Source organism: Beta vulgaris, chromosome 4, assembly GCF_026745355.1.
Source record: "Beta vulgaris subsp. vulgaris cultivar EL10 chromosome 4, EL10.2, whole genome shotgun sequence".
NCBI lineage: Eukaryota > Viridiplantae > Streptophyta > Magnoliopsida > Caryophyllales > Amaranthaceae > Beta > Beta vulgaris.
In genome coordinates this window covers 6,996,190-7,068,278 of record NC_079205.1, presented here as the reverse complement: position 1 = coordinate 7,068,278, position 72,089 = coordinate 6,996,190, and the positions used below count along the sequence as shown (strand labels likewise).

The 72,089-nt window shown below is 36.8% G+C and overlaps 2 protein-coding genes and 1 pseudogene across 4 annotated transcripts; 2 read left to right on the top strand and 1 right to left on the bottom strand.

The window, feature by feature from the left end:
- Nucleotides 1–21,029: 21,029 nt before the first annotated feature.
- On the bottom strand, nt 21,030–24,042 carry LOC125496452 (uncharacterized). Its single transcript, XM_048641910.1, has 6 exons — nt 23,560–24,042; nt 23,402–23,463; nt 22,143–22,531; nt 22,020–22,077; nt 21,675–21,882; nt 21,030–21,425 (listed from the first exon to the last, which is right to left on the bottom strand). The coding sequence occupies exons 1-6, from the start codon at nt 24,040–24,042 to the stop codon at nt 21,030–21,032; spliced, it is 1,596 nt and encodes a 531-aa protein (XP_048497867.1).
- Nucleotides 24,043–28,957: 4,915 nt separating this feature from the next.
- On the top strand, nt 28,958–68,776 carry LOC104907106 (uncharacterized). Of its 3 annotated transcripts, none has more exons than XM_048642700.2 (4): nt 29,034–29,239; nt 36,841–37,419; nt 53,222–53,578; nt 68,174–68,776. In XM_048642700.2, the coding sequence occupies exons 2-4, from the start codon at nt 37,325–37,327 to the stop codon at nt 68,463–68,465; spliced, it is 744 nt and encodes a 247-aa protein (XP_048498657.1). In that variant the 5' UTR covers nt 29,034–29,239; nt 36,841–37,324; the 3' UTR covers nt 68,466–68,776. The 3 variants fall into 3 exon arrangements, 2 of the variants coding, with proteins under 2 accessions (XP_057249893.1, XP_048498657.1); XR_008968917.1 differs by having other exon boundaries at nt 29,037–29,239; nt 36,863–37,419; XM_057393910.1 differs by lacking the exon at nt 53,222–53,578 and having other exon boundaries at nt 28,958–29,239; nt 36,863–37,419.
- LOC125497160 (5S ribosomal RNA) lies at nt 65,278–65,396 on the top strand (annotated as a pseudogene).
- Nucleotides 68,777–72,089: the final 3,313 nt, after the last annotated feature.

Sequence of the window (72,089 nt, the reverse complement as noted above, 5' to 3'; positions counted from 1 at the left end):
AGAAAAAAATGGAAATCCAAAATATTTCAATTTAGAAATTTAATATTTTTTAATATTTACATTAGAATCATGAAGTGATCATACACAACTAACTATTGAAATAATTTAAGAAAAATATAAATGAGAAATAATTTATATCTTCACTATTTGAGAAATAATTTACATTAAGATTATCTGGACCTGTGCATAATGCACAGGAATTTTTTTTAGTTCTTAAATAGTTTTTTTATTTCAAAATTATTGGAATGACTACATTTAAAATTGAAAGATTATAAATTGTAAATTTTATATTTCATGATATAATCTTTTCATTAGGGCTGTCATAATTAAAGCGGACCCAATATGATAATCCGACTTCAATCTAACCTCAAAATTTCGGGTTTGGGTTAAAATTTTCGACCTGAAACAAAAAATGGGTCGGCCCAATCCAACCAGAAAAAATAATGTGTTAGGTTCACGTTGAATTGTTGAACCTCAAAACAACCCAAATAATCTGATTTAAAAGTGGGGTCAAATTCAAGTCAGGTCAACCTGAAATAAACCTTACTTTTGTAATTTTTATAACCTATTTTATGTTTATCTAACTTGTATTAGACCAAATCGGTTTCTTGAATCTTCAAAATTTGATTAAGTTGACATTTGAATTCAAGTCTCACTCAATGTGTTGAATTATTGCAATGATTAAATTTAAAGTCAGATCATTTTTGGTTGGTTTTCGGGTCAACTTGAAACCGAAAAAGGTCGGGTTCAAATTCTGATTTTCGACCTGAAATCATAATCAAGTCAGGTTTGGGTTAGGGGTAAGTGACCCGAAATAGAAATCAGGCGAACTTGAAATTAACCCAACTCGAACTGATTGTTACCCCTACATTATTAATGTAGACAAACAACACGTAAAGATAATTATTGTATACTACTATACTATCTAATAATAATATACTTTACTAGAGTAATAATTAAGCAATATAAAAAGTTGTGAAAATTATCTATCCTGCAACACCAAAATAAATTGTCTACATTATAAATCAAACCCTACGACTAAGGGTGTGTTCTCTTCCGTATAAAACAACTAAATTGAACTAAAATGAATTGAACTGAATTGATTGCAACTAAACAGAACTGAATTGAACTGAACTGACTGCAACGACTAAATTGAACTGAACTGAATTAAATTAACTTGACTAATAGTAATGATAATAAATAAATTAGGAACTGAACTAAACTAAATTGAATTGATTATAACTAAATTAAACTGATTGGAATTGAACTGAACTAAACTGAAAATATGTTGGGAAGAACAGGCCTAAGTCTCAATTAATATCGATGTTAAAAGCCTTCAATTTTAATATTGATGCAACTGTTTTTTTTTTCCAAGGAATAATATATGATGCAACTAAAAGTACTCTAAAAGTTGAAAATAAAGCCAATGAAGAGCTACCAAAAGAAAACGGGAAAATTAAAATATAGTATGAAGATTGAAGACATATGTCAAGGGCTATCAATTTTCTATCCCCTAGTCGCCCTCTGTCTTTTGCCTTCTTCCTCCTTTCTTTTGCCTCCATGGCTCATGGGTATGATTATTGTTACAAAATTCCAGATCGTCAATCTACCGCTTTAAACTTATTCTTCCCTCTCGGTTCAAAATTGCCAGTTTCTCTCTTCTCTTCTTTTGTTCTAATTTCTCTTATGAACCCAAATATCTCTAACCTTCTCTCTTCAGTTCTCTCGGATCAGCTCAACTTTTTACTTGATTTTAGCTCAAAAGATTTAAACAACAAAACCTATTGCATTATCTCAATTTTGTGAGTTCATTTTTTTAAAATTACGTGTTTGGTTTCAATCTTGCTGGTTGCTTTCTCTTTACTCATTATGAGTATATGACATGGAGAAGAGTTTGCTTTCAATTTTTTTAACAACAAAACTTATTGCTTTCTCTCTCTTTAATTTTTGCGAGTTCTAGATAGAGGTTTGAAAGAATAAGTACTATATGTAAATCATTGGCAAATGTTTGAATTTATCTAATGGTTATGATCAGTTTTATAGGAGGTGGGCGAAATCTTTATAAGTGTAAATCATGCATCGATCGATCCTATAAAATAATTATAAATAATTAGAATTTTATGTTTGACACTCTCCTTAAAAAGAAGTAGGATTTTATGTTTGACACTTTCCTTAAAAAAATTAGGATTTCATTATAGACTATGTAGTGGTGGTTATATTTGCATAGATCAAGTAATTTTAATGGGTAAATTAAATTATAAATTAATTGAATTTAGGGAATTTTAATTGATGCATTAAAAAAATAGCATTTAAAAAATATCTAAATTAAAGCGACAATTAAAAATAGCATTAAAAATTTACCAAACTTGGCAATGATCATAGAATTGATTAGGCATGATTTGGTGAGATTTGCACGGCAATTATATGGTGAGTTCAATGCCCATATATAGCAACCATGTTGCCACTTGTCCAAGAAATAAGTTGTGCTGACATGGCAGAAAATTCATTTGCACTTGACACGTGGATGGAAGAGATGTGTACATGACACATATGCAAATTTTTCTAGGTTTATATATATATAGATTAAAAGACGTGCGAAAAATTAAGAAATTGCATAGTATAGGGTTTGATCCCGAGACCTCAAGTACATATACTAAAGTTTTAACCACTAAACTAAGTTGTAATTAGTGTTATTAAAATAAAGTATTATATTAACAAATGAAATTTTTTCTTACCCGGGACATAGCCCGGGCCTAATAACTAGTATAGAATGAAAAGTTGTGCAGTGGTACCACGTAAACAAGCCAAATCTGCGATGGTACCATGTAGAGTATCCCTAAGGTTAAAATGTCAATCCAAAATTTATGCAACTACTTAATCATGAATTTTATTTTTAAATGCTTGCTTAACTGCTTTAATGTGTTGGGACTTCCAACGTAAAAACTCGAGTTAATTACATTTACCAGCAAATTTAAAGCCCAACAGTGAAAGCCCAGCAACTTCAAAGCCCAACAGTGAAAGCCCATCAAATTTAAAGCCCAACAGTGAATCGCCATTTATCAATGTCATAATGACTACAGCAGAAAGTTACCTTAACAATTTTTCCTGATAAAAAACCACTGCATGCAATTATGTTGATAAGTTCTTTGCCCATTAGTTGTGTATTATGTATGTACATCAGAATCACAATGCACCACTGCCCTCATGTTTAACGATCAACACTCAAGGTTCCACAAGCAAGATCCAGAAGTAAAGGTGAGTTTTACGTACAAAGCGAAGATGATCACAAAAAGTTCTCAAAAGACGATCAGCTTTTTCATAATAACCTTAATGTAGCAACGCCAAATTACCAATCGTCCGTGACATTGGGCCAATCCTTCAAGGGGCTCAAACAGCTCGTACGCAAGGCTGACAAAAAAGGTGTAAAAGATATGATGATGATATAATCTTATGGAAACCTTACATAGGTTGACGAAATATACAGATATACACAGAAAAATGAAGAGAGATAAATGGGCTCAAATTGAGTTCACAGTACCAGTCCTGAAATCTTTGAAGTCTTCCTGCATTTGTTTCACCTTAATACGAGAACGAAGTAAATTAGAATCTGACTCAGAAAGTACACCATGACAACGGAAAGTAAAACACACGAGCGCACACATAAGAAATCCAGGTCAACAGGATTTACTACCTCCTCCTCAGAAATGACAAAATCTTTGGCGAAAAAGATTGCAAAGGCAAGATGTTCTGCTTCAACGGGCTCTTTCTCTGCAGGCCAACAAGAAGGGAAGTAAACATCATTTATTAAACTTTAGATGAAGAGAATGCACCCAAATCCCCCTTCATAAACAATTAAAAAATAAAGGTAAGAGCAAAAATTTACATAAAGAACATAAACCATACCAGCCTGGGCCAACATAAACGCAGTCATATATATATGATAAGGGGGATGACCATGAGCTTCAGCAGCAATTCTTGAGGTTAACTCATCCCCAAACACAGTACGTAGCCCTGCAGCATCACACAAGATAATTTGCTTTCAGAATTCAAGAGCAAGGGAATTAACCGTGAACACAGTGATAGAGATCAACTTGTACCCCATCCGCTCTTTTCAAAAGCCCATAAGAAATGATCCCTATTGATAAAACGACTCCCTTCAGCCCTACGTCGAAGTTCAACAACTTTAATCAAGCCCAATAAATCCACAGATGGACACTGTCCTACTTCTACCCTACGACGATATTCCTCAACTTTACTCATGTCCGATTCACCCGAAGGACCATCAAAAAACTCAATATCAAACAAGTGAATATATGGCATTACTGAAGAAAGAGCCTCTCTCTGAACCTGTAACAAAACAAGACTAATAGTTGAGAAACCTCACTCAAAAAGGAAAATAATTAATTACTGTTTTTATAACAGCCACCCTCAAGCTGATTAAACAACCAATAAAAAACATTACGATGCTAAACAAAATTAATACTAGAAAGGTTAAGCAAACATACCCTAAGTTTTTTACCCGAAAAAATTATCACGAAGTGCAATCTTATATCCTCATAAAAATCTTTAAATGACTTTATGCCTCGCACAAATAAATTCCTGTTTGAACTAACATCTAAGCCATAAAAGGCTTCAACATTAATTTTCTCCACAGCAATTTCGAACAGAAGATCTTGGAATTCAGTACTTTCCTCCGTAAGCATCTCTAACAGTAGAGACGTATATCGATCAACCTGCTCCAAAAAAGAAGACAACGTCATCTACAACTTTAATCTTCATTTCATAATCAACTATGTTAAACCTTAAAAACTTGCAACAAAATGAACTACTTCCTTAAAAAAAATGGAGTGACCAAAGCATCGAAATAAATGCCCTTCCTACAGCAAATTAACTGGAAAAAAAATGTTAAAATTTCATTACCTTAAGTACTAATTGAGAAATACTATGTGATAGAACCATTTGTGTTTTCACGCACATAGAAGGGAATTAAAAAAAGATGTGAAATAATTTATAGTTACAAAAAGGAAACTAGTTATTGACTTGCATACTCCCTCCAATTCAAAACATGTCATACTCATACTTAATTAGTTATATATTCTTAATATTCAAGCAAGCTTCAGCAAACACATATTATCGTAATATTCAAAAATAACTTTTACCGAATAACCAAAACAACTCTGCGCCTTTCTGATTGCGTGCTGAATGTCATCATCAATAGCAGTCTATAATAACAAATAAGGTACTCAAATTAATGTTGAAGATAACAGGAAACCTTGAAGACAACAGAAAAGCAGATAAAACATTGCTACCTTCCCACATTCCTCGTCATATTCATCGTACTCCGGACCCTAACATTAACAAAATAAGTCAGTAAATAACCATACGTGCGCTAAGGTTCATGTGGCAATTAAAATGTGTTAGATTTCAGTCTACCATCAGTTATAGCTCATTAAGCACTTCACCAAAATATCCATACTCCGTTTCTAGCTTTTTTAATGAAAATTATTAAGGGTGCATTATCTTCAACTTATGGGGATCTTATTTTATAAGATCAGATCTCATAAGATATCATCCCCTCACAAGATAAGATCTCAAAATTCAGACCAGACCAGATTCGATCCTATAAGTTGAAAGGAATGCACCATAATTGCAATTTAATAGGCAAAACTGCAAGAAAAAATTAAGCAAAGGAAAAACCAAAGCAATGACCCACCTTAAGTATATAGTAAACCCGAAATGTTATTTAACTATAGTAAATTGATTATGGGCACATTGATCGTGCAACATTCATTCGACCGCAGCAGGACAAGTCAATAGAAGATAATTACCCCAGCAAATTGGTCTTGAAAAATCCATTTACAATGAACTTCGTCGCATTATCATCATTGAAATTCCGATTCATTCCTTCACAACTTTTGCAGTGTTCTCACCAAAAGAACTTCACTGATCAGAAATTTGGCGTTCTTGCTACATCCCTTCACAACTTTTGCAGTATTCTCACCAAAAGAACTTCACTCATAAGAAATTAGGGGTTCTTGCTACAAAGTTCTCCCAATGATCACTTTGATTGGGGTTTAACAGCCTCGCGATACTTATTGTTAAACATCTTTATGACAATTTTAGTGAAATGGGAATTATGTTTCTTTCCGAATTAGATGTCAACAAAAAAACCGACGAAAGTTCTTTTATTTTCTCAGTCCATTAAAGCAGTCATCAAATTTTACTTGGTTTTAGTAATATTGATGGTGGCCTCTCATTATAACTAACTTTTCATTTACTTTTAACCAAAATATCCACACTCCATTTGCCCCTTTTCTGTTTATAGATTTTATCCAAAAAGTTGTAATCAAATGAATAGGTAATAAAATGAAGTTAAGACTATCTGTTGTAATCTAATGCAATACAATACTAAACTTCGGTACAATCCAAGACCTTTTTGAGTGACTAGACACTAGATCAACAAACTAACCAAACTAAAGGCAAATTTCACCAAATCACCATGCATGTTATGCTCCCTACCCTTCACAATTTAAAATGGAAATTAATCCTCATAATTCCACTTTCTTCAACCCTATTATGCAATAAACTATATTACCCTTCCCTGTTTCCAAGTTCATCACAAAGGCTCCTAACATTTTTTGGTAAATTACAGCAAATAAGGACCACAGGGACTAACATCATCCATTCACCCAGATTTATCAAGGAAAGAGGGGGAGAAGAAAAAAGAGATGAGAGGTGAGAGCGGAGAGACGTACCGAATAAGGCTTCCATTCCGGATGAATCCCATATCTCTGCAGGTCAAAAGTCAACATCAGGAGGAATGAAATAATCACACAGAAATTGTAACTCAATGTCTAATGCATCAAAACAGAAAAGCTTTACCGACAATAGAGTAGCAAGATCATATTCGTTCAAAAGAGAGTATATATCCAAATCAGATTTTTTACGAACAATCCACTTGCAAGCCTCATAAACTTGTTTCCTTTGAAAAAAAAAAAACAAAATCTGGGCACGCGACTACTTTCCCATAACTTTCAATCTAGGTTCTACAAATGATGATGACTGCACAGAAACTGGTGCAAAAGGTTTGAGCAAAACTGAAATCCTACGTGAAACACCAATAGTTCAGTTTTTGGGCACGCGGTTTTATACTGCCAAATAGGTTTGCCACATAGAGGGATGTGTAACAATCACAAGAAAAAATTAAGGAAAAGGGAATGAAGCTTCCTCCTCGTCCTGTGCCATTGCAAGAAACAAAAGCTACGTGTGAACATACATTGCTAGTTGCTAATACCAGTGTCATGCAAAACAAACAAAAGATAGCATGCAGTGCTAAATTCAACATAATCACAAACCATCTTTACAAATGGTTCGCATTTGCTTTCAAGTCCTTCCCAAAATTCCCTCCGTTGGCGATACACATTATGAGAATGATGCACCCGATACAGATCGTCCTGACATGTGACATCAATGTGGCATTAGCAATTGTTTGGTAAAGGAATGTTTGGTGATCTGTTATAAATAAGAAGAGCTAAAAATATCTATTAGCAGAATAGGAATGATAGACGTATGACCAGTAAGAGTAGCTCAAACACAAACACAGAGATACAGGAAATATATCCAATGAGAAGGGGGGGTTTGGTTGAGAAACGAGAAGGGGTGTTCTTAGCCGTCTGATGGAACATGGACGGCTCGGATTTGTGAACCAAGTAATCTCAACTTGATATTGAGAGATAAGAGAGAGAATGAATTTTATTGTAATAGAAATGTTCAGATTAGCTATTACAGAAGAAGAAAAGAACTATTTATAGTTGTGGTTGTTACAAACCAACTAACTGAATAACAGAATAACAAACCACTTATTTATTTATTTACATAATAGTCTTCATATTCCCCCTTCAAGCTGGACTTGGAGAGCATTGAACAAGGCCAAGCTTGGAAGCAAGAACATGATGTTGAGGACCTGGCAGTGGCTTTGTAAGAATATCAGCAAGTTGAGAAGAGCTGCTGACATGAACAATTTGAAGGAATCCAGCTTCTACTTGTTCTCAAACATAATGGCAATCCCTTTTTAAGTGCTTAGTTCTCTCATGGAACACTGGGTTCTGTGCAATATGCTCAGCAGCTTGGTTATCACAGTACATATAAATAGGTAGAGCAACAGGAACTTGCAAATCTTGTAAAAGACCTTCAACCCAAACAATTTCAGAAGCTGTGCTAGACATACTTCTATACTCTGCTTCAGCAGATGACTTGCTAACAGTTAGGCAGTTAGAGAAAGATCACAAGAAGAAGAGTAAAACAAACCCATGTTGAGAGTATGTTTCAGATATCTAACCACATACATAGCAGCCTGGAGATGGGGCTTTCTTGGACAGCTCAAAAACTAACTAAGGTGCTGAGTTGCATAAGACAGATCTGGCCTTGTTATATTCAAGTATAACAATCTGCCTATGAGTCTTCTATATACTTCAGGATCAGTCAAACATTCACCCAAATCAGTAGACAAACCTAAGCCTTTAGGAAGAGGAGAAGACACAGGTTTTGAAGATTCCAGCTTTAGATCTTTGATTATGTCTTTAATGTACTTCCTTTGACTCAACATAGTTCCTGAAGCATCTCTGAAAACTTCTATGCCTAAGAAGTACTTCATCTCACCTAAATCTTTAATGGTGAAGGCAGCATCTAAATCTCTTTTGACTTGATCAATCTGAGATTTACTTGTTCCAGTTAACACCATATCATCTACATAAACTAGAATGATAACAAATTCACCATCAAGAGTTCTGGTGAATAGAGAGTAATCTTGTTTTGATTGAACAAAACCAAGATTAAGTAAGAATTTACTCAATTCTTTATTCCACTGACGAGAGGATTGCTTCAAACCATATAAAGATCTTTTGAGTTTACAAACATCACCAACAGCAGCCTTTTTATAACCCAAGGGAGGTTTCATGAAGACCTCTTCATCCAAGTAACCATGCAAAAATGCATTATTTATGTCCAATTGACATAAAGGCCAATGTTTGGCTGTAGCTAAGGAAATAACAATCCTAACAGTGGCTATTTTAGCAACAGGAGAGAAAGTATGAGTGAAGTCTTTCCCTGCCACTTGCTGATAACCAGTAGGTACTAAACGAGCCTTATACCTCTCCACTGTACCATCTGGATTGTACTTTATTTTATATACCCATTTAGACCCAATTGCTTTCTTGCCATGAGGTAATTTTTGCAATTCCCAAGTGTTATTAGCCTCAAGAGCATCCAATTCCTTTTGCATAGCCACTTGCCATTCAGGAAAAACATTTGCTTGATAATAAGTGGAAGGTTCCACCTTGAGAGAATGAGTATTAGCAGAAAATGAGAAGGAAGTAGTAGAAGTGGGAAGAGTAGGACAAACAAAATCATTGTATTTGGGGGGTGGTTTTATGACTCGAGTAGAATGTCTGATAATAGGAGAGGAAACTGGAGAAGAGCTAGAAGGAATAGAAGTAGGTTCAATAGTAACAGTAGGTGAAGAAGTATTATGAAGATCAGTAGAATTATTAGAAGGAATAGGCTGAGATCCTGAGTTATTAGGAAGTAAAGGAGACTCTAGAAGTAAAGGAGACTCTGGAATAGTTGAAGTGATAACAGGAGAAGGAGTTGAATTTGTTAAGATAGGAGTAGGGGTAGAATGAGGAGCAGGAGTGATAGGAACATGAGAAATAACATAGTCATCATGAAAAGATATGATAGGATTAGGTGTCAATGTTTGAGAGGAAGGTAAATGAGAAGATATGGATGTAGGCTTAAAAGGAAAAATGTCTTCCTTAAAGATTACATCTCGTGTAACAAAGCATTTATGTGTTGTCAAATCATAGACCTTGTACCCTTTTTGACCAAAAGAGTAGCCAATAAAGACACACCTAGTGGCCCTAGGCTTAAATTTGTCTTTTGTTTTGGTGTGTGCATAGCACAAACATCCAAACACTTTCAGCATGGAGTAATCAGGTGGTTTGTTGTATAAAATTTCAAATGGAGTGGTCCAGTTTAAAACAGAAGAAGGAAGGTGATTAATAAGAAATGTGGCAGTTAACACCCTAGAATTTAATTGGCATATAATCATGAAACTTTAAAGCCCTAGCTACTTCTAAGAGGTGTTTATGTTTGCGTTCTACACGCCCATTTTGCTGTGGAACACCAGCTAAGCTCTTTTGATGTATGACTCCTTGAGATAGAAAGAAGGAAGTACACTGATCTTGAATGATTTCAGTGCCATTGTCAGACCTTATACATTTTATTTTTGTATGAAATTGGGTGTGAACCATAGCAAAGAAAGATTCAATGGTTTTGAAGACTTATATTTTATTTTGAAGCATGTAAGTCCAAGTGCTTCTACTGTGATCATCAAGTATGGTGAGAAAATAGGAAGCTCCTAAAAGAGTTTTAGTTTTATATGGACCCCAAAGATCCATATGGACAAGGTCAAAGCAAGCTGCAGCTCTATTTAAGCTTCTTGGAAATGGAGACTTGTGGTGTTTTGCAAATATACAAATTTCACAAAAGAAATTAGCTAGATTAGAACAATTACACATAGGAATGTGTTTCATGGTGGAAATGAAAACATGACCTAATCTGGCATGTAAAATAGGAAGATTGACAGAGTCTTTGTGAGAAGCAACACTATGGATAGAATGAGCAGAATTACCAGAATCAACTGAAGAATTATGAACTGTATTAATATTGGTAGGTATAACTGAAGTAGTAAGAATGTATAAGCCATTGATCTTTTTCCCTATGGTTAAAACAAAAGTGGAAGGAGAATGGAAAAACACACATTCTTTAGGTGAAAACTTCACAAGTATAGAATTATTATCAAGCAACTGTCCTAATGACAATAGGCTTTGCTTAAAAGAAGGAACACATAGAGCATTCTTAAGCATAATACCACAAGTAAGCAAAACATCACCAATTTCATGCACATATTTACAGCTCCCATCAGGCAAACCAATTTCTAAAGCCTTAACAAGCTTTCTTTTAGCACAAAATAAATTATGATCATATGTCATATGATCTATTGCTCCTGAATCTACAATCCACACACTTGTATTTTTATTGAATGAAGAAGAAATACCTGCATAATAGGCATGAGTGTCATGATTACTGGAAGATTCTCCAGTAATCTTTCTTCTAACACGAGCAGAATGAGCAAAAGAGGAGGTAGGAACAGATGAGTCTTCCATGGTCTGTTTACCCTTCAGATTTTTCATCACTTCTTGAATGATAGTCTGCATTGTAGTAGGGTCTATGCCACCAGAGTGTGTTCCAGACAGTGAACCAGCAAGAGATGGACCAGATGCACTAAAATCCAGTGGATTATCATCATACTCATAGCCTTCAGTCATGACATGAGCAGCCATTTTGTTTTTACCAGAATTGGATCTAGTCTTCTTATACCAATCAGGATAGCCTATGATTTTAAAACATTGGTCCTTAGTATGACCTTTGCCCTTGCAATAATCACATTTACGCTCCATTTTATCCTTCTTCCAGTCCTTCTTGAAATTTTGTTGTGATTTATGAACAGCTAAGGCATTTATCTCATGAGATAAATGATGAACATTACTCACTTCTCTTTGTTTCTCAATTTGTTGAGTAATATAATAGGCTCTATTCAAAGATGGTAAGGGATCCATGGCTAAAATATTGCTAATAGCACTGTCATATCCACTGTTCAAACCTAATAGGAATTGCATCACCTTATCTTCTGCTTCAAAATCCGAAAGTTTCTTTAAAAAATTGCAAGTACACTTGGATAATATTCAACAAGAACACACAGGAAGACTCCTTAAATGTTGTAATTCATCCCAAAACCTCTTTAATTTGCCAAAATACAGAACTATTGGCAAATTCTCCTGTCTCAGATTATCTAATTCCTTTCTGAGTTGGTAAATTTGAGGACCATTAGATTGGCCATATCTTTCACCTAATTCTAGCCACAATTGTGCAGAATTATCTACATATGTGAAATTTTCAGCTATATCACTATCCATTGAATTCATTAACCAACATGTGACCAAATAATCACATCGCATCCATCTATTAAAATCTTTGTCAAGTTCATCAGGTTTTGTAATTTTCCACAACAAAACCTAATTTGTTTTTCGCTACTAAAGCACGTCTAACATTTCGCTTCCAACTCAGAAAATTATTTCCAGAAAGATTTATAGGAAGAGCTTACCAATAGTTTGATCTGAACTAGAAATGAAGAACGGATCATTGTAAGCTGAACTCACATTGTTCTGATTTACAGAACTTTCTCCAGTTGACGATTCGCCTTCTTTCGCCATTGATGAAAAACTTCAATTCTTGAAAAATAATGCGGAAGAATTAAGAAGTTTAACAAAAATGAAATTCAAATATGAATTTCAATGATTCAATTATCAGAGTTTCACAGAAACGAAACTCGCTCTGATACCATGTGAATTAAGTAATCTCAACTTGATATTGAGAGATAAGAGAGAATAAGAACAAGAGAGAGAAAGAATTTTATTGTAATAGAAATGTTCAGATTAGCTATTACAGAAGAAGAAAAGAACTATTTATAGTTGTGGTTGTTACAAACCAACTAACTGAATAACAAACCACTTATTTATTTATTTACATAATAGTCTTCATAGGATTGAATCTTATCAATCTGAAAATCACTATCTAAGAAATCTCTATCTCAGACAGCAATTTCCAGATTGTTGAGATTCATCTCAGCTATCGCCCCCTTCTCATTTCTCACGAATGATAATGTATGAAATAAAGATACAATAGTCGAAATCGTGTTGATTTAGAACATTAGATCCCAACTTAGCTATATATAACAGTACAGTACATTACAGAGAGAAGAGGTGAGGACTGGAAAAAATAAATCGAACAAGAGAGTAAAGATTATTGAGTGCCTACCTTATCATAGAGCAAGTACAAGAACATGGCAACTCCATCAAGCAAAGTATGGTAAAGTTCATCCGAAACTTCCTTGCACGATTCCAGAAGAAATGAACACTTATGCAAGATCAATGTTTTTAATGCAACTTCCTCTGTTGCATCCAGACGAGATTGTACATCAGTAATGGAGTCCTGTCGCCCCGCCAAAAAGAGATGTGAGTTAATTGATTCATATGCTAGTTGGACTTATTTTTATAAAATTAAAAACAAAAATGAGTACAAGTTTTTTCAACTACTTTTAAAATCCAAATCATTACAACTTCAGTAGTTACAACTGATAAATACAGCACAGGTAAAGTCCTGTTGTTACATTTCATTTTGAAATACAGGAATTGTATTAACCATCAAATAAGTATAGAATTACTCGACTCGACCCAAATTCTAAGAAAATGCTCAAAATAGTCATCTGAAAATCCCAGCATGCCAGTCTCCTCCCTTGAAAGCTTCATTTGGTAAGATGCACAATATTTTACAATGGAAATTACAATTAAAAAGCTACTCTGAAAAAATAGATAAGGAGAGAATAAAAGTTTGATAAGATCAAAGGTAATAATCCCTTGCACTCTGTATTTCAAATAAAAATGATTTTCCTTTACACAATAGCTTCTATTTTGACACCCCTTAACAACCCAAACCAAACCAAACACAAAACAAGAGTAACTCATTCTCGTGGAAAACAATTTACACCCTACCAAGCACTCTACTTCATTACTAATCTTCTAAAAACACCAGTGTACTCTCTCTGTTTTTTTATCATTCTCACCTTCTTGTGCGCATCTCCCAGTACACCTTTTTGAACTTAAATATCTTTCACTATGTATTAGTAAAAATTATAACGATTGAATATTAATAATGTACTAATTGAAACGAATCAAAGAAGACTCCATATGACTATATTTTTTCTTATAGATTGAAAAATATTGACAAGATTCTCTTTAAGTATAAATAGTGTCGAGATTCTAAGTGAGAAAGATAAAAAAAACAAAAATAGTACTAATCTTTCTGCTAAGACCTTTCTTTTATTGAAAAATGAATGAAAATCTAATAAAATATAAATTCCCAACCACAACCTATATAGTATATATACAACAAGCAAAGAAATCTTACCAAATTGATTTTTTGGCAAAGGTTCATCGTCGGAACTTTCACTTCCTGACCCCAACATCGACATCCTGTTATGTTTGATGATATCACGGTATCACCTATGTTGAACAACAATAATTATTATGAAAAATAATGAATAAATAGAATGCTGAATATAAATAAACAAATTCAGAATAATTACTAAGTTGTCATGAATTGATTACTAATGGAGAAACCCGCCTACCAATGATGTTTTGTTCTGGTGTTTAAGATCGAAGTGTTGTGAACGATAATATAGATCGAAAAAAATAAATAAAAAAGCTGCCTTCAAAATTCGTCAATAAAAAAGGTAATCCTCAAATTAGTAGAAATGTGATGGGATCATGGGATTGGATAGGTTGCTGACCTTTGGCCCTCGATCAAACAAAAGATAGAGAGAGTTTTACAATGTAAATTTGTAATTGAAATGTTAGGGTTTAGGTTTAATGACCCCTCTTAAGTTTTATTTCAGTCCTTTTCTTTTAATGGGATAATTCACCGTTTTAATATTTGAACTAGTTATTAGGCCCGGGCTACGTCTCGGGTAAGAAACAATTTCATTTATTAATAAAATACTTTATGATAATAATACTAAATATAACTTAGCCTAGTGGTTAGAACTTTAGTATATATATTTAAGGTCTCGGGATCAAACCCTATACTATGCAATTTCTTATTTTTTTTTATTGTACATGGATTACATGAACTAACACTCCATAGGAAGAGCACCACGTGGCACAGTTTCTTGTTTTCGCACGCCTTTCAATATATTTGTATAGATTCATATTATTTTTCCATCCTTTTTTTTCAATTTATATAGATTTAATGAAAACAAGTACTCCCTCCATCCCAAAATATAGTTCTCATTTCATTTTGCACAGTCTTCAAGACGTACCTTTGATCTACGGTATCTTCTATTTCTTATTAGTAAAAAATATAAAAAGTTGATATTACGAATTTATACATTGAGACGAATCTAACAAGACCCCTCATGAATATGTTTTTTTTTGTATACATTAGAAAGAATATTTGGTCAAAATTTTTAAAATTTGACTCCCAAAATAAAAATGAAAATTATATTTTGGAACGGAGGGAGTAGTTTACAATTCTAGAGAGTTAAATGTGTTGCAATATTTCAACTACTCTTTTAGTCATCTTCTTATTTTGTGCCACTTTAGAATATTTTTTCCATTAGCTTACAAGATAATTGTTCTTTTCATTTCGTGAAAAGGAAAATCAAATGGAACTCTCGTAAATAAAAGCAAAAAATAAAGGGAAAACTATAAACATACCATGTGAGCCAACGTCTACACTCTAGGAAAGTGTACCCGCTAAAGGTAAGTGAGGTTAACTCGGACAAATTGGTCAGAGTTCAGGGTGGGGTTAGAATGGGTTTGAGTTTTAATTAGGGTGTGGGTTTGGTTGAGCCAGCTAACCTTATGCACATTTGGATAAAGATGAAAACAATTTTGGAATTCAAGCAACTTACTGAAACACATTACACTGCAACAGATTATGAATGAAAAAAATTAATCCAATAGAATAAATGATGAAAAATTAAACAAATTATACACTTATACTCATCATATTATATATGAATTTGATGAGGTTCAAGACAACTACATATAGCACAAGAAGTTCTTGAAGTGATTTTTATAATTCTTGACACTTCCCTAAAGTTCTTTTATTTTTTAAGATTTTTTTCTGAGTTTTAGTGTTTTCTTACAAGTTTCTTGAGTAAATCAACAAGTCTTGCAAGCTAATTATACTTGTTCCTGGAGTTTAATTAGTTAGGAAAACATAACTTAGACATCGTTAAAAACTAGATCACTCATGTAGAATTGTCTTGCGATGTTTGTCTTTGCAATTGATTTCAAACGCTGGAAAACTATCAAGCAATGGCTTAGAATAAGGGCAATGTTGTTCCACTCGTTGGACTCCCATTGGCTGGGAGCTCACATGAACTGTTTTGCCAGACAACACTATTTGCAACTGCTATTTTACATAGGTTAACACTAGTGGAAAAATGAAGAAGGGCTGCGCTGAAAAAGGCCTGTAGGGCTGCGCTTTTTGACAGCAGCCCTTTCAATAGCAGCCCTTCACATTTTAAGTAGGGCTTCGCTAGAAAAGCGCAACCCTTCACTGTGAAGGGCTGCGCTTTTACCTAAAAAGCGCAGCCCTTCCTACCAAAAAAAAAAAATAAATAAAAGAATACTGAATATAAATAAACAAATTCAGAATAATTACTAAGTTGTCATGAATTGATTACTAATGAAGAAACCTGCCTTGCCTTCAAAATTCGTCAATAAAAAAAGGTAATCTTCAAATTAGTAGAAATGTGATGGGATCATGTTCGGCCCTCGATCAAACAAAAGATAGAGAGAGTTTTACAATGTAAATTTGTACTTCCTCAGTTCCTCTCTTTTAATTAGGGCTTTGCTAAACGACGTCCTAAAATTTCCTACTAACACCCTAAATACGGTATTTTTACCCCGTATTTATACCCTTACATTTCTTTTCTCTCTCCTCCGGTCCTCCCCTTTGACTCACTTCCCCAACCCCACCTTCTCCAATTTCAAAAGTTCCAACCACACCACCATCACTTATTTCAACTTATATCAAGGACCCAAAACCAGTTTCTATCCTCTAGCTTCAGAAGGTGTCAGAAACATGTATTCCCCTTTTGACATTTATAAATCTGATCAAGATTCTGTGACGGTTCCTTGCAAAAATACCATGGCAAAAGAGAATTATGTGTTCAATCTGACGTAGGCAGATTGGCGGAAAAGTTCGAAAGGGATTTGCGACAAAAGGCCTGATCTGTTTTGCGGAAAATGGGCCGACGGAGTCCGATTGACTATTGTGATACCTTTACGGAAGCTACGCCGAGACATATAGGCTTTTTAGGCCATCCGGGTCCGTTTAAGGCTCGAAATCAGTGTTTTAATTATTTTCGAATTTTATTATTTTCTTAATTTCGTATTAGGGTTTTGTTTTATGTATTTAAACATTATTAGGTCAATGTTTAGAGGCAGTTTTTGACTTTTAATAATATCACAGAGTTTATACTCTATTCTGGTGGATTCCAGGGTTTTTACAGTTTTATCGCTTGTGAAAATGTTCGTTCTTGATTCGAGATTAGTGCTTGCTAATCTCCATAGTTTCTGACTACGTCACAATTTGTCTTCTTTCCATAGTAATGGCTTTAGGAAGAAAGATCAGAACCCGAATATCGAAAAGGAGGATAGGCCAGCAGAGAATATGTATGTGCACAACTCGTTAAATACAAGTCGTAACGACCAGAAATATGCTCCAGATAATGGACCTAGACCAGATAAAAGTTCCAACCACACCACCATCACCACCACCACCACCACCACCATCTTCTTCTTCTCCACGACACCACCACCGTCTTCTTCTCTCCTCTGTTTTTTTCTTCATTTTTAAATTATTTTTTTTAAAAAATAAGGGGGCGCCTGCCAAGGACGCCTACACCGGTGGTGGGGCGTCCTTGGTGGGCGCCCCATTTTTTTTAAAAAAAATAGGTAGGCGTCCACCATGGACGCCCCACCACCGATGGAGGCGTCCATGGCAGGCGCCTGAGCGCCTACCATGGACGCCTCCACCAGTGGTGGGGCGTCCATGGTGGACGCCTACCTATTTTGTTTTAAAATAATTTCAGAAAAGGATTAAAATAGAGGAGAGGAGGTTGTGGGGCTACGGCGGTGGTGTTGTGTCGGTGGTGGTGTAGTGGTGTGGCGGCGATGGTGCGAAGGCGGTGGTGCAGCGGTGGAGGTGCGGCAGCGGTGGTGAGCTTTGTCAACTTGTTTGGTTTTTTTCCCCTCTTTTTTTTTAAAAAAAAAACATTATGAGAGGTGGTAGTGTTGGTGGTGGTGGAGGGGGGCATGAAGGTGATGGTGGTGTGGAAGAACAAGGGGAAGTGAGGAAAGAGGAGAAAATGAAAAAAAACAAATGAAAAATACAAAAATACAGTATTTTATACAAAATACACGGCGTTACCGGGAAATTCTAGGGCGTGATTTAGCAAACCAGTTCAATTAAGTTGTGACAATTTTAAAATCATGCACTCCTAGGCAAATTTTGGAGAGGAGATAGATAGAGAAAGAAAATAAAAGGATCCCATGTGCTAGGAGAGAGATAGAGAGAAGTTATTACCCAAAATAAAAGTGTCACAACTAAATTGAAACTCCCTAAAATAGAAAGTATCACAACTAAATTGAAACGGATGAAGTAATTGAAATGTTAAGGTTTAGGTTTGGCGTGCTCTATATCTTCCCTCCGACCAGGGCCAGATCCACGACGAGTTCAAGTGGGTTCATTCAACCAATTGGATCCACTAGAATATTTAATACTAGCAAGATATGCACGCGATGCGTGCGACAGTATATTAATATTAATAGTAACATCAAAAAGTGTTAAAAAAACTAACTTAATAATGTAATATTTATGGTGAATATTAATGAGCATTATTATTTTTTAATTGCATTTCGATTGTAAAGAGTAATGTTTTCTAGAAAGGACTAATAAGTCGATGTAGGATACGTTATCTTGTATTTGGTAGAATATTCAACAACTATCCTTTTAAATAATTATCTAGATTATGTTCTTTATTTATTTCAAAATATATATATTTTATAGGCGTATTTTATGAGCAGTAGTGCACTTTAATTTCACTGGGTAATAGATGTTTGTAGGCATATTATGGTGAGTAGTGCTTCAATAAAAATAATAAGCTATAAATTGATATTATTTGATGATGTACGTTTATATCTTTAATTATTTATTATTCCCACTTAATTGTAATCCCCAAAAAATTTTAAAAAATTAATATTCTTTAATTAAGTTTCTTAATTCTTTTAAGGGTTGTTAATGCATGTTATTTGAAATCGTTATTGCTTCGGAAAGTTTAGATAGTAAGAATCTTTGTGAATCTTTTTTTTTATAATTGTTTAAAAATTGATTTAGTCATGAATTTGTATTATCAATTGTGATTTTCCTTTTACACATTTTTATGTATTTTTTTGGTAATGTAAAACTTTCTTTATTACCCATATGTGTAAATGAGGAAAGAATTAAGAAAATATTTTTTTTTATTATTTTTTGTGAAATTAAGGGTATATAAGTATTTTCAAGAGGGGACACCATAGCTCCCCCTTGGCTTATGTAATAGAGATATAGCAATTTGTTCACTTAACATCATTAAAATTGAAGATAGCTCAGCGGTTAGCTTTGAATCCTGCTAGCTTTGTAGCAACCTACTGAAACACATTACACTGCAACAAATTATGAATGAAAAAAATTAATCCAATAGAATAAATGATGAAAAATTAAACAAATTATACACTTATACTCATCATATTATGTATGAATTTGATGAGGTTCAAGACAACTACAGATAGCACAAGAAGTTCTTGAAATGATTTTTATAATTCTTCACACTACCCTAAAGTTCTTTTATTTTTTAAGATTTTTTTTTGAGTTTTAGGGTTTTCTTACAAGTTTCTTGAGTAAATCAATAAGTCTTGTAAGCTAATTCTACTTGTTCCTGGAGTTTAATTAGTTAGGAAAACATAACTTAGACATCGTCAAAAATTAGATCAATCACGTAGAATTGTCTTGCAATGTTTGTCTTTGCAATCGGTTTCAAACGCTGGAAAACTATCAGGCAATGGCTTAGAATAAGGGCAAGACTATTCCACTCATTGGACTCCCATTGGTTGGGAGCTCACATGAATTGTTTTGCCAGACAACACTATTTGCAACTGTTGTTTTACCTAGTTTAAGCTTAGGCACTGTTCAGTTCACCTTATTAAAAAGGAAAAATTGACAATAAAGGTCTAAACTTTGGGTGATAACTTTTAAAAGGTCTGAACTATTGATTAACCTGTGTAGGTCCCAACTTTAGGGGGTTTTAACTTTTAGGGGGCCTCGACGACTTAAAACTGAAGATTTTTTTTAAAATCTCACCTAGTTCCTACATCCCTTCCTCAATAAACCCTTCTGATGTGACCCAAGTTTTACAAGTGATGATCTATTAAGCCAGTTTTAAGTCACCAAGGCCCGCTAAAAGTTAAGACCCCCTAAAGTTGGGAGCTACACAGGTTAATCAATAGTTCAGACATTTTAAAAATTATCACCCAAAGTTCAGACCTCTATTGTCAATTTTTCCTATTAAAAAATATTCAATTCTAATCAATTTCAATTTGTTTCAATCAGCTTCAAACAGTAAAAAATTAAGTTCACCAAAAATCAATTTAGCAAAATTAAGTGAAAAAAATAACTTAACTTTTTTTGGGAAAGTTAATAAAAAGGGAAACTGATATAATTAGGTTAAGCTTATGTTTCTCATTAATTTCACAAGAGTAATATATACAAGGGCAATAAGGAAACCCTTTCTAAGTAGGAAACAATCAAGATATTCTTTCCTAACAATATATCTGCTAATATTACTCTAACACCCCCCCTCAAGTTGGAGCATGGAGGTCACAAATGCCCAGCTTGGAAATGAGAAACTCGAACTGCTTCTTCCTAAGTGCTTTGGTGAAGACATCAACTAGCTGATCTGTGGTAGGAACGTAAGAGGGAGCAATGAGACCCTCATTAATGGCATCACGAATAAAGTGACAATCAACCTCTATATGCTTAGTACACTCATGAAAGAAGGGGTTTTGAGCGATGTGTAGAGCCGACTGACTATCACAAAAAAGAGGGATAGCCTTAGGGTGATGCACCCCGAGACTAAGTAGAAGACCCTTGAGCCATTTGAGTTCACAAGTAACAGAGGCCATAGAACCTGTATGTTGTTTCTTAGTCTTCCAGGAGATAGGAGAAGAAACAAGAAACACTAACCATCTCATAAGAGACCGACGAGTGACCGGACAGGCGGCCCAGTCAGAGTCACACCAATCTTAGAGAGACTGATCACAATCAGAATGGAGAAGAATACCCTGACCCGGACACCCCTTCAAGTAGCGGACAATACGATGCGCACCATCCAAATGATGCTGGGTAGGGGCATGCATAAACTGAGAGAGAACATGAACAACATAAGTGAGATCAGGACGGGTCACAACAAGGTATATCAAGCGACCCATAAGGCGACGACATGGCTCCGGATCGTCAAGAAGAGGGCCATCATCACGGCCGAATTGGTGATTTTTGTTCGATGGGCGTGGCAGCGGGCTTCGAGCCAAGTAAACCAGATTCTGAGACAATGTCAAGAGCATATTTGCGTTGGCACAAAAAATACCATCTCTGCTACGAGCAACCTCAAGGCCCAAAAAATATTTGAGAACACCAAGATCCTTCATATGAAAGCAAGTACCCAGATAGGACTTAAAAAGTTGCAGAGCAGCAGAATCATTGCCGGAAAGAATAAGATCATCGACATACACCAAAACATTAATCTATACCCCTTGCTTAGTGTACGTGAACAATGAGTAATCAGAGTAGGATTGACAAAAACCATACGCTTTGAGCGCAGAGACCAACTTTGCAAACCAACAACGAGGGGCTTGTTTCAAGCCATATAGAGATTTGCGTAAACGACAAACCTGATTTGAAGAATCAGTAGTAAAACGAGAAGGGAGTTTCATGTAAACTTCCTCACTCAAATCACCATGAAGAAACGCATTGTGGACGTCCATATGATGCAACTCCCAATTTTTAGAAGCGACAATAGCTAGGTTGGCACGAACAGTGACCATTTTAGCCACAGGAACAAATGTCTCATTGTAATCAAGCCCTTCAGTTTGATGATGCCTAAAGACCAGAAGACGGGCCTTGAACTGTTCAATACTCCCATCAGAGTTGTATTTGATTTTGTCTACCCATTTGCTCCCAATGGCCACGTGCCATTATTTTCTAGAGCATGAATTTCATTTTGCATAGCCTGCTACCATTCAGGATGTCGCATGGCCTCTTTAAAGGACCGTGGCTCAGTACCTGCAGTGATAGCTGCCAAGAAATTTGCATAAAAAATTTGTCACAACTAACATAATGTGCTATAGGAAATGGCATACCTGAGGATGCTGATGGAGTGAGAGAAGAGAGAGATGGACTTGGAGAAGGAGCCACAGTAGTACAAGTGATGAAGTCTTTTAGGCCAGTGGAGGGAAGCTTGGAGCGCATCCCACGACCCATTATCGAGGCCGGATCAACAGGAGCAGGGTGCGACCCACCCACGGGCTGCTCATCAGCCCACGGCTCAGTGGTGGGCTGGGCAGCAGGCGGCCCAGACGCGGGGGACGTGGGAGAAACGGGCTGCTCAACCCACAAAGGAGGCTCAGGCTCCATAAACTCGTCCCAATCAAGACAGGTAGCGTAATCCATAGGGGGACTAAAGGAAAGAGGAGAACCATTATCCTCAGGACACAAGTAAGGAAAAACATCTTCCATAAATTTCACATCCCTGGACACAAAGAATTGATGGACCTCAAGATCATAAAGAAAACATCCTTTTTTTGCAAAGGGATAACCCACAAACACACACTTACGACTACGACTCGCAAACTTATCCCCCTTAGAGCATTAATTGTAGACAAAACCAAGACAACAAAAAACTTTCAATTCATCAAAATGGGGAGGCACACCAAAAAGCAATTCGTAAGGGGTTTGCTTGCGGAGCAACATGGAGGGAGTACGGTTTATAATATGAGCATCGGCTAAAACATATTCATCCCAAAAAGAGAGAGGAAGGTGAGCTTGGAAACGTAGAGCGCGAGCAACATTGAGAATATGTTGATGCTTGCGTTATACCCTTCCGTTTTGTTGAGGAGTGCCCACACATGATTTCTGAAAGATAATCCCGACAGCAGTAAAATAGGATTCAAGACAGTTGGATTCCGTTCCATTATCACTATGCACAATTTTTATTTCTTGAGAAAACTGACGCTTAATCATAGCAATAAAGGACATGAATAAACGAAACACTTCAGTTTTGTCAACCATTAAATAAACCTAGACAACTCGGGAATAATCATCAACTAATGTCAAGAAATAACGAGATCCACAAGAAGAGGGTGTCGAATACGGACCCCATAAATCACAATGAACCATCTCAAATATCTGAGAGGCCTTATTTTCACTGAAAGAAAAACTACACCTAGGTTGCTTGGCTTTGTAACAAACAACACAACCTTTATCTAAATGAGGTGCAGAAGAAATAAAAGGAAGTAACTTCACTACAGCTTCAGAAGCATGCCACAATCTCATGTGCCAGAGAGCCAAACCAGAAGTAACGGAGTGATCAACAGAGATTGCAAGAGCTATAGGTTGCTACCGAAGATAGTAAAGTCCATCCCGTCTCTCACCCGTTCCAATCAGCGCCCTCAAATGAAGGTCCTGAATAGCACAAATGTAAGTAGAAAAAGTGACAAAACAAGACAAATCGTCGCTCATTTGGGTGACCAAGATCAAATTACACTGCAGATTAGGTACATATAAGACATTATGGAGGACAAGAGTATCACTCAAATGAACAGTGCCAGATTGAGTAGCAAGAACCGAAGCCCCATTAGGGAGACCAACAGGACAATCATCAATAGAAACATCACATAAAAAGGAGAGATCACCCGCGACATGATGAGTGCAACCAGTATCAATAATCCATGATGAAAGCTCGAACATACCATTTAAACGGTTCAAAGGAGTAGTAGATGCATTACCAAAGGTGGCAAAGAGAGCATGCCATTGCTCGATGGTGATTGCAGGAACACTCCCACTCGACCTAGGGACAAGGACAACATCGGTAGGAGTGGCGTTAGCACGTACACCACCACGGCCACGACCAGCAGCACCAAGTGGCGGGGGTGGGCGCCCACGACCACGAGGAGTACCATCCTCGGCTTTATGCCCACACTTTTCGTACCACCAGTCAGGAGTGCCGTGAATAGAGAAGCAGGTGGAGTCATCATGACCCATTTTGTGGCAGTGAGAGCAGGTGAGTCTCGATTTTGGAGAGCGATACGACGCCCCACCCCCTGCCCCGACTGTCAGTGCGAACCGTGAATCCTAGGACTTTCGGTTTTTCATCCTTAGCACGAGTAAGACCACGAACCCGCTCTTCTTGAGAGACTTGTTGAAAAGCTTTGTTTAATGTGGACAGGGGATCTTGAGACAATAAAGAGAACCGAAGAGGACCATAATAATCAGAATACAAGCCAAAAAGAAATTGATGAAGTTGATCACTATCACGTCGTTTAAGTAGAGGGGGTTCATGAAGGGCCAAATCATCCCACAAGACTTTCAATTAACCAAAATAGGTGACCACATGCATAGTTTTCGGTTGCTCACACCAAATAATGTCAGGTTTTATTTGATGAATACGAGTCCCATTAACCACAGAATAACGTTCATGTAAATCATCCCACAAGGTTTTTGCATTATCATAATAAGAAAGTGTCGAAGTTACCTTGGGATCAATAGTATTTGTGATCCACGAGACGAGCATGTAATGTATAGTGTGCCAATCATCCTCAGTGCACGGCGGTGTAGGGGCAGTGATAGTGCCGTCGAGAAAGCCATACTTGCGGCGAGAACACAATGCAACACAGATGGCACGAGCCCAAGAATCAAAGTTGTTAGACTTGAGACGAACGAGAGTGATAAAGTCCCCTGGTCTATCTTGTGGACCGAGAAAAAAAGGAGAGTTTACTGCAATTTTGGGAGGACCGGCAGGTGGCTGGGCAGCGTCGTCGCCGGCCATGGTGCGTAGGCAGAAGGTAGAAGGATAAGTTTAGGGTTTGTAGAGTGGGTTGGCTCTTGATACCATGATAAATATGGGACTGGGCCGCACCCATCATAAGGAAAGAGAGTCCACTTCACAAGACAAAGGAGGTTCCACCTTAAAACCATATGGCAATAAGGGGAGTAGCCCTTTTTGCAATATAAAGTGAACTCATCCCTCTTCTTTCATCAATGTGAGACACTCACATGTGTTGAGCGCTATACATCATAGCTTCAATTAACACTCCCCCTCACATGTGAGGTCCCTTTTTCAATTGGCCCAGAGTAATTAACGGTCCCAGTCGTGGGCCTGGCTCTAATATGATGATATAATTAGGTTAAGCTTATGTTTCTCATTAATTTCCAAGAGTAATATATACAAGGGCAACAAGGAAACCCTTTCTTAGTAGGAAACAATCAAGATAATCTTTCCTAACAATATATCTCGTAATATTACTCTAACATAAACCAATCAATTCAATAAAAATAAGTTCAGTATCAATTTTAGTCCATTCTAATAAATTCTAATAACAAAATTTAAATGAAGTAAACGGAGTCCTAATACAGGATACATTTTGGTTTTTACAAGATAGAATTTATGACAGAGTTGCATCTTAAAGTCTAGTGCTAATAAGAGATCCACAAAAGTAAGTGCTTTAAAGTTACTTTCCTTTGCTATATTTCAATCACCAAAATTTATCATATTCATCTACTTTATGAACTAAAGTAAGTGCTTTACAATTTGTCATATCCACAAAAGTAATACTCAATTATTTAGTACTAAACCTTTTAACATCATAACTATATTTTTTTCAAAGATGAGACGATTTGCGTCGGATAGGCCAGAGGATCCGACGCAAATTGGGCTTTTGCAACGTACCTAAGGCACGTGCGATGCATATAGTTCGTATCTGGTGATTATGTACCCATGTTGTGCGTCGCACTTTACGTTATTGCATCATTTTGCCTTTCATGAGACGCAAATGGGGCGATGCAAATCGTCCTTTTTCTACTAGTGCATCATGCTATTAGGGATGCACCACAACCAAATGGTGTAGCTGAACGAATGAATCGGACACTTCTATAGAGAAAGCTCGATGCATGCTCTCTAACGTTGGGATGACTAGAAGGTTTTTAGGAGAAGCTGTTAGTATAACATGTTATCTGATCAACCGTGGACCTCATTCTGGTATCAATCTCAAAACACCATATGAGATGTAGTCAGGTAATCCTGCAGATTACTCTAATATGCGAGTTTTTAATTTGGTTGTAATGTTTACTATCATGTAAATGAGGGTAAGTTCAAGCTAAGAGCCAAAAAAGGAGTGTTTGTAGGATATGGGGATGGGGTGAAAGGTTATAGAATTTGGACTCCGTCTAAGGGAAGGGTTATACTTAGTAGGAATGTTGTATTTGACGAAAATTCTATGGTGTTGAAGTCCATAGTTGGACTTGATATTGTTAGTGTGAGGTGCAGGTGGAGCAGCAAGTCACTCATGATGATAGTGATAAAATACGTGAACATATTCAACAAATTAATTCTGAAGCATCACAATCTTCAATACCAAATGAAGAGGCACCTAGCCTTGCTTGGGAGCGTCATATGAGGACGAATTTTAGGAAACCCCTAAACAGGTATAATTTTGAAGATATGGTGGCTTACGCACTGCAGGTTGCTGAGGATGTGGATGTCTATGAGCCATCTGCCTACATGGAGGCAATTACATGTACGGAATCTACTCATTGGCTTGTTGCAATGGGAGATGAGATGGAGTCACTTCACAAGAACGAGACTTGGGACCTTGTGCCTAAGCTTCCAGGGAGAAAATTATTGCTTGTAAATGGCTTTCAAGAAAAAAGAGGGGATGACATCTGCAAAGGAGGTTAAGTATAAGACTCGACTGGTTGCAAGAGGGTTCACACAAAGGGAGGGAGTAGACTACAATGAGTTTTTTTCACCTGTAGTCAGACATACTTCTATCAGGGTGCTACTGGCAATAGTGGCACATCAGGATTTTGAGCTTGAGTAGCTGGATGTAAGAATAGATTTTCTAAATGGAGAGTTGGAAGAAGAGATATACATGGCTCAGCCAGATGATTTTCAGGTTCCAGGGAAGGAAACTTTTGTTTGCAAGTTGAAGAAGTCCTTATATGGGCTAAAGTAGTCTCCGAGGTAGTGGTACAAGAGATTTGATAGCTACAAGATGAAGTCGACTAGGCTACAACAAGAGTTCATATGATTGTTGTATGTATCACAACAAGTTTACAGACGGGTCTTTTATTTACTTAACGATATATGTAGATGATATGTGGATAGCAACTAGGAACAATTCTAATGTTCAGAAGTTGAAGGAGCTTCACAGTGCTGAATTTGAAATGAAGGATATGGATGCAACTCGGAAAATTTTGGGTATGGATATTTATAGGGAGATGGGTCAAAAGAAGCTTTTCTTGTCACATAATTGCTACATTGAGAAGAATTTATCAAGGTTTGACATGTCAACAGCTAAGCCTATAGATACTCCAAGTGCGTCCAATAGTCATTTGTCCATTGCTTTTGCGCCTAAGTCTGCTGAGGATAATGAGTACATGAGTCGAGTTCCTTATGCTAGTGTAGTAGGGAGGCATGTTCAGTTACAGGGTTCTCTGAATCTGATTATGTTGAGGATATGTTCGGTAGGAGATCTATGACTCGTTATGTGTTCACTCTTAGTGGTTCTGTTGTGAGTTGGAAAGCTAATTTGCAGCCTACAGTTACTTTGTCCACTACTGAAGCAGAGTATATGGCCTTGACAGAAGCAGCTAAGGAGAAAACTTGGTTAAAGGGCTAGTTAGTGATTTGTGTCTACATCATGATCAGGCAATATCGTGATAGTGTATTGTGACAATTTGAGTGCGATATGCTTGGTCAAGGATCAAGTTCATCATGAGAGAACTAAACACATTGATGGCTGGTATCATTTTCTAAGAAGTGAGACAAGAATTAAGGTGAATAAAGTAGGTACAACTGATATGTTCACCAAGTCATTCCGCAGAGTGAGTTTCAACATTATTTGAACTTGCTCCATGTTCGTGATTGTTAATGACCCTTTGGGGATAAGTATGGGGTCTTAGGGGGCAAATCTAGTGTCCTTAAAGGACAAATCTGGTTAATGACCCTTTGAGGATAAGTATGGGGTCCTTAGGGGGCTAATGCCGCTAATCTGGTGTCCTTAAAGGACAAATCTGGTTTAATTGTCTTTCAGGGAAAATATAGTTGTAGGGAGAATCTGGACGTTGTGATCAATGCATCTGTTTATCTGGTTATCTAGTTCATTGTGAGAGGATTCAAGTCAATGTGTGGAGATTTGTAAGATAATACCTTGAATAAGTTTTAAGTTCGCCAAATAGCATATTTGCAACCCGCCCGGTCAAGTTGGGCAGTGTCGCTCGACCGGACGGGGTCGAAGGTCTCTGCAGTGGCCTGGAAACATGCTGCCCGATAGGCCTGGGTGAGGTCGCCCTATCGAGGGTGATCACCGAATCACGATCGCGCGACCAATGCCCGATCGGGACCGAGAACAATATGGGTTTCGCAAACTAGCCGCCCGATTGGGCGGATGTTGTCCGACCCGATTGTGTGGTGATTAATTTGACGTTGGGAGGCGATTTCGAGTCGGGCTATAATATATTATTTAACCTATGTTGTTTTAAGTCGTCATTAGTTCCAAAAACACATATGTAATCTAAATTTCCTCATCATCAATAAAACTATTCTCTCTCTGCCCATGGACGTAGCCAACACACCGTTGGTGAATCAGGTATGTATTCTGTATTGCTTTTATGTATTCAATATTTATTGTTCTCACATCCGTTATAGCTATATATATTTTTTTTAAGGTAAGATGAAATCCTTGCAAGGAAGGGGGAAATTGGAGATTTCTCCTTACAAGGGGTGAGAATAGAGCAAGAAAATAGTGATACAATGGTATGTAGTATTTCAAAAAACACATGACTGGGTACCCATAGAAAATCCGTACATTTTTTAACAATATTGTAATTTGATTTACCGTTTATTGATTATCAAAAACATAATAATACTGATGTTCAACATCGTGGAAGCTTCGTGAGGCATCTAAATGTAATAATTTATTTTTAAGTTGACTTCGAAGCCTGAAAAGAAAACAAAACATTTCTTACCTAAGAGAAATTAAGAAAACTGTACAATTCAATTCGGTGGCTCAATTTTGATACTGGAACCAAAGTGCTTGCGATTTGGGTGAGGTAGAGACTTTAGCACTGCATATTTATCTACTTCTTGGCAACATGGCCTTGGAGTACAACTATCTCTACGATGACGATCAGTTGATTCCTTGGTATTATGAAACAAATCGAAGACCAGCTGATGATAGAGGTATTATGTCTTACTGGTTTGCTTGTCTCTCCATTGATTGATTTATTTCCTCTGTCCCCTTCTTGAATATTTTTTTGCAAGATTAGAAGGATGGTGTCTCTTTTCTCTCAAAGAAAAGAAGCCACTAAATTTTATTAATATAAACCATAAGATATCTACAATTGATAAACAATAGCAAAAAAATGAAACAAATCTACTAAAGCCAAACAAAATCTTCTATAAAATAACTAAGAAATCAAAAACACGGATATGATAACTGGGCAAATTCCTGATTCGTTGTTTCCATACGACTTTTTATGAGGGATCCGACGTTCATTATTTTGAGAAGAAAAGAAAACTCTTGTATTGACTCAACAGATTGAAAATGAATATTGATAATCTTTGTAAAACTGCATAAAAATACCATATGTAAATCACTAATATCCATACTCTATAAAATCGAAGATCTTGAAACTCCCATAAAAGAAGAGAAAACTCCTACAATATAATCATAGCAGATATGTTTTTCTTTTATTTACATTGTTGTTTTTCTGGGACAAAACTTTAAAACAATTAGGCTTTAGTCTATCTATGTAATTCTTGTCCAAAAGAAGATTCACTTCTTCTATTACTCCTAATGTAAATTATAACAAAATACAATCTAATCTAGAATCGTATGCTCCTGTCATTTCTTTCAATTCTTACTTGCAGTAGTTTTATTTTTATGTTGAGCTATAGATAAATTTGAGCATTAGTAATATAAATAAAAGATTATTTTTTAAAAAAATTTACGTGAAAGAAAACCCAATAACATTTATATGTAATTAATTACTTTTCGAGTGCGACTTTGGTGTAAATTTGTTATACACTTATACTTATAATCTTATACAATAACATAGTGCAATAAAAATGACACAGACTTCAACATAAATGACGTGGATTACATCTATAATGACATGAAACTAATGTCTTTTTGCTATTTATTTCATGTCATTTTTAAGTTTGTTGGTGCAAAATCAGTTTGTTGACCTTGCAAACAAGTCAATGCACATTCAATAGTTTGATACTTAATGTCACGGGGTCCCTGGGGTTACTAGTTTTAATTAGATAAAATCTCGCTAACGTACTTTGGTGCAATTTAATTAATGATTAAACTTACAACGCCTATTAAATTCAGGCGAAATGCAATAAATAGAGCAAGCAATAATGAATTTTTTGATTAGGACAGAACATCCTCATACATACCACCAACTTTAAGAAAGATTTATACACATGCATAAGAGGATAAGCCAAGCTGGACAAATAAAGGAAAATTAAAGCACGAAGGTTGTACCTTCATGGTTTCTTGCTTCAATGGGAGAATTACAAAACTTAGCGCCTGAACATGTTCTAAGTCTAAGGGACTAAACTATAACCCTAAAAGGGGGTTGGCTAGACTAAAGCTAGGATACGCTAAGAAGAGAGTAAATGCAAGTTGTTGCTTATTGTTTGTTCGTTGTCTTCTGCTTGATGATCATTCCTCTATTTATAGAAACATGTAATGTTACTTCCATGCTTTCTTGGAGGGAAAACATTTAAATCATCTTTGATTCGAATCTCAACCGTCTTCTAGTACTGAATGACTGTAACCTTGCACGTTCTTCCTTATATGGATTTGTCTCATGCATCTCCTAATGGTCTTGCCGGTCTTCGTCTTTTAACTTTGACTTATGTTAAACTTCGTCCAATGGGTTTATGTTCTAGTTGGGCCTTCATATTAAGGCGAAATTAAACCCTTTGAGGTCTAATATAATGTACCATAACAAATGCTACCGTACATCTAAAAATGGTGGTAACAAATTGTCCCCCTGATTTGTGGAGTGATGTACTCAACACCCACAAATTATGAGCAGAGAAGGACTCTCAATGGTTGTAGCCAATATAATCTAGTAGTATTCTGAATGTGACTTCCTCCATTGTTCTAAGATGGTTAATGAACCTCTTTTTAGGATGACATAATTTGGTTGAGAAGAATAACTTTTTGTGTATTCCTTCACGTTTCTTTCTAGCCATTGTGAAATCCATTAAGAAAGATTCTTTAAGATGCGAACTTGTAGGATTATTTGGTGATAACCAACAAGGACTTACATCACAAGTCATGAGATCGTACCAAATTTGACATGCACATTTATATTGTACCACATCTCTTGATGATGACCCATCCACTATTTTATAGACTTTTATTTTCTTTGTAGTTTCCTTGGCAAAGAGCTTTTTTTAGATATCTTCAAGGCATGTTAGGTTGCCATATTTTTCTGTAATGACTTTACCCCATGATTTGCAAACCAAAAGAGATATAACCTGATCATTCCTTTCAAGTTTAGAAAATATCCATTTTTGTACGAGACCTAAAAGAGATATCCTTGTAGGCTTCTAGCACCATGACATATTGTTCCACTTCTGAGACAACCAGTCTTTTGAGACTTTAGTCGCCTAGTTATGAATCCTCTGAATACTTGGCATTGGTCTATTGTATGTGACTCATTCATATGCCATCTGCACATATCTTCCAATCCTTCTTCATTAGCTATCTTTGGAATAACCAAGATTACTTCATCAAGCAATAAATTGAAGAGTTGGTTACCTATTTCGATAGCTTGAGATGTCTGCAAGGTAATAGTAAAAACATTATTAATCTCTACCATACCACAGAATAGTTCAAATGGTTCATCCATTCCAACTACATGAACATCTTCATCATCAGGAAACATGATATTTTCCTTATCAATTTCATCCTGGATTTTATTTCTAGAAACGATGTATTCAGAAGTGTCATGAGTTACTGCATCATGTCATTTACAATATTTTTTTACCCTTAAATTCCTCAGCAGCTCTTATTTTATGCCTTCATACTAGTTTTATCTTATTGTTAGATAATAACCAATGGAAACAACATTGGATTTCTTAGCATCAAAGGTATATGTCCTCTTTTGTCCAGATTTCAAATCATTTGGCGCCAAAAACTCTATCTTCTCTAAAGGAGAACACTTATTAGGTACTCCATGAATGATTTATGCCACGTCCACTTCTTGTGCAGTTTCAAAGTGGAAGGGCTCTTCATTCTAAGCGAAGAAACTTTGGTGAATTGCTGCACTTTCAGCTTGTAATAGGTTTCTCTCATATCTTACAACTAATTCTGCTAATTCAACAAAATCGCCAAAAGCATGACCATCAAACCTTTTTTGAAACTGAATTAACATTCCCTCTTGAGCCATTCGTACAAACTCTCTTTCAGGAATGCTAACATGACACGTAATCTTAATTAGCTATTTTGAATCTAGATAGGTAGTCTTCTACATACTCTCCTAACTTTTGTTAAATTATGGCCAGATCAATTAGAATCACTCCAGGTTCAGTGCGTGTAAAATGATTTGTAAATTGCACTTGTATCTCCTACCGGTAGTGGATAGAATTTTGTGGTAAATTGGTATACCACCAAAAAGCATATCAGTTAGAGATATGGAAAACATTCTAAGTTTTAAGAAGTCATTGTTAGCTGCTTCCCTACACTGACAATTGAATCTAACTAAACGTTCCTTAGTAGAAATTTGTCATTGCCTGAGAACAAGGTAAAGTCAGGTATCTTAAATGTTCTAGTAAATGAATTAGGTCTATCAATTCATTCAGGGTAAGGTTTTAGACCTATTTGCCTCTGATTTCTCCTAGAATTATCCTGTACTAGTATTTGGACTAATGCCTCAACTTGTACCACCAATGAACCCTAATGCCTCCCTGGGTATCCCATATTCCCATTCCTCATGCCTCCTACTTGATCATATGTAGGATTAGGGTTAGAATTGAAAGGTTGATTTTAATAACCTCCCATAGGGATTTCCTAGCGTTGCCACTAGTGGAAAAAAACAAAAGGGCTGCGTTTTTGGCCAGCAGCCCTTTCTATAGCAGCCCTTCACTAAAAGTGAAGGGTTGCGTTTTTAAACCGCAACCCTTAACAATGAAGGGCTGCGGTTGAGGCCCAAAAACACAACCCTTTGTACAAAGAAGGGCTGAAGGGCCGCGTTTTAGGCACAAAACCGCAGCCCTTTCGTCGCATAAAATAATAAAAAAAATGTTTTTTTTTGACATTTTTTTACTCTTAAATATATCAAGAAATTTACAACAGGGAAATCAACAAGAACAGTCGAAATTTATAGATCTAAAAATGAAAAAAAAAATAACGAAAATGAAAAAAATAACGAAAATGAAAAAAAGGAACGGAAATGAAAAAAAATAACGAAAATGAAAAAATGAACGAAAATGGAAAAAAAGGGAACAGAAAATGAAAAAAAAAGGGAACAAAAATGAAAAAAAAAAAATCAAACGCACAAATTCATAATGACAGAAATACATAATACTCAAACGAAAATGAAAACTAAACTCAAAAATTACAAACACACACATTCAGAATGACAGAAAATGAAAAGAAAAAGGAACAAAAACGAAAATGAAAATTAAACAAAACTCAAACTCAAACCTAGATCTGAAAAAAAATTCAAAAATTACAATCAAGTGTTTTACAACGGCGTCATCTAGCGCTTGAAGAAGACAGATTCAGGACATAGAGAGCAGGAGCGACGGAGGTAATCCACTTCTGACGTGGGAGGCCGGCATTAATCTGCGTTGCGAAAATCAGACGGGAATTAGAGAACGAAAAAAATTAAAGAAATTATGGAACAGATCTTGAGCGAACGAAAATGAAGTAGCGAAAATCAGATCTAGAACGTGTGGCTAGTGCAGAGATGGTTGCTCGCGTTGTTTCTTTCTCCGTCGCTCCTGCTATCGCGGTCGTTGCTGTTGGTGTTGTTAGTGGTGTGTGAAAACGCCTGTCTTCTCTCTACCTCCTCATTTCACGCCGACACAACCAACGAAACGAAGATCAGTTTGGAGGAGAGGAGGAGATGAGGTCTTTGTTCGCTTGGCGTTCGAAGGTTGACGGAAGAAGTTGAGAGGAGGTAGAGAGAAGCTGAGGCGTGAAGATGAGGAGAAAGAGAAGACAGGCGTGAAATGAGGAGAGAGGAGAGAGGCGTGCGTGAAATGAGGAGATAGGAGACAGGCTAATCTCAAATAACAAACCCTAAAGCCTTGCAATTTCTTTTAAATTAGAGTCATTTTTTTTTAAAAAAAAGCCCATAAAAACCGCAACCCTTTATTACTAATAGGGCTGCGGTTTTCGGCTAATCGCAAGGGCTGCGGATTTTGGGCTAACCGCGACTATTAAGGGTTGCGTTTTTAGAAAAATGCACCCCTTGCACCGCAACCCTTCCGTTTTTTTCCCCTAGTGTGCATAAAATTGGGATTGGGTAGGTGCTCCTTGTGCCATTTGTGGTGGGATTGTATCTCCATTTGAGGGCATCCTCTGATGATAAGCACCAATTATTTGGGCAAATGGAACTTGGGGCTGACCATACCCCGGAATATTCCCATAATGAGGCATACCAGCCATAGTTGGTTGGTTATGAGGCATATAAGCATAGGGTGAAGAAGGAATCCCGGCCATATTTGGTTGGTTAAGAGGCACATATGCAAATGGAGCTTGGGGCTGACCGTACCCCAGAATATTTCCATAATGAGGCATACCAGCCATAGTTGGTTGTTATGAGGCATATAAGCATAGGGTGAAGAAGGAATCCCAACCATATTTGGTTGGTTAAGAAGCACATATGCATGCGGTGAGCCATTGTTGTTTGCAATAAAAGTACCTTGCCTATGTCCTCCTTGTGATGGTCCAGATTGGTATGTGTTGTCACCAACTTGTCCACCACCCATCAAAATGAAAGTTGATGATGTCCTGATGCCTGGTGCCAGCCTGGCTCCACGCCTACTGTCATTCCATCACTTCTCCTAAGATTTCCACGATTACCCTCTCCAACACTATTTATATTTCACCAACAATAATATATGTTCCAAAAACACTATTTTATTATTCTGAAACACAATATTTAGCTACAACAACGTAATTTAGTAAACATGAAAAGGGAGGGGAGGAGAAAAATGAAAATTTTTAAAAAGTATTGTAAAATGAGTGTCTATCCATAGAGAACAAAAAATTATGAATTTTAGTATTTGTATTTTTATTTTCTGAATTATATTTTTTGAAATACAAACATTACAATAATTGTAATTTTATATGGTTTGACCAATAGTGAGGCGACAAGTGTTGCACATTCATCTCACTCCTTTTCCCTTTCTTTCGATCATTCCCATTATTTTCCCCCTTTTCCTATTCTTTTCCTCAGGCCCCAAAATCAGTATTTTCTCTCCCTTTTATTATATTTTATTCCATGCTAGATGTTTGTAAACATCTCTCAATTGGATGTTTATCATAACTCGTGCCATAGCATCATCAACAACAACTACCATTATAATCATCACCCTTAGTTGTCACCTTGTTATCACCAAATTCAATTTTGATCGAGTCGAGCTCGTCGTTTTTCCTAGGTTGTCCAGAAACGCTCTCACAGCCAAAACAACAAAGGCGCCTGCCATGGACTTCCCACCATCGGTGTAGGCGCATATGAAAGACGGCATGACTGGTGGTGGAACACTTATTGTGGACGTCTATACCCGTTGTGAGCGTCTATAGAAAACGTGTTTTTTTTTTTGGTATTCCAAATATATATGGGTCTTATTTTGTTTATATTTTAATTGTACAAGTTCCGTTGATTTCTTAAAAGAACTGCTACTATCAATTATTTGCTCTTTTAAATTAGTTTTTTTTTCTTTCAACCCCAAAGTTGAATGAGTTATACATTTAAAGCCCTTACCCACTATTCTCCATCGTCTCTCTTAGTAGTGTGTTTCTTTATAGGATTAAGATGATCCTACACGTGCCACAATAATCTTACGTGTGTTCTTTTGATATTAAAATCTATAGCTATTATTGCAACCTGTGAGGAGTGCTTGATGTCTGCCAGATGTCATGTATGACATGGCATTTTTGAAGCCCGTCTCGTTATGTATCACATGAAGTTTGCTACATGTCGCATATGACATGACATTTTTCCTTTCCATGTCCAATATGTCAAGCTTGTTAGGTGATAGTGTCATCATTCTACCATCAAACCTCTTTGTCACATCATTATTGACTTATAATCTCTTTAGAAAATTGTGTTACTCACCAAATTTTGTTTGTACGAGGTCTTAGAACCCAGAAGGTATTTAAAATGTGATTGTCCAACTATGAAGCTATATGTAACTCTTTACTCATGGTAAACTCAATGTTGTGCGAATTGTGAGTGGTTCTAGTGTTAGAAAAGTGGTGAGCTTACTTGTTAATGGCCTTTGTTTGGTCAAGATAGAAATAAAATGCAAACCTTAGATGGGGTACATGATTGCGCATGCTAGTGCATAGAGCATGGTGCGCACATATACATAAATATATAACAAGCTAAATGTATTGATAACAAGTCAAATAAACATATGTACATCTCTATTAGTACATGTTTATTGGTATCGATTTTTGTGTTCATAATTTAGTCCTTCATGTTCGTTGTGCGTATGGTTCTCATCCTATAAATGTGTGTATGTACTAATTTGGACTGATGTAGATGTATTTGTTGAAATCTTATTTTCAATGCAATTATAAGACGGGCGTGTAATATTTAACAGTGGTTGGCAAAGACTATTTCTTGGCTGGAGAGCTTAAGTCAACTTTCATCTGTGAGGCGGAAGTTCCACTGAAGGAACACGATTACAAACTGTTTGTGGAGCTAATGATGGCAATTCCAGAGCAAAGCAGTCCTAGCAAGGATATAGTACTGCTGCTAGATGTTAGTAGCAGCATGGTGGAAGACAAGAAGTTGGAACACTTAAAAGCGGGAGCCAAGTTTGTAATCAACAAACTTCGCCCTAGAGACCGTCTTTCAGTCGTCATATTTGAGGGTGAAGCCTATAGGTTGTGCCGGTTGCTCACAATGAGTCGTTCTGCAAAAAACAATATCGAAGAAATGATAGAAAATCTACAGGCAGGCGGGGGATGCAACATAAATGCTGGCCTTACAGAGGCACTAAAAGTTCTTGTTGATCGATCAGTGTCTCCGGAACGTGAGCACGCAATTCTGCTTATGTCTGATGGACACCCGCTTCCTGACAATGCAGATGGTAGCGAGGTTTCCGTTGACAACGTACCAGTGTACACCATCAGTTTGGGTAATCCTCATTCCCAGGTAACTTCAAATACTAATATTGACCCATTTTTATACTTTACTATAATATTGGTATGGTTATATAGTTTCTCTATTTTCTTTTGTTTACAACAATTTGAATAATTCTTTATTCACATATTTCACTTTGACCATCTTTTGACTTATAAATATAAGGAAAAAAGAAATATATTCCTTTTTAGGTTTTAATTTTTCTATAATTTTACCTATAGATTAGTTTTAAGATATTTGTGATTACAATGCTGCATTGATAAGTATGAAATTCAAAGTTTTTTTGGAGCTCCCCACTGGAGATCCCAAGGTAAGATGAAGGGCCCTGCCGGACCGCAACCTCGCACAGGTTAAATCAGATTTCTAAATCCATTCAACCATTAAATCAATAAACAACATTTCAAAAGATCTAGCTACATAACGTTCATTGATCTTGCACAAAGAGTTTATACTAGTATTTTCTTTTAGTCTTATGCTTGAGCGTTCTCCTAATCAACCATTAATATAAAATTCTAATAAGTAATTTATCACATGAACTTATAACATTAATTTAATCACAAATTCCTACATAAACTATCATGAGCATAATATTTTTGAGTAAGAAACACCAAAATCTTTTACTTAAACCAAACAAAATTAGAACTTGAATAAAGAATACAAAACTGAATTCGATGAAGAAGAGAAGAACGAACCCTGAAGTAAGAAAATTTGGATTCTCAGAGTTTTTAGTGTGGAAAATATGTCTTAAGGTTTGGAGTATTTATAGGTGTAGAATAGGGAAGGAATACTTACTTTCCAAAATTAAATATTTTCTAACCTTCATAATAAGTTAGGAGATTAATCCAAAATTTGTGACCTCCATCATATATTTGAAAGGTTTTACATATCAAAACCCCCACTAGGGTGGCCGACCCTATTAAATCACTTTTTTTTTTCAATCTCCATCATAAATAATTAAATGTTTAAAATTTATTAAATAAAATCGTGACTAGGATTTAAAACTAATAGTTTAACAAATCCAAATGTGGCGTCATACATATTCCCGCCAAAATAATTTAAAACCAGTTAAATTACTAAAATACTATTTGCTTAAAATATTTATTTTAGAGAACAAACATTAAATTAATATAAATAAGTACTCAAAGTATTGGGCATTACAATCCCTCTCAAGCTAGATTTTGTAGGGCCCTCACTACAAGAAACCAAATCAGAGAAAAAATATAGATGAAACCCCAATAGTCACTGAATGACTAAATATGTCCCATCATAGGCTGAAATTCACCACTAATACACCACATAAATCCGAACAACCGACCCATCAAATCAAAATAGTCACAAAAAGTCAACATGTATGACACCTTAAACAAAATCCAAGCAAAAAATTGAAAGTATTATTAAGAGTATGAACAATATAAAATATAAAAGATTACTATTCAATTGAAGTATTAGACAAGCGTAAAAAGTACTCTAAACTGTTTCTTGAACACCAATTTGCACTAGTTGCTGCCTACTTGAGATAATATGTAACAACCATGGGTTAAAAGAAAAAAAAAACAAAAATAAAAAAGAAAGAAAAATGTTAAGAATAAGGCAATATCCGGACGATCTGATCAAAATAAATCACACTTTTGATTAATTAAAATTATCCAATCTTATGAGGGTATTTTATTTTCAATGTTCCTAACAGGTAAATAACCTGTTATAACAAGTTACTTGTTTATGTGTGACTTTTTAATTGGTTTAGATTTGTAAACTTAAATGTTATTTTAATTGTTAAAAAAATAAAAAATAATAAAAAAGTTTGACCTTCCATCTTCATCTCCTCCTCCATCTACCTTCCTGGCTTACTCTACCAAATCTTCACCATCTCCTCTGTGTCTAACCCCTCCTCTCTCCGATTCTACTCCCCTCCGACTTCTTTTTAGTCCTCGTCCAATATCTCTATCCTCCATGTCGGGCTCGCTCTCATTGACAAGCCGTGGCTTATGGGAGTTTTAGACCTAGGTTGCTGGTTCGTTTTTGCTTCCACGTTATGGGAGTTTCAGACCATAAACTTGCTTTATGTGGAGGCGTTTATTCATGAGGGGTGTCATTCTTGATGTTGTTTGTGGTGTTGAGGGGTCTACTAAGCCGGGCTCAGTTTTCTAAGGTGGGTAGGATGGTTGTTGTGGCAATGGGTTGATGGGTTGTCTTAGGGTGGGTGGGATGGTGGTGGACGAGGTGTTTGGGGGGGGGGGTGTGGCCCTCCAGAATTTGTGCTCAAGTGTTAGTGGTGGTCGTCATGGTTCTAAGAGCCCAGAATTTTCAAAGTGGGGGATAAATTATGGACGTCGGACATTTGTATAAAAATGTTTAGAAAAAAACAAGAAAATGCAAATTGTTTAATACTTAACGTTTTTACATCCGAGTTTCCAAAATGCTTAGTCTTACAATCTAAAGGAAAATGAAAAAAATACATAAAGTAAAAATGAAAATTACAAATGCATTCTTCGTCTAGGTCGCACTGATACGGATACGGGGAAAAATATGGGTACGAGGACGGATATGGAAAAATCATAATTTCCAAAAATAGGTATGGCTTGGATTCGGCAAAAAATAATTCATTGAATAATATTACTTGAAATTTTTAATAGATATATTCTCCATTTAATTTTTGTAGAAAAATATTAAATGACATACATGTAACGATATATAACTAATACTTTTAAAAAGTTTCGTAAAAAAATTCATTGAAAAAGGTCGTCTAATATATCCAAGTATGAAGTATCCAACACCCACATAAAATAGTCCTCTTTCCAAATAAAAATTAAAATAAAATAAATTCAGTTATCCCCACTATCCCTTACTTTCTTTTGTCTAAAGTTAAAACATATTAGTAGTGTCTCCACCCCCTTTCTTTCTTCTCTTTATAACAACATTAAGTTATTAAACCCTCCCTCCCCTTTTTACTTTACATCTGCTTTCCAACTGTGGAGCCCTTCACTTAGAATTCACCGACCACCATGCAGCTACCGGCGACCGCACATACACCACATCAAATAAATTTCACGACTTCATAAAACAGGTAGCATTTCAATGCCGACTCCAATCCCTAACCATTCATCCTCCTTCATCTATGTTTAGTGCTTGAATTTTTAGATTTAGTGTTACAAACCCTAGATTTGAGAAAAAAGAGAGAAGAAGCAGAGGGAAATGTATGTCTTTAAGCTTTAAAATCCGTTTCCAAAACGTCCCCATCAACCTCCCTAGCCGTGCCCTACTGAACCTGACGTCCCCACCATTCAAGAGTCGTTCGGGGGTTCCGAGGTATCCGTCTTGTACCTGTGTCGTCCTTGAAACGGGACTACGAGGAAGTACCCGTGCTTCATATTTCTTCGTCACCATAGCCTTGGACTTGTTTAAATTAGGTGAAAGTGAATTACTTGATATTTCCTAATTAAAATTGATAAACATTAATCAATTACATTATCAAACCAAACTCCAATTCAAATATATTATCAGTTCAATTCCGGTTCCTAATTGATATTAACAATATGAATCAACTCATACTTGCAAATTACAAATAACAAATTATAAACCAAATAACCCTGAAAAATGAATCAAGAAATCATGAACAACAACAAATCAATTTAAGTATTTAACGATAACATAACCAAACAATGATAACAATGACAATTAAGAAATCATTGTATAGTACAATCAACAAATCTTACCTCAAAAAATGAAATTAAAACTTAGGGTTTGGACTTTAGAAACAACTTCACTTATTTGGGAAGCAGTGACCAGACTTGCCGGGGAAGGGGGGGGGGAGGACTATACTAAGGCTGTTGGCGGACTAGTGGTTGCCTGGTCGATCGATTTCACATAGGAGGCAATGATACATGTCTAAATAACGGTATTCTCTTGGCAAGTAAAAGTGACAAAGTGATATGATGCACCAAACGCTTGACTATTTTCTCATTGAGTATCACGTAATATAGGTGACAAAGATTCTCCCAAAAGGAGATAATCAAGGAAGATATTAACTTACCTAAAAAGATAAGATAACATATACAAGAATATTCCCAATATACCTAATATAACGTAACACGCCCCCCCCCCTTCCGTCAAGTTGGAGTATGAGGAGTACAAATGCCCAATTTGGACACGAGAAGATCAAATTGAGACTTGCCAAGAGTTTTGGTGAAGAAATCAGCCAACTGAGCTGTAGTAGGAACATATCAAAGAGCAATCAACCCATCCTTGATAGCATCGCGAACAAAGTGACAAGCAACCTCGATGTGCTTCATACGCTCATGAAACACGGGATTATTGGCAATATGAAGAGCCGATTGACTGTCACATAATAGAGGAATAGCTTTAGGGTGATGAACCCGAAGACTTAGTAATAACCCATTGAACCACTTAAGCTCACAAGTAATAGTCGACATCGAGCGATATTCAACCTCTGCTGAAGACAAGGAAACAATATGCTGCTTCTTGGTCTTCTAAGAAATGGGAGAATGACTTAAGAAGACAAGCCAACTAGACAGGGACCGACGGGTAATAGGATAAGGTGCCCGATACGAGTCACACTAACCATGAAGAGTGAGATCACTGTCAGAGTGAAGTAAGATACCATTACCCAGGGTACCTTTCAAGTACCTAACAACACGCACGATGGCTTCCCAGTGAGCCGCACGAGAAGCCTGAAGAAACTGGGAAAGAATATGAACACAGTAAGCCAGATCTGGGAGAGTAATAGCAAGATAGATGAGACAGCCAAGAAGACGGCGATACCGCTCATGATCATCGAATAAATCACACGTGTCATGACTAAGCCGATGCTTTTGCTGCATAGGGAAACCACACGGCTTTGCTCCTAGAAGACCAACCTCAGAATAATATCAAGAGTATACTTCCTTTGAAAAAGGAATAAACCAGAAGTACTGCGAGCAACCTCAATGCCCAAATAATACTTCAAAGGACCTAAGTCCTTCATTTTGAAACAATCAACAAGATAGGCCTTAAACAAGGAAATAGCAGCAGAATCATTATCAGAGATGATAAGATCATCCACATACACCAATACGTTAAGCTGAATGCTGCCTTTGGTGAAGGTAACAAAGAATAGTCGGAGTAGGATTGTAAGAACCCATACCCTTTCAAGGCAGTGACAAGCTTCGCAAACCAACACCGAGGAGCGTGTCTCAAACCGTACCATGATTTGTGTAAACAACAAACCAAAGTAGAATCAAAACGATCAAAACTGGGAGGAAGCTTCATGTAAGCTTCCTCCTCAAGATCACCATGTAAGAAGGCATTGTGAACATCCATGTGATGAAACTCCCAATTTTCGAAAGCAACAATACAAAGGAAAGCATGAACAATGGTCATTTTGGTAATGGAAGCGAAAGTTTCATTATAATCAAGGCCAAGCTACTGATGATTACCAAAAATGACCAAGCAAGATTTAAGACGCTCAATACGACCATCAGAATAATACTGGATACGATACACCCACTGAATCCCTAAAGTATGTTTACCGAGTGGAAGAGGTTCAAGAGTACAAGTACCATTTTCCTCAAGAGCATGAATTTCTTTTTGCATAGAAGCTCGCCAACGTACATCATTCATAGCTTCTTTAAAAGAACGTGGTTCCTGTGTAGAAATAAGAGCTGCAAGAAACTTTCGATAATGCTCAGAAAAATTGTCACAATTTATATAGTATGCCAAGGGATAAGGAGTACCTGAAGAAGAAGTTAGACTGGGGGAAGGAGAGGACACAAAAATACTTGGGGCAATGACGATGTGAGTAACAATTCACGTAAACGGGTGGAAGGGAGCTTAGCCCGCTGTCCTCAACTGAGGTCCCGATCCGAAGAAGAGTCCAATGTAGAAGGAGAAGTCGGGACTGAATTAGGGAAGAGCCCAAAATTTTGTGGAGCTAAAGGAGGGGAATTGATGTTTGGGGAAGGTGGGTCACGCGTGGAGTCGGAATTAGAAGGGTCCGAAGAAGAAGGAGGGACTAGGCTTGAATTAGGAGAGAGCATTGATTTGGGTGGAGTTGCAGTTTGGGGAGCAGGATTTTGAGTGAGGGATGAGCTGGGAAAGGTTGGGCCTGATGGTGTGCCGGAAGAGGTAGATGGAAGGTTGGATGAGGTGCTAAAGTAGAGGAGGCGGGAGATGGGCCTCGCGAAGGAGATAGGCCTAAGTGATTTTGGACGCAAGAGGAAGAGAGATTGGGGGGATTTATAGAGGAGAGTATGGTAGAGGGTAGGTTTGGCAGATTTTGTGGAGAAGAGAGTGAATCATAGTCATCAAAATCATAATGAATTACAGAGGAATTAGTGACCAACAATTCAGGAGGGACAAAGGACTCAGTAGGATTGAGAAAAGGGAAAGTATTTTCAACAAATTTGGCATCGCGAGAGTCAAAATACTCTTTAGCCTCAAGATCATATAATTTCTATCCCTTTTTGCCAAATGGATAGCTAACAAAGACAGATTTTCGACTATGACTGGCAAACTTGCCACCTTTGGTTTTTTTTATTATGAGCAAAAGCAACACACCTAATGACGCAAAAAGGGCATCATAAGAAGGAAGACGACCAAACAAATATTCAAAAGGACATGTGCCATTAAGCAACATAGAAGGAGTGCGATTAATGATGTGGGCTGCCGCAAGAACACATTCCCCCAAAAGTAAATAGGCAAATGATCTTGAAATCGAAGGACACGAGAACATTTAGAATGTGATGGTGTTAACATTCTACCCTCCCAATTTGTACAGTTGTTTCCACACAAGAAGTGTGAAAAAGGATGCCAGAAGCAGCAAAGTAATCAAGCAAGCATAGAATTCAATGAAATTATCAATTTGAACAATCTTAATAGTTTCAGAAAATTAACGTTGAACCATAGTTACAAAAGACATGAACATAGAAAATACTTCTACTTTATCAACCAAAAGATAAGTCCATATGGCTCGAGAATAATCATCCACAATTGTTAAAAATTAATGAGCACCACTAGAAGAAACATGACGATAAGGCCCCCACATATTACAATTGATTTTTTTCGAAAATGCGAGAAGCCTTAGTATCACTAGTAGGAAGTTTATTTCTAGAATGTTTAGAATGAAATCAAATCTCACAATTGGGATCCAAACTTCCCTTATGATTGCATAGAAGGGGAAGTAATTTTACAATTTTCTCAGAGGGATAACCTAGGCGATGGTGCCATAATTCCAGAACGGAAGAGGTGCAAGAGACAGAGACATAGTGAATAGAATCGTTGCCCGCATAGTAGTACAGACCGTCCTTCCTACTCCCCGTTCCAACTGCTCCTTCATGGGGTCCTGAATAAAACACACATAGAATCAGTTTATTGGACAACACACTGTAAATCATCACAAAGTTGAGAAACGAAAAGTAAATTGCAGCTCAAATTAGGAACAAAAAGAATGTTCTTAAGAGTGATGGTGGGCGATAAACAAACCAAGCCCATCATGGTGGATAGAACAATAGCACCGTTGGGAAGACCAATAGAGCAATCAAAAGCTTTAGAAGTAACTAGCCATGAGTGAATACTAGTAACATGATGAGTGGCACCTGTATTAATAATCCACAGATGTTTATCCAACTCACCATTTAGATAATTGGTAGAAACATTACCAAATAAACTCGTTAAGGGCTTTCATTGCTCAGAAGTGAAGAGAGAAGGATTAGGATTGATGTTGCCTGGAGGCCGAAACCACCGAAGATGTATCATAACCACCAAGGCTACTGGTGGCAACATTGGCGCAACTGGCGGGTGGCACTCGACCACAGCCTACCCCCTGCCCTACCCCCCTATAAGCTGCTTGTCCGGGTAGCCGTGGAGATCGTAACAATGGGCGACACCGTGCCCCTTTTGTGGCAGTGGGTACATGTTAAGTGAGCCCAACAAGAAGCTACTTCGTGCCCAGTTTTGTGGCACTTGCTACACACCCAACGAGGCCCATGCCCAACAGCATGACTGACCCAAACAGAATAACTGAGGGCATCAGTAGGGCCTGGTTTGTCCACAAGAGAGAGTTGAGAAAGCCTAACACGCTGATATAGAACAGCAAGATGATAAGCCCGGTCAAGCGTATTTCGCGTATGAGAAATTCATGTATTTCGCAGTTTCACGGCATTGACAATACAAGTCAGAAACAGTACATTTCGAACAACAAGTACACCGAATGTAAAGTTCAAGCAGAGAAAGTTCTTCCCATAGAGCATTTAATATAACATAATAGGTAGAAATCGACATGGATTTAGTTTGTTCACAACGAGCAATAGAAGATTTAAGGGAAAATTCGTCAGGTACCCCTGAGGTTTGGCGTAATTCCCAAATTAGCCCCCACATTTGGGAAATTCCTCAGATACCCCTGAGGTTTCTGTTTGGGCTCAAAATACCCTTACTATGGACGTAACCCTAACGCCGTTAGATTTTTCCTTCTCTCTCTCCCCAATTTTCTCTCTCCTCCCATTCCGCCACCTACTGCCAAACCCCCCTCCCTCACTCCGGCGCCGGCGACCCTACCCCCTCCCTTCCCCATTCCCAATTCCCTTACCCTCGACGTTGGCGTCGGCCAGAATAACAAAACAGCAACCTCGGGTGGTTTCGAGGGCAGGTTTAAGGGTTTGGGGACAGCGTATCTGGGTGGGGAAGGGGAGGGGGTCAACTCACGATGGAAGACATGGAAGGGGGGCCATTTCCGATAGGGGGAAAGGGAGGGCTAGGGTGGGGCGTCGAGGGTGGGGTATTTGGGGGTTCTACTGTTCTGGCCGACGAAGGGAAGAGGGTGGGTCGCCGGGGGTGCTGTTGTTCATGCCAGCGAAAGGAAGAGGGTAGGGTCGCCGGCGCCGAACTGGGTGGTGGTCGCCGGCTGGGGGAGGGGGGTTGGCAGTGGGTGGAGGAATGGGAGGAGCGAGAAAATTGGAGAGAGAGAGAAGCTGAGGGTATTTTGAGCCCAAAGAGAAACCTCAGGGGTATCTGAGGATTTTCCCAAATGTGGGGGGTAATTTGAGAATTACGCCAAACCTCAGGGGTACCTGAGGAATTTTCCCAAGATTTAATCTTTGAATTCTAAGGCCATTTACAATAGAGAAACGTAGTTAAGATGCGCCCATAATCTACTACCCTCACGATATGTAGTTAAAGTACTTTTTACCTTGGAAGTAATAGTGTTTGTAATCCATGAGACAATCATGGCGGTGGTGGTAAGCCAGTCGGACTCTTAACATGGAGGAGTCGGGGAAGAAATAGAACCATCAACAAAGCCAAACTTGCGACGGGCAACCCATGCAAGTTGTATATCCGCATCCCAGTCCTCATAGTTATCGTGAGTGAGAAGATTGGGACAATCTTGTGGTCCAAGGAAGAAAGGAGATGAAGGCTCGATGTTAGGAGGCGGCAGTGGCGGGTCATCGCCAGCTATGGCGGAAAAAATGGAGTTTTTATGAACATGGTATGATACCATGACAAAGTGATATGATGCACCGAAATCTTAGCTATTTTCTCATTGAGTATCACGTAATATACGTTACAAAGCTTCTCCCAAAAGAACATAATCAAGAAAGATATTAACTTACCTAAAAAGATAAGATATCATCTACAAGAATATTCCCAATATACCTAATATAACGTAACAAAAAGGCTGCTTTAAAATCCACATGTGTCAAGAAATTTAGTCCAAATCGACAAAGAAATACCCCAATAATACCAGTAGTGAGATTATGTTGCTTTGTTTTCTTTGGATTTCTTTTTTTTGTTTTCTCTCTCTTCATTGTTGCTCCTGCATGTTTGCTTTTTCAGTTTTTTTTTAAGTCCGCCCATTGTATTTCCCAATGTGGGGGGAGGGGGACACCTGTCTTCATGTCCCCCTGCTGCCTCAGCCACTGGGTGGTGGTGGTCTCAAGGGGTGGAGGTGGTCAAAAGGATAAAAGAAATAATTACAAAATTTTAAAAATAAAGCAATTTACCCATTGTTCAAGTATTTATTATCTAAACTTATTAAAAATAAATACCCTTATAAATTTGTGAGTTAATCAAAAGTTTAATTATTTTGAGCAAACCATTTAAATATGGACTTAATTTTCACAATTTTTAAAATAAAAATAGGTGTATGTTGGGAAAAAGGACATAAAAGTGAATTATAAAGGAAAAGAAAAAAAAAAGGTATTAGATGAACATATCAAACACAATTAAACTAAAAGAAGAAAAGGAAATAAAATGAAAAAAGGATAAAAGATAAGACTGAGAATAAAGAAAAGAACATGAGAAGGAAAGAACTGCTGCTGAGTGAGGCGCCGATTCCAGTGGGTTTGAACGATGAATTGGTGACGGTGCAGGGAAAGGTGGGCGTGGAGCAGGAATGGGGAATAATAACGATGGTGAGAGAAAGACGGGAATGAGATGAAAAGAAGATGGTGGCCGGCGTGGGATCTGGGATGTTGGGTTGCTGCAATGCGAGGTCCAGCTATGGAGTATCGGTTTTGGATGTGATGGACTAATGGTGGCGGTGCGACTTCTGTCAGAGAAAGGGTGAATGTGTGGACTGTGGTGGTTCGAAGGTGCATTGTGTGGTGAGCAGAGGGTAGAGAGGGAGAAGCCATGGGCTAGGCATGATGTAGTGATCATATATACGACCTGACCATGGTGTTCAATGTTCCTTTTTTCCTTGTCTTTTATGGGTGACGTGATGAGTGATAAGCGGAGGGTGGAGATATTGCTGCTCTGTGTTTTTTTTTTTTTTCTTTTTGAAAATCTCTTTCCAATTCCAATTTTCACCTACAATCACAAAAAAAGAAACACCAAAAATAATCACACAAAATGAATGAAATAGAGAAAACTCAAAATAAAAATTAAAAAAACTAAAGAAAATAAGTCAAAACTCTAGTTGCCTCCTAATCTAAAAGTGCAAATTTAGAGTTTTGGATAACCATTTAAAATTAGTACATCAATGCAGAATAGTTAAACGCTCTAAGAAGCTTATCATATGCTCTTGTAAACATCTCAGAAAATATTATATGAGAGAAAAATGGAAATACAAAAATTTTTAGTCCTAAAATCTGTTAAACCTAGAAAAAGAAAAATTAAAGGATAAATATTTACAAGACAAAGAAAAGGAAAAATCATTAGTATTTTTAAATGACTCAAAACAAGTATAGAAAAGTAATTGTACATCATGATCACGAGTCATTCAAAGGGAAGGAATAAGGAATGATGGAGGATATAATATAGGAAATTAAGGTCAAATTTTCGAGAAAAAGGAACACGAGACTCAAAAACAATAGGTGCAACCCACAAATCATGAATCACTCACTCTCTACTTTATGTTCCTCTAAACAAAGATTTTTCAACCATTGCTTCTTCCTTCCTCAAAACATCCACCACATTGGTTCTTTTTACAATCTTACTATCGTCGCAATAGCTTTTATTTATTATCTTTCCCTCATCATAAATAAAAGGATATGGATGAGAATTGAGTAGAATAATCACAAACATATTGGAGAGAGGGGTTGAAACCATTTATTAACGTCACATCACACAAAGAAATATCATGAGAAGTAGAGTGGCAATTTGAAGAATAATAAGGTGTTGTAGTACACTTGTGGGGTGAAGGGGTTAGTCTAGCGAATAAAGACATGTACCACTCATAATTATTCTTAGTCAACCACTTAATTAAATCCCAATGATGACAAGGTAATTGGGCTAGAAATCATCCATTCGACATAGACTAGAATACTTCCCTATTTTCTTCATTTAAACCCTCATAAATTACTAGCCACATATCTCAAATTTCAATTCCATGGATAGGACCAATAAAATTGCCACGCCTATAACAATATTTCCAAAATAATTCATTCTCATATTGAGGAAAAGAAAAAATTATTCTAGAATTAATAAACTGTACATGGGATTCATGGAATATATAAGATGATTCATGAGAACTCATGCAAAAATCGGGAGAATTTAGATATGATGCCTCAAAATTAAAAAACTTGAGAACCACAAGAATTATGACTATGTTGCCTATCAATAAAATTATCCCCATCATAATAATAGAACTAGATGATACGTAAAAAGAAAAAAATATATAGTCAAAAAATACAGTAGAAAATTTTATATAGACTCTAGTCTCACCAACAACAAACATTATCTCCCTAACAGCGATGTAAAAGTTTGATAGGCGTGTCATGCACCTAGAAAAAATAAATAATCTAACTTATAACCTCCTAACTATGTAATAGGGAAAGTCAGGATCAATCCAATAGAAAGAAAGTTGTTCTATGATTAACCATTAAATATGGTCGATCGGAACAACTATATTAATCGATATATAAATCAATGACTCTAGAGTTAAGTATCCCCACTAGCATGAATTAATATATACAATAATGACTCCTACTCTAAACTAATAAATTAAATGTTCATAAGAAAAAATACAACCTATAAAATATTATAAACCTCTCTCGAGTATTCACAGCTTCTCAAATATGCAATCAAGCCTACTTCCGTGGAATCATGGAAATCAAAGACATTAAACACAACACTCTAACTTCCTAACAATTAATTATACCTACTCCCATTAAGAATTTCATGTCCTTGATTCAAAATACTCAAATTCGTCAAAATCCAACTACCGTCGTGATCAAGACAAAGGAATGGTAACAACACTAATTATTCCTAATCTAGTATCTGAAATTGCACAATCAATTAATTAAGCAACTAATTTGAAAATTTAAAGAAACAAGTCATATATTAATCATGGTTAGGGTTTTGCTTAACCCTATCTTAGAAAACTACTCACATATAATTATTAGATAAACAAAATAAATTATGAAAGAAGAGGTTATCAACAAAAAATAAAAGAAAAGAGATAAAAAGAAGAAATAAAATACTTGGATTGAATTATAATATAGAGTGTGTAACTTGAAGAACAAAAAGAAACTCTGTAAAGAAAACTAACATACGTCTTCAATATGTGAAGGAGAGAGTTTAATAGCCTCTACAAGAAGTGATTCCCAATATATGTATAAGACTAATGAACCTAATATGACTAGAAAAGTAAGTTACAGAATTAGAAAAGTAAGTTACAGAATTAGAAAAGTAAGTTAAATCATTAAATGGGCGGAAATAACTAATCTGCGCTCGCATAGCGGGCTTTAGAAAAACCGTGCAAACTTACAAAGCCGATTCTTAGAATATAACTCAGACTGAATTGTGCAACCTATCATTGAAAAGCTCTTCCAATATACTTTCCAAGGCCTTTGAATTAATCAATTATCATTGTTGTGTCAAAAGTTATATACAAAATAATAGACATGACTCGATTTCCATAATTTTTTTTATTAAATTCCAACATTATATTGGCTTCAACTTGCACACGAAGATATCCATGACGATCCTTATCAATATAGCTTCCTTACAATTGCTCCTAATACTCAAGCCTATCCAATCATATTCCAATTATGTTCTCAATATCTGAAATTCATAGAAAACCATCAGAAATGCGCAAAAGGAGTAAATTTACTGGGGGGTGCTCAAAAAAACCCAACCGGTAGACCCGCTATAAAAAAATCGGGTAATTTTTCTGAAATTTTCAATTTCAATAGGCTGGGTACTCGACTCGAGAAAAGATGCAAGAAGCAGCTTGGGTAATGGGCCGCTTGTTTCGACAAACGGGTACCCGCTTACCGGGGGAAATATTTTTTCTTTTGAGTTTGCTAAATATAAGGAGTTAGCGATTTTCAGGTTCATCAACGAACTATTTTTTCATTTAATTTCAGTTTATAAACTTTTAAGATTGTTGTTACTTGTTTCTGGTGTGGGTAGGAATTGCCGAATTAGTATGGGAACTGACGTAGTCATGTCACGACGTCAGTGAAAAGAAGTAGAGCTGCAGGCTGCTAAGTTCTTAGTTTATCGAAAAGCTTGAATATCTTTAATTAACTGATATCAGGTAGAGACTATGGAGTAGTAAGTCAATTTTGTTGCTGCCAAAAAAGAAAGATCAAATTTGTTAAAATTTGACAAGGTTGCAGCACTAATGAGGAGAAGAAAGCATTGCTGAATTTAGTTCCTAATTTTGACTAGGTCGCCACACTACTCGATAAAAGCAGAGTCACTAAACATATTTGGGTACCCTATCACCCGACTCGAAAAAATCGGTACCTGTTTTGTGGGTACCCGGATTCTCCGGGTCGGGTCACGGGTTGACTTTTTTATTACCCACAAATGCGGGTACCCACATGTCCGGATACTTGAAATTAGTGATGGAGCAACAATGTAATAAGGGATAGCAACTGCTACCCCTGTTTTATCTGGAAAAAAAAATGAATTCGCTAGCCGCCATTATTGAGCACAGCCTGAAGAGAAAGGAGAATGAAGGTAGAAGAAGAGATTGAAAATTAAATACTTCTCCTTTTTTAAAATCTGGTAAGAGTGATGGCCAATGGGCAAAGTACTAATTAATGGTACAACTGTAAACTACATACTACTCTTCAACATGGTTAAAAATTACTCTACTCCTATCCAAGTCATCGGGAAAGTAAAAATGTAAACCTTAGAAAAAAATGATACAGTTATATACTCCATTATTTTTTTATTACCTTTTTACTGCCTCTTCTAATTTGTTTAATATACAAACTAACTCACGTGTTTCCATCGTACCCGATTCACTCAAGAGTAGCGTTCCACATATCCGTTTTCATATCCCGTTTCTTTTGGGGGTCTTGGTCATCTCATTGTGTACATCAGAAAAATCAAACTTCTATAATTTTTACTAATATATAATAATGTATTAACGATACAAAGTGTGTATAAGAAATGAGAAACCTATTAGAGGACGGAGGGAGAATAATTTTGTGAATTGTTAGTAAATGAATTTTTAGTCCATTGTAATGGTGTGAATTATTAATTGACTGAATTGTTAGTGAGCAATAATTATAATTGTCATTTGTTACTTGTTAGTGAGCCATAGTTTATGCGAATTGTCGTTTAGTACTTGTTAGTGAATTATAATTTGTGCAAATTTTTAGTGGCTTATCTTCGGAAAGATTTGTTTTGCAATGTAAAATGCTGGTCCGATTGCGAATTGGTCCAAATTATCCAAATTTTTTTGGTATTTGATAATTTTCGTAAAATTACGCTACTCCTCAATTGAAATCCTGGATCTGTCACTGCTTGAAATACCCGGTACCCGGTGATGAACCTTTAAATTTCACAACTTTAGTAATTTATACAATTATGAACTAAGATGCACCTAAATGTTTCTAAAATACAATCTAAATGTACCTGAAAACTATATGAAAATAAAATATATTAGACCTAAATAGAGTGAGAAATAGAGAGAGTAATATGAAACAGATGAAATATGAGTTATGCCTTTGTAGTCTTGTATCATCTGCCTTTTGTCTGCTATAAAAAAAAAGCGTTTATCTTCTGCTTTTTGCTTTTCATGCTCGACTTGTATTCTCGATGGAATCCCAATAGAAACACTTTAAAATCTATCTAATTGATTGTAGAGATGTAGGTCTTGTTAGACAAAAAAAGCTCAAGTTCGTCTTTTATTTTTGTGCCGCTCCTTAAATTATATATAGTACTCTTTAGGTCTTTGTTGCACACTTGTGAAACACAATTCCCATTATAAATATAACCACAGTAATATTCTAAGTATGAGTGTATTTTCTTTTTAACGCAAAGCAGGAGATTTTCCCTCTTTTCGTAATCGTTATATATAGATATTTTTAACATCTACTCTGAAGCTATTTATGCCTTTTGATTCATTCGTTTCCGTTGATAGGTGCTCAACAACATTGCATGCAATTAGAAGTAAAGGAGGAAAGTTCACAGTCGTGGATGTTAAAGACGTACATACAAGCGACAACGTTATCCTTGTTCTAAATAGTTTGGTTACTGAACTATTCGGCGGCCAAATAACTAAAGACGTTAAGTTAACTATCACCACAGAAAGACATTCAAAAATAAAAGAAGTGTATGCAGGAAGGTATCCACATTCCTTCGATGATTCTAGCTCTGTAACTATTTCATTTGGTCATCTTGCCCCAGAAGAGAGACGTAGTGCCTCCGTACTTCTCGCTCTTGAAGAGGTTCAGAAGCCATGCGGCATGGAGGTTGCCGAATATATAGTCTCCCATGGGTACGTATTAAGTATTGTTAAAGCAATTTTTAAGGACCTAGATTTTGTTAATTGATTATGGAAAACAAACAAAGTTAGAACCTTAAAGAGAAATTTAAACTAAAGAACAACACACAGATTAACCGTAGTTCAACTTCAATGGAGGAGAGAATTACAATGGAGGGAGAGAAGAAGATAAAAGAATAAGAAAGAGAATTTTAAGAAGGATAAAATGGATCTTAGGTTTAAAATGACTTAATGAGGCCTTATATATGTCACTCTTGAGATTACAAGAAAACCCAACTAAAAACGGATTAAACAGCATCTCGAAACAAGCATGGAAGAAAATAGGGAATAATCATCGATCGGGCAACAACACGCCCGCACAGGTTGGCCAAATCTCCCGGCCAAGCTAGACACCTAGCTTCCCGTTGAAGAATATCCAAAGTTCATGCCTACTTCTGCCTTTTACAAAAGTCGAGTGCTTGGGCATTGTCCTCTCGGGCAGCCACTGGTTTACCGCCCGTGCAGCTGAACCATTCCATCCTCTTCTTCGACATTCAAGGCACAAATAACAATTTTCCACCTTGACTTGAATCCTCTATACATACTTCCTCATAAATACCACAAACTCCAACTTCACCCCTTAGGGGCTCACATCGAACATAGAGAATGCCTAACTAAATCCACACACAAAGTGACCTTAGTTGTAGGCAACGACTTTGTTAACATCTTGGTGGGATTCTACTCGGTAGAATCTTCATGAAAGACAATTCCTTGTTGACAATTACATCTCCAGTGAAGTGGTACTTCACACTTATGTGTTTGGTTCTCTTATGAAATGTGTTTTGGTTCTTTGCCAAATAAATGACACTTTGAATATCACAAAACACAGACACCAAACTAGTGCATGAGTTAATTTCTCCCACTAACCCTTTGGACCCCATTGCTTCTTTGAATGCCTCGATAATAGCCATAAACTCGACCGCGATCGAAAGAGCTACAACATTTTATAGTGAAGATTGCCAACTCAATGTCGTACCACCCAAAGTAAAACATAACCGGAAGTGGATATCCAATCACCCAGGTCTCCTCCATAGTCCAAATTACAAAAGCCAATGATTTCATTTGCATCTCTACCAAACTCAGGGTAAATGTTCAAGGGTGAAGTACTTAAGCATCAATTTCATGGATTCCCAATGACCCTTACCGGGTTTTGACATATACCTGCTTACCATGATAACCGCTTGGGCAATACCCGGTCTTGAGCACTCCATGGCATACACCACACTTCCCACGACATTAGTGTAAGGAATATGAGCCATAACCTTTTCTTTTGCCAAGGATTGAGGGATAAGCTCCTTCCAGAACTTAAATCGAACGGAGTAGATACGGGTTTTAAGTTCTTCATGAAGATCGATTGCTCAAGCAATTTCTCAATGTACCTCCTTTGATTAAGGTACAACACAGGTACAACACATCGAGAATCCTATCTCTCAAGATCTCCATTCCAATAATTTTCTCGCCTTCACCAAGATCTTTCACATCAAACTCACTACCCAACAACTTCTTTAAGTTATCAACCTCAATCATATCTTTGCAAGCCACGAACATATCATTAACATAAAGTAATAGATAGATGAAAGAACCACTTACAAACTTCTTGAAGTATACTTAACTATCATAGGAGCGTCTAGTGAACTCATGAGTCAACATAAATGAGTCAAATGATTTATACCATTTCCTTGGAGATTGCTTCAACCCATACAATGGTTTCTCCAAGTAACACACATGATCGTCTTTCCTTTCTATCTCAAGCCCTTTCGATTGCTTCATATAGATTTCTTCTTCCAAATCACCATGGAGGAATGCATTCTTAACATCAAGTTAGTGTAGCTCTAAATCATCCATAGCTACCAAAGCAAGCAACATTCTAATGGAGGAGTATTTCACAATTCACAACAGTGTGAAAAACTGAAAATTTCATATGAAAGTCAAATCCTTTAACTTGTGTGAACCCCCTAACAACAACCTTTGCTTTGTTGATTGGACCATCCGAATCTAGTGTACTTTCCTTCCTCTTGTACACCCACTTGTATCCTACAATATTTTTGTTATCCTGGTGTAATAATAAGTATCTTCCAAGTATTTTTCTTATGCAAAGACTCAATCTCTTGATTCATCGCAATCAACCACTTGGTGGCATCGGGTAGAGACATGGCTTCTTTATAAAAGCATAAGTTATCAACAATCTCCACATCATTTGCAACAGAAAGAGCATATTGAACATAATCACACTCCTCGACATATCTTTGAGGTGGATTGATATGCCTTCATTGTCTTTCTTTTGCAAGTGGCTTGTGTTGAACTTGAAGTGAACCCTTGATTTGCCTCCCTTGAGGAGAAGCATCATCATCATGTGAAATTATTTCAAACTCCATCTTCTCCTTGGTGTCATGAGATGAGCCTGTTTCATGAAAGATGAATATTTCCTTTCTCGGAGTGATCATACAAGTTTTGTCAAATACAATATCTGTTAGGAAACAAGCTGTTGTAATTTGATTAATACTCAACAAAATCAATCAAATAATAAAGGCGAGAAAACAATAAAGAAGACCAAACAAAGAACACATACAAGAATTTATGTGGTTAAGTCAAAATAGACCTACGTCCACAGGTGGGGGATTAGAGCTTCTTCACTATAATGGAGAAAAACCAGAGAGATACAAGGAAACCTAAAAAATAATGGAGGCTAAAAGTGTTTTGTGTTAAATAATGAACACCAGGAAGCCCTTTTATAACATAAGGAACCACATCCAAAACCCTAAAAGATAAACCAAAATGGAATAAGTCAAAACCGCATAAAACCCAGCCGCTCAATCGGGTGGTTAATTCTTTTAACCAGACGTCTCGGGCCGCATCGGGCGATGTTCACCTGGTTGTAATTCGCGACGAACTCTCGATCGAGCGTGCCTGTGAAAACCAATTTTGACGAATTTCAAGGCATAAATCTTAACAAATCTCCACCTTGACTTGAAAATCGATCAAACAAGATAACTCCACTTTGAACCAAGAAGTGATGCTCACCCAAAAATCAAAGAACCTCCACCTTAAACAAAATTCCATAAACCTAGCCATTGTAAGCAATCCAGATTACGGACATCTTTTATAAGTGTGTATCGATGCGTCTTCGAACACAAAACTCCGTATAAAACGATCACATGACCTAGATCGAGAGTATAAAGTCACCAACGCCAATCATGCTTATTCAGACTGACCAAACTCTCTTCAACACACTTCTTATCTGAACAACAAGCTCAAAGGCAATTCTAGAAAATTAAATGACAACAATAAGTACCAAATTTGAGATAAGAAATAGCATAACTAGAACAAAATCTAATGCATAACCAAGATTGCTAATTTATTAACAACTCAAAAACAATATGTCATAGACTCCAAAAAAAATTCACACGGTTTCTCGTTTCACCAAAAGATCTCAAAAGGGCACTAAACATGAAGAGATCGTAGAAATTGCAACCCCAAATCTTGTAACCTAAAGTGCAAGATCATCATCAAGAATGGCGTTGACGATATTTGTAGATTGGTCCTCATTGGACCATTCCCCATTTTTCTCCTTTAATTTCCAACACCCAAATTAATATGACCTTTCAGATGACAATAGTTACAGATTTTATTCTTGCTGGAATTCTTTCCACCATGAGCAACCAATTTGTGTGAGCAGAATTATTAGATTTATTGACCAATTTATTATCAATTAAATCTGTCCGAATTAAGGTATCCTTGAAATCCTACAGACATAAATCATCCTTACCATATAATAAGGTATCTCAAAAGTGCTTATACGAAGGCAGTAAAGAACACAACAATCTAATAGCCATATCCTCAACATCGATCTCAACATCGATGTTTTTAAAATCCATAAGTATAGAGAAGAATTCATCTAAATGAGACTCAAGCAGTTTACCTTCTTCTAGACTGAGATCATGAAGTCTAGAGTTTAGTAGTAGATGGTTGGTCACAGACTTTATCATATAAAGTGACTCCAACTTCAACCAAAAACTCACAGCAGTTTTCTCTTTGGCAACCTCTCTCAAAACTTCATTAGGCAAACCTAATGAATTGCCGAGAGTGTCTTCGAATCTATCTCCTCCCACTTTTCATCCATCAGACCCAAAGGCTTTTTGGATACACTTTCAAGAGCCTTGTGACAGCCACTTTGAACCAAGATGACTCTCATATTTAATTTTCGTAGGCCAAAATTTATTTGCCTATCAAATTTCTCAATATCGAATTTTGTTGACATAATAAAAAAAAAAGAAACTCGTTCTATAAACACCTAAGATCTTAAACAACCAAGCTCTGATACCAGTTTGTTAGGAAACATGGTGTTGTAGTTCAATTAACGCGGAACAAAATCAATCAAATAAATAAAGGTGACAAACAATAAAGAAGAACAAACAAAAAACTTAAGGATTTACGTGGTTTAGTCAAAGTAGACCTACGTTCACATGTGGGGGATTAGAGCTTCTTCACTATAATGGAGAAAACCAGAGAGAATAATATAAGGATTCCTAAAATATACGAGATGCTAAAAGTGTTTCAAAAGTTGTGTGTTAAATGATGAACATCAGGAAACCCTTTTATAATATAAAGAACCCCATATAAAACCCTAAAAGATAAATCAAAAAGAAATAAGTCAAAATCGCGTAAACCCCAGACGCCCGATCGGGCAATTAACTCTTCAAACCTGCTGACTATCTCAGTCCCAATTGGTGACGTTCGCTTAATCGTAATTCATGACGAACGCCCAATCGGGCGTACCCGCCTGACCCAGGCGAACGGGCCTGCGAAAACCAATTTTGACGAATTTCAAGGCATAAAACTTAACAATATCTTTAGAAGTTGTAACTCTTCAAGATTTCTCACACCCGACTCTGATTCCCCTAACACCCAAACCATAGCCAACAAAAATACATTTTCTTCCTCGATAGTGAAAGTTTACCTTCACTAACATGAATATAAATCGAACATCCAGAGATTTTCAAAGTTGAATAATCAACGGGTTTTCAAACCATACCCCTTGAGGTGACTTGAAGTTAAGGGTGAACTGAGGAGAACATTTTACTAAATAGCATGTCAACAACCGCGTCGGCCCAAAAAGACTTTCCCATTTTGGCTTGGGAAAGCATACATCGAGCTCTTTCAGGCGAGTTCGATTCATCCGCTCCGCAACCCCTTTATTGAGGTCGATCAGCACAAGTTCTTTTTTGCACAATATCGTTCTCTAGACAATACTTTGTATACTTTTTCTCAACAAACTCTAGCTCGTTGTCGGTGCTTAAGGTCTTGATCTTTCTTTCGATTTTTTTCAATCATGGTCTGCCATTGAAGCCAAGGTCATCTTGGATATTTACGGGATCCTGTTCTAAAATGAAAATTGGGCCCTATATAAATCGAAGTTACGTGAAGTCACTTCAAACATAATTAACCTTCAAAGCTGAAAATTAGAACATAACTCAGTCCATTAAACTAAGTAAATTATTGAACACAAAAAATTAAAATATAATTCATTAGATTAAACTAAGTAAATTCAGCATGAAAAATTAAAACACAATTCTGTCAATTAAACTAAATAAATTCAACACAAAAAATTTAACATAAATCTCGAAGTAAAACAAAAGCAAGCTTATTTAAGCATTTTGAGAAAAAGATGCAGTAGACAGCAATAGAGAGAGCTAAAAGATTAAAATAAAAACAAATCCCGAACTACAAAAAAAATCAAAATAAAAAGGATGCAGCAGTGGTGCATGAGATAGACGTATAAGCACGACATAATTGCATAAAATCAATCAAAATCAAAAATTAAAAGATGCAGTTGTAGATAAGCGCATAAAGAAGAAATAATTGCAGAAAAATTAAATCAAACATATTACTCGAACTCAAAATTAATTGCAGAAAAGATAATCAAATTCAAAATTAAATCAAAATCATGCATAAAGACAAAATTGCATAAAAATCAAAATCAAAATACTGCTTACTCGAATTCAAGATGGTCAATTGGAGACTTCGAACTTGAACTTGAGGCGATTGTATCTTGTGAATTCCAATTCCTTTTTATGTATCAATGGAGAATTAGGAAGTAGATGATTAAGAACCTTAAAGATTACTCCTTTATATAGGCCGCTCAAAAATTAGCCATTTGATAAGAAGAAATCAAGAGAAAGTAAAATTAATTGTTGCTTGCCATTGTTAATGAATTGAAAAATCTTAAATTGGGTAAAAATAAATTATTTCCTGTTAGTGATAGGAAAAAAACCCTAATTTTCCATAGATGTTAATTGATGGAGTGATTTTATTTTTGGTAATTATGAAAGAGAATTGATGGTAATAAATATTTGGAGGAAAAACTGATGAAGTTAGAAGGTCTTGAAAATATGAAAACTTGAAATTTTTGTGGATAGATCGAGGAAGGTGAAAGCGGTGTGATTTAGTAAGTGTGATTGCATGAAGTACGAGGCAGAAGAATGTAGAGTGAAGGGCTACAGGCGGGCCTTTTATGTAAATTGGGCCCTTTAAATCAAAACAATTTTTTGGAGCTGGGGGACTATGCGAAGGGGTGCTTTGCACACCCCTAGTTACAAGCCTGATTGAAGGAACACATCGAAAATCCCAATCTTGTGCTTGAGAAAGAATACCCAAACCTTACTTGTGAATTCATAAATTATAGTGAGCAAGTTGTTACAACCACCGATGGACTCTAGAGGGACCCCATAAGTCTAAGACTCTAAGTGAAGATAGTCATGTGTTTTTTTGGTGTTGTGAATAGCCAACATTCAGCCAAGTGAGCCAAAGTTATATACGAAACGAAACAATATTTACCCAAACAGAAAATGAACGAAACAAAAGTTAAGTCCTATTCAGCCAACATTTACTAGTCAAAATCAACAAATAAAATTAAAGAACGTAAAATCAAACAATATTCAGCCAACAAAACGAAAAAATTAATAAACAAAAAATTTACCAATATTTAGCCAACAACAACGAACAATTAACAACAAACTTACCAAGCGAAAAAACAAAAAACCGAAAAAAGACTACGAAACCTCAATTACAAACTAATTATAAAAAATCCTAATTACAAACTAATTATGAAACACGACATCCTAATTACAAAAAAACGGACATTACCAAAAAGGGGAGATTGGACGTTGATTTTAGGGTTGAGCGAGCAATGGAGGGATGAAAGTGGACGAGCGAAGCGAAGCGATGAATGGAGGAGAGTGTGGGAGGAGAGAAGGTGGATGGGTTTTCTGGTGGCTAGGAGGTCAAGGAGATAGATTGGGGCTGAGTGTTTGGGTTAAGCAGGGAAGGAGAAGGGGTTGAAGTGGGTTTAGGGTTGAGTGAAGGGAATGTGGGAGTATATAAGAGAAATAGTGGGCTTGGGCATAGGGCTGGCAATGATGCGAGTCGAGTTCGAGTTTGACTAAACTCGACTCGAACTCGAAAACTTATACTCAAACTCGACTCGACTCGAAAACTCGCGAGTTTCAAATTTTCAAGCTCGAACTCGAACTCGAAACCTAAACTCGAGCTCGAACTCGAACTCGTTTCCAGCTCGAAACCAAGTTGGGCATACTGCTTGTCATAGGTCATTACTGACTAGGGGCGTTCATAATCGGATACGCGATTTTTCGAGTACCCGGTTATGCGGGTACCCGTATTTGCGGGGTACTTGAAAATGCGGCACGTGACCCGACGCGTAAAAATCGGGTACCTGCTAACCGGATACCCAAAATTTTTCGAGTTGGGTCATAGAGTAGCCGATTCGTTTTATTTTTTAAAAATAAATTGTTCAACTTGGTCACATTATGCAAGCTGCAAATCTGCCATACTATTACATTATTACTTCCAAGTAACCGCCAGCTCAATATTCATGCATCATGTTCATTGATGTAAAGTTAAACCCACTGCATGCCTACAAAGTCAAAAGTTTTCGACTTGGTCAGACGTGCTTGACTGTTGTGGTAATGTGGTGCCTTAGGTAAAATTGTGGAGACTAGAGTGTACGTGGGCTACTGACTGGTAGCATGGCCCAAAACTCAAAAAAAAAAGGGTCGGCGTCCAAACATGTTAGACCAAATTTAACTCGAACCGAGTTCCGAGTACCCATGAGAAGTTTATATACGCCCCATTACCCAACCCAGATTTAATTGTTTTTACCGGGTCGGGGACCCGTCAAAATAAAAATAAAAAAGATAGATTTTGACCTAGTTTTTTTTTGTGCGGTTAAGCGAGTTTTCGAGGCGGATAATTTGGGGCGAGTTTTTTTTAAACACCCCTATCCGAGATTAAAAATCAGATCAGTTAAAAAAACTGATCAGGTTTTTAGGCTAATCAGTTCGGTTATATCATTTTTCAATTTGCACCAAAAAATACATAACTAACTGGTTCGGTTTTTCCAAAACAGAACATGTTGTTTTGTGTCATTTGAGGTTTTTTGCTAAAGCCAAAGTTTCCAAGCATCAAGCTTCCTAGTAAACCTTGCTTACAATGTTCAATCATCCTAATGTTCTCCCATAAGGCCATGCCTCAAATGTCAAAGCTTGGTATCACTATTACTCATAGTGCTTCTGGAACTGATCCTTGTAACACATTACAAGGTTCCCGTTCTAGTACCCTTCATCAAAACAAGAGCAAAACACACAACCTGAAACACTCCACATTCATTGCTGCGTATTTGCATCCGTTAGCTTCAAGGGTGCCAAAGAAAATCAATTCTGCTTCATATCCGGAACATGACATATATTGGATAATGTTCTTACTCACCATCAAACATATTAATGACAACCATTCCAATTCAAATCACCTTGCAATTAGCATTGTTATCCATGGTGACGAATCCTCCACTATACTTCTAAGGGGCGTTTGGTTCATATGATTCTGGTACGAGGTATAGGTTTAAAATGAGCACAACCCATACCTAGTTTTTGTTGACAAAATTAAAAGATTTAAAACCAATACCTCAAACCCATAAGGTATGGGGTTTAGACACCCAAAGGGGAAGGTGGGTATGGCTTATACCAATACCTCAAGGTATTAAATAGAAGAAAAAATTCCATTTTCAAATAAAATTAAACACATGGTACTAGGTATCAAGTTTCAAACCTGTACCACCGTGGTTTCATTCCTGATTCCAAACCCTTACCACTATATGAACCAAAGGCCCCATAAAGTAGTCCTTATTGGGAGTCATGTGAAAACAACAACCCAAATCTATAATCCAATCACTCCTTCCCTTGAAATTATCATGAGTGGCAACAAGAGCACCACAATCGCTATTGATGTCAACAAAACTAGCCTCGACAATTTTCTGTTTTACCTTCCCTAACTTGACCTCACTCGATTGTTTCTTTTACTACTCCCAATAATCAACCCAAATGTGGCCTATGACGTGACAACAGTTGCAAGTATTATTTCTATTGGAATTGAACTTCTTTGACTTAGAACGGCCTTTATTCTTCCCAGTTCCCCCATTACGACCACTAGTATAAGCATGATCGTTAGTTCTACCCCCTCACAAACAAGCTATTATTAGATCGAATTGATGCTTTAGACGCTTATTGATTATCAATTAAAAATCTCATAGTCAAGGCATGTTTAATATCATGAATACTCAAATCGTCATCACTGTACAAGATAGTTTCACGGAAATGTTTGTAGGACCTTTATTCAACTTCATTGTTGACATGAATAACACACCAAATAATCAATAAGAACCACAAGCAACCTCAAGATATGATACCAATTGTTAGCAATTCAGGTCGCAACTTGTGAAGGACTTAGGATTTGGTAATTGTTTATGAGCAACAAAGAAAGTTAGAAATAAAATTTTAATTGAAGAACAACACACAAATTTATCGTGGTTTAGTCAATGTGACGTACATCCACCTTTACAAGCTTTGAGTTTTGTATTTCAACTTAAATGGAGGAGATAATTATAATGGAGGGAGAGAAGACGAGAATAAGAAATAGAGTTCTAAGGAGGAAAAATGAATCTCAAGGTTTAAATGACTTAAGGAGTCCTTATATGACCCCCTTAAGTTTATAAGGAAACCCAACTAAAAACGAATTAAATTGGGTCTTAAGCAAGCAGCGAACAAAATAGGGCATAATCATCTGGTCCGGCTTTAACACGCATGCCCGGGCCAAACCGCTCGGCCATGCTAGACACTTGGCTACCCAGAAGAATCCCCAAAGTTCCTACCTACATTTGCCTTCTATAGAGGTCAGGCGCCCGTGCACTGCCCACCCGAACCATTACTTACCCACCGATCGAAGCACCTGAACCATTTTCTTCTCTTCTTTGACATTCAAGGCACAAATAAAAAGTATAAAATAATTTATTACATTTGTACCAATCCTAAATTGTAACTAGGTGATTCTTGTTCTTTTTCTTTTTTCATAGAATAAAACATGACAAAGAAAAACTAATGTTAAAGGATATTGTTTTTGTGAGGGAATTGCGATGTAGTAGTATGTGGACCGTCACGATTCTCTTGTATGCTAGACTGCTAGTTGACTTATGATTAGTAACTACAAGGAAAAACACATTAGCTACCATCAAGAACGTTGTTTTTTAAGTGCATCCATCCAGGGAGTTTGGATAGGCGTCTCATTGTGAGGGGCCAGGGGCATGTTTGACATTTCACACAAAAAGATAAAAAACAGACGCTGAACTTTGGTACCAATTTATACCAAAATTTAGTAAATTGGTACCAATACCAAAATAGCTCTTATTTTGGTACCTAGTGTAAGTGAATTTTAATATCAATTTTGAGTTTTGTACCAATAATTATACTTACTTTGGCACCAATTGCACTTGCTTTGGTATCAACTTTAAACTTTGATATCACTAATACCTCATTTGGTACAGTAGTTTGGTATCAACTTTGAACTTTGGTATCACTAATACCTCTTTTGATATAGTAACAATTTTTACTTTTGGTACCTGTGAGAGGCCATTTTGGCCTCTCATAATGAGACACAAAGAGTTTCTCCATCCCGAGTGGAGTGAGTATGAGTAATATTTTGATAAGTAGTGGGTAATTGTCGATGTCAAAAGTCATATCCATCATCATGGATCGACGGTAGGTGTTGGATTTGAAACTTACCACCTCATATCCACCAGCTCTACACCACATCCAACCATCACGCAGTCACTCCTCCACCTTTAAATCTTGTTTTTGCATACCAACTATAGTATAAATTAATATCAACCTAAATATTGATAAACTCGATTTTCAATGATCTAGTTGTTATTCAATTTTCAACTTATTTTTGCTCCACTTAATTAATCATTGTTGGATTTATCATATTTTTGCTAAACATATTCTTGTTGAACTTTTTTTTTTTGCTTAATTTAACTTATCATTGATAAAATTAATTTATTTTTACTTCACTTAAATTTACATTTGTTGAACTTCACTTTTTTTCTTTTTCTTTTTACTGAAGTTATATTGAGAAGAGCAAACTCTTAGTAATATATATAAATAGTATCTTTTTATCAAGTAGTGACATACTTGATTGCTACAACTGGAAAATATACACAAAATCATATAGTGAAATCCAAAGGTTAATCCATTAACTTAAAGAAACTTGCCTATCTACATGAGGTGGGTAGCTATTCGAAAGCAAATTTTGGGTGCAATCATACTAGCACTAATGCATAAGATCCCATCAGAACTCTGCAATTAAGCGTGCTTGGATGAGAGTAGTACTAGGATGGGTGAATTCCTGGGAAATCCTCGTGTTGCACCCCCTTTTTTTTTAAAAAAAATAATCAATTTAACACCTTTTGAGCAGCAGGTGCTAGCCTAGTGGTGTTGGCATCACCTCCGATTCCAAAGATCCTTGGATAGAGTCTCACCCCTTGCTAGGAGTGATCCCCAATTTCCCCCCTTCCTTGCAAGGGACTTCATCTTACCTTAAAAAAATCAAACTTAGATAACACTAGTGGAAAAAAGCGCACCCGATGCGGTCAAAACTGTGCTTACTGATTCGGTTTTGGTCCGCATCAGGTGGGCTCGCTGCAAATCCAAAGTTTTTACTGATTCGGTCCAAAATCATATCAGTAAATTATTTACTGATGCAATTGTAAGGTAAAACATCAGTTAATCACATTAACTGATTTGTTTTTTTTACCTCAAAATCATAGTAGTTTGTTGAAATTTATGTCAAAAAACGGTGCAGACTTGCACTACCTTTCAAGTCTCACAGTCTTGAACCAAAATACAACTGAAGCAGTTGTCTACGAAACAAAATACAACTAAAAGTTCAGTGAAATACATTCACATTGATTTAAAACTAAAACAAAATTACAAGATCTAACGAACAATCCTTAAAAACGTAAATGAGAAATCAGCCATGAAGCGAAAGCATAACTAAGAATACATCTGAAATGAGAAACTAAAAGAAACAAAATCTGCAATTATAATATACACTGAAAACAAACTGAAATACACAAAATTAATAAAACGAACAATCCTTAAAAACGTAAATGAAAAAAAACAAAAATTAAGGGAGGACTTCATATTTGAAAAACTTTAGGGCAATGGGATTAGGAGGAACGTCCTGACCAGAAGTTCCCCTTCCATTGTCCAATTTTTTTTAAAAAAACTCACTCCACCACCATCCACCTCCTGCCACCACCACCCCCGTTGATTCTTTAACGTCTTCAACGTCGAAGGAAGGAAATCATATCAATTGTCGAGGAAATCGAAGGAAGTAAATCAAATCAATTGCAGAGGATTCTTGTTGGCTTGACCGAGATTTTTTTTTTAAAATTGGGCGATGGAAAGGGAACGCCTGGCCACTACGATCCTCCCATCGCCCAATTAAAAAAAATCGCAATCAAACTAGTGGAGGAGGTGTGTTAGAGGTGATGAATTGTGGCTGGTGGTGGTAGGTGGTGTAGGGGGTGGGGGTGGTGGAAACAAAAGAAGGGTAAAATAGTCTACTAAAAGTAAATTTGGGCAATTTTAAGTAATTTTAAGATGACGTTTAACCATCACTTACAAATATTAGACCGCCTTATAGAATTACATTCACAATAATAATATTTACATTCCAGTGCAATAAAATTCACATTCACAACAAAATAATTTACATCATCCGAAAATTAACAACAATTAACAACAATCTGCGTATAGAATTATATTGACGACATTGGGTGTTGGAAATTAACAACCATCATCCAAAAATTTACATTAAGATTAAAATCAAAAAAATATAAATATGAAAATTCAGTGTAAATAACACTGAATTAAATGAATTAACTCAATTAAAAAAACAAAAAATCAACAAAAGGAAATGGAACTATCTAATTTTTAATTTGTGCATAAATTAAACATATCACAAAATAGATTAATATAATCAACAATATAAATTAAAAACGAAAAATAAATCAGAAATTACAAAAGGAACGAAATTAAGAAAAAACAAAAAGAAATGAAATTAATAAACGAAAAAAATTTAAAGCCGATACACTGGCTCGAATCGCTCGAAAGAATATCAAACCCTAGTTTCGTCGGTTTAATAAGACGATTTGGGTTCCTGGGTTTGAAATTCCGTCGTGGTTGGTGACAATTCTTCTGGGTCGTGGTTATTGGCGAACACCAAGCGTGCTGGTGGCTGGTGGTTGTTGAGTGACGAAACTATGGTGGGAGATGGTGTTCGTGAGCGATGAGCGAGTTTGAGGGAGAAAGATGGTGGTGAGTGGTGTTTTTTGGCAATGACGAAGATGTCATGCAAGAGTTTGAGGGAGATGGTGGTGGTTTGTGGGCGATGATGAGAGGAAAGAAGAAGATTGAGAGAGACTGAGAGAGGATGAGAGGAGAGAGGGTTTAGGGTTTTCGGAAGTGGTGTCAGACGGAGGGAAGCTTAGAGGAATTGTTTTTAGCAAATTAGATGGTAGACACGAGTCCACAACCATAAGAATGATGTGCATTATTTCATATGACGTCGTTTTGCATTATAATATAATAAATAAAAGAACATCCTCAATGAGCAACAAGAAAAAAGAAGAAGATGAACATAAGAGGAAATATCTGATCGATGTTCATTTGAGAACAATTGATTTTCATTGGTTTCACAATACACTTAATGGTCATTGGAGAACAATTGATATTCATGATTCTGCGCATTTTATGTTTCCTGGGTTGCATTTTGCCCCGTGTCATTTACCAATTGATAGTTTGTTGGGCCTTGGCTAATGTTTTTGGGTAATGGGCTTATTTGACTCTGATCCCGTGAGCCTAAAAATCTGGTTTTTAGGCTCAAAGGATCATATATTTTATCCTCCATTTTGAGCGAAAAAGTATTAAACTAACATATCCGGTTTTGAGAGAACCATATCTACTGTTTTGTGTCATTGAACTTTTTTCCACTAATACTATAAAGAATTTTTGGTTGAACATAAGTATGCATCGAGAAGGGGCTATTCGTATCAAATCCACCCTACTATCACTCACTTAACCCTAAAATTTGTTATTGTGATAAGACAAAATTTCTAATATGTACGCTTATTATTGTGTGCAGTGAACGTCGTGAAACTTGGAAGCCCCTGCCAATAATTGTTACTGTAGTTCGTGCCACAACACCTATGGTACCGAAGAGTGTGGAGATATTAATTGAAGAACATGACAATACTGTAAAAAAGATAAAAGAAGCTAGGGAATTGGCTGATGCCAAGATGCCCAAGCTGATGTATCTTCAGCCAATATATCATAAAGGATTGTGGCTCGCTCGTCGTTATGTGCAGGAGGTTGTTTGTAAAGTGAAGACAAAACCACTGATCCTCCCTAAAATGCCCGAACTGTATTTTGAATAGAGGAAACCAATTATCCTCTAGAAAATACTGAACTGTGATTCATGCTAAGCACGACATGGTCAATGCTAATGGTTGATGTTTAAGTGAACATGTTTGTCTGTTTTGTACCTTTAACTTAAGGACCTGTCCATTTCTTTGAGTTTCTGATAGCTAGTAATTAGTTGGTAGTCTTGAGAGAGAACCTTGTAAGATATTTTGGGGTATATTTATGTGGAAGGATTAACAAAATATATTTGTAGATGTAAAGTTAATGCTCTTTATCACTCATAAACTAAAACATAATATAACACTTGGAATTTTGGTTTTACAAACTTACTAACATTCCACTCATTTCCCACACACAAATATTTGCTCACAAGAGCTTTTCTTGATGCACTCTAAAACACACGAGGCATACCTTAGCAGCAAAATGCAATACCTATTTATACTACCCAAATGATGTAGCATGGATCAAGCTTTTCAACTTTTGAGAGCTATGCCTATAACTAGCATGGTGTAGCCTTTACCTTTGCATTTAATGTGAAGCTCACTCATTTTGACAATTTACTTCACTGTAAATCAAGAGAAAGAAAAATGAGTGTAAGCTAGAGTTGTTTTATTTTGACTAAACCCCATCTAGAAGCTAAGAGAGAGAGAGAGAGAGTTGTTGAATTTTAACACTCCCCCTCAACGACTACTCTCTCTCAGAGTAAGTCTCGAGGTCATACCAAGTTGTTTCCGGAACTTTTCAAACTTTGGTCCTCCAAGACCTTTTGTAAATATATCTGCAACTTGGTCCTCCGTGTTCATTTGTGTAAGTTCAATCTCACCCCGTAGAACCTTCTCTCGGACAAAATGATAATGTACCTCCACATGTTTTGTCCTTGCGTGAAAAACAGGATTCTCCGCTAAACGTATCGCAGACTGATTATCACAAGCTAACTTGATTCCCGATCAATTGGTTGATGCAGATCCTTGAGTAATTGCGTCAACCACACAACATTCTTGTGTAGCCATAGCTGCCGCTCTATATTCCGCTTCCGTAAATGACAATGACACCGTTGGTTGTCTCTTGCTACACCAAGAGACTGCTCCAGAACCCAAATTAAATACATAACCCGTAGTTGACCGACGTGTGTCGAGATCACCAGCATAGTAAGCATCACAGTATCCGACAACTTCAAACTCTTTATCATTGCGGTATAGGATTCCATAGTCAATGGTCCCTTCACGTACCTTAATATCCGTCGTACGCCTCCAGGTGACGTTTCATCGGTTTTTGCATAAACCGACTAATCACACTCACTGCATATGCAATATGGTCTGGATAAGCGTGAGATAGATAAGACTTCCCACCAACTGTCTGTACATGGTCACATCTCTAGATCTTTGCCTTCGACTGAACATAACCTTGCATTAACCTCCATTGGAGTTGACATAGGCTTGCAATCGACCATTCCATATTTTTCTAGAAGATCACGGGCATATTTCTGTTGGCATAGAAATATCCCATCCTTAGTCCGCTCACTTCAAGACCAAGAAAATGTTTTATTCTCCGAGCTCCTTCATTTGAAACGTACTGAAAGATTAGCTCTTGTTTGTTGAATCTCCTCTTCAAAATCTCCTGTGATGATAAGATCATCCACATATACAAGAACTATTGCCAACTTTCCATCCTGAGCTTTCACAAATAAGCTCGAATCGGCTGGTGCTACAGAATAACCACTCTGTAACAGAAACTCCGCTATCTTTCCATACCAGGCGCGTGGTGCTTGCTTCAAACCATAGAGCGCCTTCTTCAGCTTGCATACATGTGTGGATAAGACTGATTCTCAACCCCTTAGGTTGATCCATGTATATGTCTCTATCCAACTCACCATGTAGAAATGCATTTTTGACATCCATCTGCCAGAGCTTCCAAGAATTACTAGCTGCAAGTGCTAGTAAAACACGAACTGTAGTAATCTTGGCAACTGGACTAAACGTTTCATCGTAGTCTAGCCCATATTGCTGAGAAAATCCTCGAGCTACCAGTCGTGCCTTGTACCTTTCAATGGTACCATCAGGTCTAGTCTTCACTTTGTATACCCATTTGCAAGAAATAGGTTGAACTTCTCGAGGCTTTGGCACTAACTCCCAAGTTTCATTGTGGTGCAGAGCTTGAATTTCTTCTTCCATGGCTTTTCTCCAATCTCTGCTTCGAGCTGCCTCATCATAGTTATTTGGCTCTTTTACATCCTCAGCCATTGCAGCATTTGCATATCTTGGATTTGGCTTTTTCTGCCATGTGGACCTGCGTAATGCTGGGTGAGGTTCTTCTTCAAAATCTTCAATTTGACTTGGCCTTTCTTCTTCAGTATTTCTATGATGTGCTCCTGTTTGCCATGAACTTTTCTCTCTTTCTGTGTGTTTGTAGGTTGAGATATCTCAATCTCAAGACTACACCATCTTGACTAGACTGACCTTCGTCTTTCTCGTCCATCTTTTCTTGAAGCTTTTCCTCGATCTCCTTCGAGTCTGGCAATAATACAGCTTGTGGTGACCACCAAGATGATGCTTCATCAAACACCACATTTCGTGACACGTGACATTTATCTGTTGTTGGATCACAACACCTCCAACCTTTCCTCTGATCATCGTATCCCACAAAGATACAACGAATAGCCTTTTTATCAAACTTGCTACGCATATGCTCAGGAACAAAGACGTAGCATACACATCCGAAAACTCGAACATGGCTCACTGCTGGCTTCATCTTTCTTAGCTTCTCAAATGGTGAGACAAAATCTAGTCTCGCCTGAGGTAATCGATTTGTCACATGTGTCGCTGTCCTCATACACTCAACCCAAAAACGTGGTGGCACGTTCTTGGCATGTAACATGCTTCTGCATGTCTCTGCAAGATGTCGATTCTTTCTTTCAGCTACTCCATTTTGTTGTGGAGTATTTGGACAAGTGAGCTGGCGTCGGATCTTGCAATCTTGCAAGTATTGGGAGAATTCTCTGGATGTATACTCTCCTCCGTTGTCTGTACGTAGACACTGAATTTTACCACCAACTTCTTTTTCTACTGTTTCCTTAAACTTGCCAAACGCTTCAGATTTCTCTTTCATGAAATCGACCCAGACATATCTTGAAAAATCATCAATAAAGGTGATCATGTAGCGTAAGCCACTCACCGAATGTTGCTTTACTGGACCAAACACATCTGAGTGAACCAACTCCAAAGGTTCCTTCGATTTGAACTTTGAATCTTCATATGGAAGTTGATGTGCTTTACCAAATTGACATCCAGCCAAACTATATCTTCCTTGACATCTAGTTGAGGAAGACCCTTGAGCATCGACTTCTTCATCATCACCTTGAGCTTGTTGTAGCTCACGTGACCCAAGCGTGCATGCCATAAATCAGCTGTCTCATTTTTCCTCGCTTTGTCTACATATGCCGTTTGAGCAGACATTACGTAGACTGATTCAAGACGTCGTCCCTCCAATATAGGAGAAGAATTTCCTTCCATTGTCTTGTACACCTTTACGTCACGAGGACCGAAAACAACATGGTTTCCGGATGATGTCAGTTGTGAAACTGACAACAAGTTCTTCGTCATACCAGGAACATGGTAGACATTATCTAGCTGAATTTGCTT

Bases quoted from the DNA above. Each gene is read 5' to 3' on its own strand.
- LOC125496452 (XM_048641910.1), bottom strand. From the start codon at position 24,042: ATGGGTCATGATGACTCCACCTGCTTCTCTATTCACGGCACTCCTGAC. The intron at 23,464-23,559 runs GTACCTAATCTG...TGTGCTATTCAG, and splicing joins TCCTCCATAATGTCTTATAT to GACCTTCATTTGAGGGCGCT. The intron at 21,426-21,674 runs GTTTGTCGTTTA...TTTCATATGAAG, and splicing joins CTACTGATTCTTCAAATCAG to GATCTTGGTGTTCTCAAATA.
- LOC104907106 (XM_048642700.2), top strand. From the start codon at position 37,325: ATGGACACCCGCTTCCTGACAATGCAGATGGTAGCGAGGTTTCCGTTG. The intron at 37,420-53,221 runs GTAACTTCAAAT...TTCCGTTGATAG, and splicing joins TGGGTAATCCTCATTCCCAG to GTGCTCAACAACATTGCATG. The intron at 53,579-68,173 runs GTACGTATTAAG...TATTGTGTGCAG, and splicing joins GAATATATAGTCTCCCATGG to TGAACGTCGTGAAACTTGGA.